General features: G+C 51.6%; 4 protein-coding genes and 1 pseudogene across 13 annotated transcripts in view; 2 read left to right on the top strand and 3 right to left on the bottom strand.

Annotated features, from left to right (window-relative positions):
• Window positions 1–9,042, top strand: part of Rundc3a (RUN domain containing 3A) — a 9,405-nt gene extending 363 nt beyond the window's left edge. The window contains exons 2-11 of one of the 5 annotated variants that reach the window (XM_045159779.1): window positions 3,747–3,862; window positions 4,217–4,350; window positions 4,499–4,584; window positions 5,673–5,762; window positions 5,860–5,940; window positions 6,045–6,210; window positions 6,312–6,469; window positions 7,193–7,330; window positions 7,419–7,525; window positions 8,462–9,042. In XM_045159779.1, coding sequence (XP_045015714.1) covers window positions 3,747–3,862; window positions 4,217–4,350; window positions 4,499–4,584; window positions 5,673–5,762; window positions 5,860–5,940; window positions 6,045–6,210; window positions 6,312–6,469; window positions 7,193–7,330; window positions 7,419–7,525; window positions 8,462–8,604 — 1,219 coding nt within the window. In that variant the 3' untranslated portion in view covers window positions 8,605–9,042. Of the gene's footprint in view, window positions 1–3,746; window positions 3,863–4,201; window positions 4,351–4,498; window positions 4,585–5,672; window positions 5,763–5,859; window positions 5,941–6,044; window positions 6,211–6,311; window positions 6,470–7,192; window positions 7,331–7,418; window positions 7,526–7,902; window positions 8,269–8,461 lie in introns of those variants that run through there. The other 4 variants (XM_045159778.1, XM_004655302.3, XM_004655303.2 and 1 more) reach the window with 4 other exon arrangements.
• Window positions 9,043–9,692: 650 nt separating this feature from the next.
• On the bottom strand, window positions 9,693–17,074 carry Slc25a39 (solute carrier family 25 member 39). 5 transcript variants are annotated; one of them, XM_045159739.1, is made up of 12 exons: window positions 16,952–17,074; window positions 13,804–13,904; window positions 13,626–13,685; window positions 13,461–13,502; window positions 12,430–12,563; window positions 11,683–11,750; window positions 11,434–11,558; window positions 11,061–11,234; window positions 10,632–10,741; window positions 10,360–10,441; window positions 10,201–10,281; window positions 9,693–10,115 (listed from the first exon to the last, which is right to left on the bottom strand). In XM_045159739.1, the coding sequence occupies exons 2-12, from the start codon at window positions 13,886–13,888 to the stop codon at window positions 10,000–10,002; spliced, it is 1,077 nt and encodes a 358-aa protein (XP_045015674.1). In that variant the 5' UTR covers window positions 13,889–13,904; window positions 16,952–17,074; the 3' UTR covers window positions 9,693–9,999. The 5 variants fall into 5 exon arrangements, with proteins under 5 accessions (XP_045015674.1, XP_045015675.1, XP_045015676.1 ...); XM_045159740.1 differs by having other exon boundaries at window positions 12,430–12,539; window positions 16,952–17,073; XM_045159741.1 differs by lacking the exon at window positions 16,952–17,074 and adding an exon at window positions 16,313–16,414.
• A 22,401-nt stretch (window positions 17,075–39,475) lies between these two features.
• On the bottom strand, window positions 39,476–40,675 carry LOC101593395 (annotated as a pseudogene).
• Window positions 40,676–49,598: 8,923 nt separating this feature from the next.
• Grn (granulin precursor) lies at window positions 49,599–56,735 on the top strand. Of its 2 annotated transcripts, none has more exons than XM_004655305.2 (13): window positions 49,599–49,748; window positions 52,539–52,683; window positions 52,806–52,931; window positions 53,044–53,125; window positions 53,682–53,794; window positions 53,876–54,011; window positions 54,124–54,233; window positions 54,429–54,552; window positions 54,812–54,909; window positions 55,001–55,246; window positions 55,681–55,914; window positions 55,994–56,218; window positions 56,306–56,735. In XM_004655305.2, the coding sequence occupies exons 1-13, from the start codon at window positions 49,717–49,719 to the stop codon at window positions 56,441–56,443; spliced, it is 1,809 nt and encodes a 602-aa protein (XP_004655362.2). In that variant the 5' UTR covers window positions 49,599–49,716; the 3' UTR covers window positions 56,444–56,735. The 2 variants fall into 2 exon arrangements, with proteins under 2 accessions (XP_004655362.2, XP_045014108.1); XM_045158173.1 differs by lacking the exon at window positions 49,599–49,748 and adding an exon at window positions 50,023–50,043.
• A 96-nt stretch (window positions 56,736–56,831) lies between these two features.
• On the bottom strand, window positions 56,832–68,006 carry Fam171a2 (family with sequence similarity 171 member A2). Its single transcript, XM_045158172.1, has 8 exons — window positions 67,854–68,006; window positions 64,164–64,391; window positions 63,858–63,950; window positions 60,105–60,263; window positions 59,843–60,022; window positions 59,595–59,711; window positions 59,396–59,522; window positions 56,832–58,870 (listed from the first exon to the last, which is right to left on the bottom strand). Exons 1-8 carry the CDS (start codon window positions 67,969–67,971, stop codon window positions 57,376–57,378), a joined length of 2,517 nt encoding a protein of 838 aa, XP_045014107.1. The 5' UTR covers window positions 67,972–68,006; the 3' UTR covers window positions 56,832–57,375.
• Between the last annotated feature and the right edge of the window lie 214 nt (window positions 68,007–68,220).

Raw genomic sequence — 68,220 nt, 5'->3', positions numbered from 1 at the left:
AAATCAGGCCTGTCAGGCCTGGAGCCTGGGGGATGAGGGGTGTTTAATTAGCACTGCAGCTTCCTGTGAGAATCAGGAAGTGACATTGTGTGAGAGGGGGTGGGGAGCATGGCTGGCTCCCTTGCTGGGAATGGAGGCAGGGTGGGCAGAAGGAAACCCATGGTGGGGGGGGAGGAGGGTGGATGTCCTCTAAGTCGCCTCATTGCCACCCCGTCAGCCTTCCCCATACTCAACTCTCCATCAAGCCAATCTCTGATTCTGGGCTGCAGCCTGTGGCAGTATCGACTGGGCATGTGGGCAGAGCCCCTGAATCCATCCAGTGAAGGTCGAGGGCACTGCCCTTCCTTGTGGGAAACACGGAAGGCCTAGCTGCAGAAGCCTGGGTCCCCTGAGTTCCAGTGGAGAAGGAGAGGCCAGATCCACTCGTCGCTGAGGGTGGGGCTACCACAGGGCTGGGGAAATCCAGGGCTTACTTGGGATCCAGGAAGTGATCCTTCCTACTTCAACCCTGCAGTGACTCACCCTCCCATCCTTCCCTGAGGCTAGGAAACCACCAGCTCTGCAGGCTCTCTCTGCAGCCTCCACCTCTGAGATCTCAGCCTCTTCTTCCGAGATTCCTGTGCCTGCTGCCCTCACCTGCAGGGCCCCTTCCCCGCCCCAGCTCCACCATGCCTACCAGGTGCTGCTCTCTCCCTCCCAGCAGGGAGCTCCTGGGTGCCGGGATGAGCAGTCCTTCCTTGCTAGCTCCAGCCCCCTCTGAACATAGGCCTTAGCCTTGCCAAGAATCAGTGCCCACCTGATGCCTGGGCCCCTGGCATCCAAGGTCCCTTCAGGTTCCTGGGCACACACCCAGCCATGCCATCCATAACTGTCTCACAGCATCCTTTCCCCAGCACCTAATCAGTGTGGTGTCCATCAGCCTGCCGCAAAGGTACCTGGGATGTTTGGAAGGAATACATGTAGCGATGACCCAGTCCAAAGTGAAGCCACTGTCTTTGCTCTTGTTCCCAAATCCTGCTGGCAGGGTGTAAGGAGACTACTGCCTACAGGGCCACGCGGTTCTAGGTTCAAGCTTTTATTTCAATTATTAGCTGGGCAACCTTGGGGAAGCCTGCTAACTACTCATTACCCCCGCTGCAGATGTAAAAGCGGTATCAAGGAATGGTTCTGGTGTGCCATGAAGGAACCTAGCCCAATGCCTGGCACACAGAAACAGCCCTGTTCCGATGAGGCCCTTTCTGTCCCTCTCTTGGCCCTTGACTTCCTTGGATCCTCTTCTTTTTCTTGCCTGACAGGATAGCTGTGACTCTTGAGAGTCACCGTTCCAGTGGGGAAAGGAGAGGACTCCTCTAGACCTAGGCTAGAGAAGCCGAGGCTCTGGTGGATTGGGGGAAGCTCAGAGTGAGGGGCAAGAGGCACAGTTTGGGGGGCTTGGAGACATAGCAGAGACTTAGAAACCCCGGGGGCTTCTGCTGCCACATCACTGTCACATGGCTCAGAACAGCTCCTTTAGCAGGCTGCTGGCTCCCCTGGGCCCTGGCCTCCCAGTCTCCATGGTAACCCACAGCAGCCACTGCACTTCCTAACCAGGAGCACACCAGGAGGTTCTCACCAGCTCCACACCTCCTGGAGGACAGATGGCAGATGGCTGACATGGTGACCCGGCCCCACTGAAGTCTGACCCAGATGACCAGAAGTTGACAGGAATGTATAAGGAAGCTCAGATACTGTTCCAATCACAGGCTATCTCTAGGCAGGCCCAGTTTTGGCTTCTCCCAGCAGCCACACATACACCCCTTCTCCCATCTCTGCCTAGTATATGAACCAGAATCGCATGAGGCAGGTTTGAGGCCACCCTGAGGCTATATAGTGAATGAGGCGGTGATGAGAATTCTTGTTTGCACCCAAGGAAATGAGCTTTGAATCCAGCAGGCTGCCTTCCCCTAGTGCAAGCCAACACCAAGCTGATCTCTGATCTGAGCCACTGTAAGCCCAAAGGGAAGATGAGGAGCGCAGCCTCATGTGTGCCATCGGTGGCTCCGGGCTAGAGGCCTGCACAGGGCCTGTTCAGAGCTTCAGTAATTGTGACAGCCACTGAGAGTCCACAAGACAAAGCCCAAAGAGCAAGAGATGTGAAATCAGACATAGCCACTTGACTTCCCCCAGGTTACATGGCTCTGATCAGTCCACCTTTTGAGCCCTTGGTCTCCTTATCTGTAAAATGGGGATGGTGGTCATGGTCAGGCGTGGTGGTGCACACCTTTAATCCCAGCACTCGGGAGGCAGAGGTAGGAGGATTGTCATGAGTTTGAGGCCACCCTGAGACTACATAGTGAATTCCAGGTCACTAGAGTGACCTGGGCTAGAGTGAGACCTTGCCTTGAACCCCACCCTGTGAGGATGGTTGTCATAACAAGAGGACCTATTTCTCAGAGCTGTAATGATGATGGGTAAGTCTCCTACCTGTCACCCCCACCCACCTGACACCCTATCATTCTATATGCCCTGCTATCTCTACAGCGATTCACTGTAGTCTCACCTGCCTCCACCTCTCCCATGCCCTTCATGACCTTTCTCTCTCTCTGTCTGGCACCCTTCTACATGCAAAGTCTAGTGCTGGGCACATCACCTGGTTGGGTAAACACGGAAAGAATTAAAGGACAGTTCCAAGTGCCCCCACCATATCCCTGAGCACCCTGTCCTGCTCTGTCACCTGAATTGGGGCAATAACTGGCCATTACGAGCTGAGTGTGTCCTCCCCTCCCCCACTCCTCTTCAGGGATGGCAGGTGGAGGAGGATAGATGGAGACTGCACAGGGAGCAGGAGGATTGAGCCTGGTTGGAGAGGGCAACAGGGGCTGTTTGGCTCCAGCCACTCAGTCCCACCTGCTTTCCTCAGCTCCCTTCCTTCCTGAGAAGGCAGCATCTGGGCTCCTAAGTCCCTTCCAGGGACCTGCTGCCAGTGTCCCCTCCCACCCAGTGTGTGTCAGACCCATACCCTGCACTCCCCCCTCCCCAGCTCTGCATCATCGCCTGGCTCTGGGCAGCTGGTGTGTGGGTGGCCTTGCAGAGAAGGGGGAAGTGGGATGTCTGGGAACTGACAGCCTACCTGGCCACCCATATGTGCCTACTTTGCACATGCACAGAGACACAGGTGACTCCCATCTCTAGAGGAAGGTGGTTCTAGCAAATGACAGAAGACTGCTCAGAGCATGCTGAAGAGTGATTGGGAAAGGGGTCTGAGGACAGTCCCTTGCAGTCCCCTGGCCCTCGCTGCCTCACCTCTCTACTTATCGTCTCATTGCCTCTCACACCGTGTTCCCAAAGCTTCCTTTCTCTTGCTGTCACCTCTTCTATCACCCACTTTGTCAATCAGTCTCGTGTCACCCCCACACACCTGCCACCCTCTTGTTCTACATGGCTGGTGTCTCTATGGCTACTCACTCTAGTCTTGCCTGTCTCCCCACCACATCTGTGCCCTTCATGACCTCTTCTCTGCCTGACAACCTTCCTCTACCACCACCACCCATTTTTTTTTTTTTCTTCTTTGGTTTTCTCAAAGTAGGATCTCACAGTAGCCCAAGCTGACCTGGAACTCGCACTGTAGTCCTGGGCTGACCTCGAACTCACAGCGATCATCCTACTTCTACCTCCAAGTGCTGGGATTAAAGGAGTGTGCCACCGTGCCCGGCCCATCCTGTCTTTTGCCTGATTCCTCACTGCTTCATCTTCATCCCCCAACCCAGGTTCTCTGTGAAAACCCTGCTGGAGAAGTACACAGCAGAGCCCATCGATGACTCGTCTGAGGAGTTTGTTAACTTTGCAGCCATTTTGGAGCAGATCCTAAGCCACCGTTTCAAAGGTGTGCCTGAGTCCCCATCCCTCATTGCCCTTCCCCTCCTCACTCCAGCCTGTGGCTTCCACCCTCCCCAATTCTGATATTCTCCATGGATTTCTTCACCTTATCCTTGGCCCAGGACCCTATCCTGGTCCATTCACAGAAACTAGAGCACAGAACTGGGAAGATGGGGGAGGGTTCTGCCTATGACCCCATCCTTGGCCAGACTATTGTGTTCCTTGCTTACATCTGGGCATGCAGTATGGCTGTGCACAGTAGCTTACCCTTACGCATGTGAGTGCATCACGTGGACCCTTTCCAAACTCCCTGGTCTTGCTGAGCCCCCTCCCTGCCCTGGCTCAGCCTGTGCCCCAGCAGGTCCGGTGAGCTGGTTCAGCTCAGATGGACAGCGGGGCTTCTGGGACTACATCCGCCTGGCCTGCAGCAAAGTGCCCAACAACTGTGTAAGCAGCATTGAGAACATGGAGAATATCAGCACGGCACGAGCCAAGGTGAGAGAGTGTGGGGATGGGCAAGGCCACCACACCTGGTCCCTGCTCTGGACACAGGGGCCTTGTCTACTCCTTGGAGAAGGGCCACATGTGATGCTGGGCATGAGGGTCACCAGCTTACACGAGTAAAGGTGAGCATGCTTTCCAGGGCCGGGCGTGGATCCGCGTGGCACTAATGGAGAAGCGCATGTCAGAGTACATCACCACAGCTCTTCGGGACAGCAGGACCACCAGGTCAGACCCCTCAGGCAGCACTGTGCCCGGTTCTTTTTCCTAAGCCATCAGCTCCTGCAGCAACCTTTCAGTTCCTGCACTACAAGTCCCAGAATGCCTTGCTCGTTTCCTTCCTTGGGACCAGGGGTTACCAGGACTTGCAACATTATTCAGCACCATACCACCACGTCCAAGGCTAATGCTTTTTCTTTTCTTCTTTGAGGTAGGGGTTCACTCTAGCCCAGGCTGACCTGGAATTCACTATGTAGCCTCAGGGTACCTTCAATTTCAGCAATTCTCCTACCTTTGCCTCCCTAGTGCTGGTGCAAATTCTAGTGCACATTCTCCACCGTCATGGCTAGCCTCGGTCCCATCATGCATGGCTCTACCCTTGCACCAATTCTAAACAAGCCTCAAGCATGCACCACTTTACTGGGCCTCGTGCCATGACCTCCAACACACAGCCCCAGCAGCTCTGCAAACAATGGCGATAGCTCTGTGTTTGCTTCCCAAGAACAGAGTTCCAGTGTACAGAGCTTTTGTGCTTGGGATGTTGGGTCCCTAGGAGCAGAACGTACCAGTGTGTGAAACTGTTGTGGGGAGGGGGCGTGTGCCTCACCCACCATGGCCACACCCAACCTGATGTTTTTTTTGTTGTTGTTGTTCACGCTTATTTATTTGAGAGTGACAGAGAGAGAGAGAGAGTGGGGGGCCCTGGAGATGAGACTTAATACTCTATCCCTGGTCTCCACATTTCAAAGTAGGTTGGTTTTTTTTGTTGTTGTTGTTTTGTTTTTAGTACATGTTGTATTTATGCCAAGTACAAACGACTAGGACTTGTTTCCTGACTTAAAGGAACAGGGTGACATGTCCTCATATTTGATGGGGACAGGATAGGTCAGAGGACAGATGAGCATCTCTAGTCAGGGAACGAACACACTGTCTGCTAGATGGGGTCAGTGAGCACTGATTCCAGTGGCTTCCAGTCCGAGGAGACAAAAATCTCCTGAATGGTGAGCCGCCTTCGTCCAGGACGATCTGTAGTAAGCCAGGCCGAAGAGTCGTGGGCGCCCAGCCCTCAGGGAGCTGCTACCCGCCTCTCCCCGCAGGCGGTTCTATGACTCCGGAGCCATCATGCTGCGGGAGGAAGCCACCGTCCTCACGGGGATGCTGATCGGGCTGAGCGCCATCGACTTCAGGTGGGGTCTGCATGGCGGTGGTGAAGGGGACGGTCTGACTCGCACGTGTCCCAGCCCCCTCACCACCTCCCCCATCTCTGTGGCTCTTCTGCCCCAGCTTCTGTCTAAAGGGCGAAGTCCTGGACGGGAAGACCCCCGTCGTCATCGATTACACCCCCTACTTAAAGTTCACCCAGAGGTGAGCGGCCCCGTGACTGTGCGGCGGGGGCGGAGCCGGGGCACCCGAGGGGGCGGTCCGGGGGCGCGGCGCGGCGCGGGGCCTACCCACGGCTGCTCCCCCAGCTACGACTACCTGACGGACGAGGAGGAGCGGCACAGCGCCGAGAGCAGCACGAGCGAGGACAACTCGCCCGAGCACCCCTACCTGCCGCTCGTCACCGACGAGGACAGCTGGTACAACAAGTGGCACAAGATGGAGCAGAAGTTCCGCATCGTCTACGCGCAGAAGGTGCGCGGCGGGGGGTCAGGGCCTGGGCGCGCCGGGGTGGGCTCGGCTCGGCGGGGCCGCAGCCCTCCGCCGCCCGCCCGCGCTCAGCCCGCGCCCCGCAGGGCTACCTGGAGGAGCTGGTGCGCCTGCGCGAGTCGCAGCTGAAGGACCTGGAGGCGGAGAACCGGCGGCTGCAGCTGCAGCTGGAGGAGGCGGCCGCGCAGAACCAGCGCGAGAAGCGGGAGCTGGAAGGCGTGATCCTGGAGCTGCAGGAGCAGCTGTGAGCGCCGCCGGTCCTGACCCCGGCCCCGGTGAACCCCAAAACCACTCTGTTGACTAGCACCACTCACCCGACTCACCATCCTCAGCCCACCTATGCGCTCACCCCTACCCCGGGAGCCTCAGGTTACCAAGCATTACCCCAAGCCTAAGGTTCCCGGGGCCTCCGCAGCCGGTTCCCTTCAACCATCGCTGCAGCTCTCATTACTCACGGGACCTCTAAGGGCATTCAGCAACCTTCAACCTGATAGCGTCACTACCACTGTTCATACGGCGACCCCCAATCTCACTCCCGGTCCCTTTAGCATTTCTCCCTAAACCTGACTTGGCCAACACCCCCCCCACACACACACACCGGAGTCCACACCCTCTCATCCATGAGTTTCTCTACGTCATCCCAACTGACTCCCAAATACTCCATTACTCCAGTTCCCAATATTAGTCACGAAAGCTTAATATTCCTGTCCAGTGCCACTTACATTGACCCCCAACACCGCTAACTCCCTCCTGCCCGGCTTTGCAACATGGCCTCACTATGGTGGCTGACCTCAAATTTGCAATCCACACAGCCCCCGTGAGTGTTCAGACATGTGCCAGCAGGCCTGTGTGTCATATATCCCATTTTGCTACTCAGGTTTTCCTTTCTATCCCTGACCCCCACCCCTGCTGAGCCCCCTATTTCTGCTCCCTCCCAGCCGGGCCTGATTCTCCTCCCCCCTCCCAGGACAGGTCTGATCCCCGGTGACCATGCCCCCCTGGCCCAGGGTTCCAAGGACCTCACCACACCCATGGTCAACCAATGGCCCTCCCTGGGAACCCTCACTGGGGCAGAGGGTGCCAGCAACTCCAAGCTGTACCGGAGGTAAGCCAGTGGAGTACTGCCCCCCACCGCCCTCCCCAGCGGACAGTCAGGGCTGTGGGCCCTGCCAACCCGCTGGTTTTCTGCTCAGGCACAGCTTCATGAGCACCGACCCGCTGTCAGCAGAGGCCAGTCTGAGTTCAGACTCCCAGCGCTTGGGAGAAGGCAAGCGGGATGAGGAGCCCTGGGGCCCCATCGGTGAGCCCCCCCATCCTGGCACTTAGCACGCTTCCAGGAAGAGATGGGGCAAGGCCTTAGGGCCTCACAAGCCAGTGCCAAACTTCATTCACTCATCCCTTCCTGCACTTAGAGCAATGATGAGCTTGGTTTGGGAGCTAGCTGTGAGCTTGGCTAGTGACCCCACCTTGCTGAATCCTACTCCCATCTGTTAAATAGGGGTGTTGGTGAAAAGTCCCAGTGTCCACGTGTGATGATGGCTCAGTGTTGTTTTTTTTTTTTTTTTTGATATTTTATCAATGGCCTCATTCAAGGGATTCTGCAGCCTAACTCACTTATGCACACTGTGGACTACCTACCTGCCTGATCATTGCTTTCCCCTTTTCTTTGGCTGCCAGGAAGCTCAGAACCAAAATTAGTGGCTCCCTTCAAGTGAGAGCCCAGGACTTCAAAGCATGCATTTTGTGTTGACCTCACTCTCCCCTGGTTCCATCTTAGTTTCTTCCTTCCAAGTTTTCCTTGTACCTGGAATTATTTTTTTAACCACACTGTATCAGATAACCTTCGTTCTTCTGAGACAAGGCAGGCTGTGGACATGTAACCCACCACACTGTGTTTGTGGCTGTCTGACTCCCCCCCCACCCCCACCAGACTGTGAGCTCCAAGAGGGCAGGGACTATGTCTTATCTGTCCTCTGTATGCCCAGAGCTTGGAACAGAGCAAATACTGTGTGTTTAATAAATGAACAGAGAGGCTGAACCTCAGAGGGAGACAGACATAAACTGATTATTACAGGTGTCCCATGCCCCGTGCAAGGCACCAAGTGCTTGGTAGAGGTTTAGTTAAAATGACCCTTGGGGGTGTCCTGCCCCTTCACTGTCTACCCCTCTTTCAATTCTCTCTCACACACACACACACAGCCAGGTTAGCCCAGCCTCACCAGCCCTCTCTCCCCAGGGAAGGACCCCACGCCCTCCATGCTGGGCCTCTGCGGCTCCCTGGCCTCCATCCCCAGCTGCAAGTCCCTGGCGAGCTTCAAATCCAACGAGTGCCTGGTGAGCGACAGCCCAGAGGGCAGCCCAGCGCTTAGCCCGAGCTGAGAAGCTGCGTGCAGTGCAGTGCCAGCTCCAACTTGCAGGGGCGATGGACAACTGCCATCTTTCCCTGAGTTCCCCCAACCCAGGCTACCCTTCCAGAGAACGCTGCCCACCCAACCAGGCTGTCTTTGGTAGAGACAACCCCTGCCTCTTGCCTGCTTTGGTTTCCTGCACAAGGAGGCAGGAGCTGCCCAGGGAAGCAAGGGGCCATAAGGCAGGGGGACTAAGGCCACAGGAAGCTGCTCCATTCTGGCGACTCTGAAGCCTGCCTGGCTCCCTCTGGACCTTCCACTCCCGCCTCAGGAGCTGGGGGCCATGCCTTGGCACCACTGCTGCCCTGCCTCTCTGGTCTGCCCCTATGTACCATTCTGCAGTCACCCCTTCCTCAGTCCCCATGTGGGGACCTTAGGGGGACCAGGAAAATAAAAACCAGAGGACTAAGGTGGCTTCATCTGTGGGGGGGGGGGGCTGGAGTAGGGCCCCATGCAAACAGGGTCTCTTAACTCTGTCAGAACTAGTATGTGCCCTGTGGGAACAAGTGGGCCACATCCCAGGAGGAAGTTTCTTACAATGTGTTCAACTTCCAAATATGGAGTCTGTCCAGGGTAGAACAGATGGGTACTCCTTGGACCTGACTCCTCTGATACCTGGTCAGCCTTCAGAGGCGAGGCAGAGCCCTGAAGGAGCACACCATGGCAAGGTGCTTTCTTGCCACTGCTGGCAGGTAAGCAGCCCTCCCCATTGTCATTTCAGTGTATTCTTGGGGAGATGGCACCCCACTCTCAACAGTGGGCCCATCCAGAAGGAACCTCACTAAAATTTTGGCTACTAGTCACCATCCCAAAATCAGGGCTCTCACCCTAAGGAAGGCCGTGGTGCTTTGTCTTTTGAGACAGGGTGTTACTGTATAGCCCTGATACTACTGGCAATCCTCCTGCCTCAGCCTCAGTGCTAAGATAACAAGTGTGAGCCATCATGCTCAACTTGGGCAGACATCTCCATGGGTGCCAGTCTAGGCAGCCAGGTCACTCCTGGACTCCCCCATTTGCTCGCCCCCCAACACCTGGACACCAAAGTCAGAACAGCACACGAAAGGGCACCATCTTTAGATAGAAAGGACAAGGCTGAGTGACAAAGCCAGGCCCAGGGTCTTGGGACTGAGCCACAGCAGCAAACAAAGGAAACACAAAGAAAGGGCATCTGTCACATTTGGTCTTGAACTTGGGTGGGAGAAAGTAAAAATTTAGGGAAGGGGACAGCAGAAATCAAGCTGTGAGGATAGCCTGGGTGACCAGGCTGGGAGGGAAGGACGTGTGGTTCCTCCCCAGTACTGAGGCAAAGGCACTTGGCTGTCTTCTGCCCCTACCCCTGCATGGGCTGGGTGGCTCCTCGCCCCTCTCAGTGGCCGAGAGGCTTTTCCTGGTTCAGCCTCTGGAAGAAGCTTTTGCCAAACTCATAGGTGCTGATCATGATGGCACAGGAGGGCGCAGCCTTGATGATCCTTGGGAGGAAACCTATCATGGAAAGGCGGGCCACAGTCAGGGGCCAGGGTCTGACTCCATAACCACAACACGCATGCATCCACAAACAGGCACCCACCTGCAAACAGCCCTCTGGTGCCCGATTCAGCCCGGATTCTCCGCAACAGTATCCAGGTGGAGTCAGCTCGTGGGGGCTTCACTGTGGATTCAAGACCTGGCTCAGCGGGACCCAGCCTGAGCCCCTCCCCACCCCCCATCTTCACTAGCCCCAGCTCACCTCTCACAGCTTCCACGGCTCCCAGGGCAACCTGCCGTTGGGTCTTCACAACATCAAAGGGTAGAGTCAAGGTGGCAGCCACCTGGTGGGGCAGGGAAAAGCTCAAGTGGCTGGAGACACCAAGGCCTCTTAGGGTTGGCGAAGGACAGCGAGTGAGCTCCCCAGTGTGGGCTGACCATCGTGTGTGCAAGTTCTTCTCCAGGGCGTCTCACTGACCCTCGGGCCCTCCCAGGCCGCCCTCCATTGGTCTTAATCCTAGCTCAGCAACTCACCATTCCTGAGATGCCACCAGCCACAAAGCTGATACCCACGGATGTCTGGTTGTTTGGTCCAGGCCCATTCAGCCAGCCCTTCACCAGCTCATAGTTGAACCAGTAGAGAGCTTAGGAAGGGGGATGCTTATTAGACATGAGAAGCCAAGGTGGAGGGCTCCAGACCCCTCTTTTTCACATAAGAACCAGGACTTCCTGGGTACAGGCTCTTGTCTCCTGTGTGTGGAGTCCTGTACCAGGTCATAGGCCAGGATACAGCCAGGGAACCCAGCAAAGCTTCCTAATGGCCGTCTCACAAGGAAGGAACCCCAGGCTCAGAGAAAGAATATGAACTCGTGGCCACCATTAACCAGGCAAGAACTGGGTTATAACCCCCTTCTGTACCATCCAAGGGCTCCCTTTCCCTTCCCTGTACCCTGGATTACCTACCTGAGAAGGGCACATCTCTAAGGGCTGTGGGACCCCAGCCCAGCCACAGTGAACGCCAACCCCCCTGAGCCACTGCAGATTGGACACAGGTGGCTAGCTCCCGGTATGACACGTGCTGAGCCTGCAACTTGGTCCGCACAAGCTCCAGGGGGCTGGTCACTGTCACAGTGCCCACTGGGGGGTGGGGTTTGAAAAGAAAGTGGAAAGAGGTTAGGCTATAGGTCCCACATAACCGAGCCCAGCTCCTCCCCCCAAGGTCTTTGGGCTGAGTGCATTCCCAGTCACACCCTTCCTCCACAGGCTGGGAGCCAGAACTGACTGGACTGAGGCACAGGGGTGTAGAAGGGGACCAAGGGTCCCATGCTATGCTCACATCGGGCCAGTGCGCCAGCCACCATGGGTGTGTAGAGGTCAGAGGTGAAGGCTCGACCACAAAGGAAAGCCTTGAGTTGGTCATAGGCAGTGAAGTAGACGGCGGTAGCTGGCACAGTCATCACCCTGGAGGTTTGGATAGAGGCAGCTCCTGAACCTTCCAAGCCTCCACTGCCTTACCTTGCCAACTAACAAGGAACAAAGTTCAGTGGGTGCCAGGAGAAGGAAACCTCAGGACCAGGTTACTCACAAGGTGGCTGGAAGGCCGCTCCACAGGGTCCTGGTGCCCTCATGCCTCACAATCTTCACAAAGGCATCCTGACCAAGAGGGCACCAGCCCAAGAAGAAGACAGATGTAAACAAGACTAATGATGGAACCAGCCCAGGAAGAGCCTGGCTGATGCCCTCAGCTCCTGTCACGGGCCAGTCAGCTCCTCAGGCCGCCATACAGGCAGCTATCCATCTGTTTCTAGGCAGACTCCTATTCACCCTTCAAAACCTTATGGAAGGGTTGGGATGTAGTTCAGTGATAGAATGTTTGTCTATCAGTACAAGATCCCAGTTTTAACTCCTAGTATCAAAACCAAGACCTCACTAAGCATGGTGGGTGTGGCTTGCCTCTAAATCCAGCACTTGGCAGGAGGATTGCCATGAGTTTGAGGCTAGCTAAAGTAAGTTCCAGGTCAGCCTGGGCTAGAGTGAAACCTCCGACTCAAGAAAACAAGACTTTAATCCCAGCGCTCGGGAGGTAGAGATAAAAGGATCACTGTGAGTTTGAGGCCAGCCTGAGACTACAGAGGATTCAGGTCAGCCTAGGCTAGAGCAAGACACTACCTTGGAAAACAAAACAAACAAACAAAAAAAACAACCAAAAAGGCATTGCTGCTCTGTCATGCTCTTCTCAAACTGGCCACCTCTACCTGCTCTGTGCCACCCATTCTTCCTCAGGCCTGTTGCTAAGCAGACTGGGTCCCTCAAGGACATAGATGCTGCTCACCACGGTGCCAGTGAAGCGGGTAGGATCTTGAAACCAGGTGGTGCAGCGGGTACCATTTGGGCAAAGATACAAGGGTTCCAGAACACCATTGCAGTACAGGAGGCATTTCCCTGGGGATTGGAGAGAGGAGGGTGCTGGAGAAAGGAAGGGGACATTAGGATGGCAGGGCCCTGATTCCTGCTGGGTGGTGAGGCTCAGTTCCCACTGTGGATGTTCTTGGGTAGTGGTATACATAGCTGGTTAATGTGACTTGAACATATATGCTAGTGGGACCCACACATGGTAGTCTACACCTTTAATCCCAACACTTGGGAGGCAGAAGTAGGATTGCTGTGAGTATGACATCACCCTGAGACTACATAGTGAATTCCAGGTCAGCCTGAGCTGGAGACCCTACCTCAAAAAAAAAAAAAAAAAAAAAAAAGTATAAGCAAAGTCAAAGGATCCCAGTTCAATTCTCAAGGATCCATGTAAGCCAGATGAACAAGGGGGTACATGCATCTAGAGTTTGTTTGCAGTGGCTAGAGACCCTGGCATGCCCATTCTCCTTCCCTCTCACAAATAAATAAAATATATATATTTTTAAAAAGTGTAAGTATATGATAGTGCGGCTGGAGAGATGGCTTAGCAGTTGGGACACTTATCTGCAAAGCCAAAGGACCTAGGTTGATTCCCCAGTACCCTTGTAAAACCAGATCAGACACACAAGGTGATGCATGTGTCTAGAGTTCGTTTGCAGTGGCTAGAGGCCCTCACATGCCCATTCTCTCTATCTGCCTCTCCCTCTCTCTCGCTCTCAAATAATTAAATAAATATTTTAAAGAATATTCAACCCTGAGACTACAGAGTTAATTCCAGGTCAGCCTGGACCAGAGTGAGACCCTACCTCGAAAAACCAAAAAAAAAAAAAAAAATTTCAATAAACTATGTAATAGTCCATGAGCCCCACCCCACACCCACAGATGCTCTTGGGGACAATGAAACAATCCCTCCCTGGGTCCTCCCAGGTTGCCATGGCTTGGGACACTCACATTTGGTGGAGAGACTCCAGAATCTGGAGGAAGGTGTCAGCTCTGAAATATGAGGCAGATCCCATGGTCAGGAATGACCCTTAGCCCTTCCCAAGAACCCCATTTCTAGAAGATCCTTATTTTGCTTAGACAGCCCCCTCCACTTGGCTCCAGGCTGTTACTTACCACTGGCCACCGAGGGTCTCTGAGACTGCAGGCGGACCTTCACCACGTCCAGGGGTGTCACTGGGGAAGGAAGCAGGTCTGAAGGCAGGCTCTGTTCAGGAACATCTGTTCCCTCCTCACCAGGACTAAGTTGCCTTCAGTCTCTGGCCCACCCCACACCCCATCTCCCAGATCTTACTGAAGAGGGAGGTGACCACAGCCCCAGCTCCTGAGGCCACCATCTGTTGAAGGGGGCTAATGCCCCCAGGATCCTGATCAGCCATCTTGAGAGTTTCAATCCTGAAAATAAACTTCAGTCAAATGGAGAACATACTGACTAGACAAACCTAAGGTACTTAACCAACAGTGCATACCACTGCTCACCCAGCACAGTTGCCTCTATGACCTTTTTGTTTGTTGGTTTGTCTGTTTTCTGAGTTAGGGACTTGCTCTAGCCCAGGCTGACTTGGAATTCACTATGTAGTCTCAGGCTGGCCTCAAACTCACAGTCAACCTCCTACCTTGGCCTCCTGAGTGCTGGGATTGAAGTCATGTGCCACCATGGCTTTTTGGTTTGGGTTTGGGTTTTTCAAGGTACAGTCTCATTGTAGCCCAGGCTAACTTTCACTATGTAGACTCAGGTTGGCCTTGAACTCATGGCAATCCTCTTACCTGTCTCCTGAGTGCTGGGATTAAAGGTGTCCGCTACCATGCCCAGCATTTTTTTTAAATTTTATTTATTTATTTATTTGAGAGCAACAGACACAGAGAGAACGACAGATAGAGGGAGAGAGAGAGAGAATGGGCGCGCCAGGGCTTCCAGCCTCTGCAAACGAACTCCAGACACGTGCGCCCCCTTGTGCATATGGCTAACGTGGGACCTGGGGAACTGAGCCTCGAACCGGGGTCCTTAGGCTTCACAGGCAAGCGCTTAACCGCTAAGCCATTTCTCCAGCCCATTTTTTTAATAGTGTTTTTTTGTTTGTTTGTTTTGAGGCAGGGATTTCACTCCAGCCCAAACTGACTTGGAACTCACTCTAGCTAACCTTTTGTTGTTATTGTTTTTTTTTTTTAAGGGAAAGTCTCGCTCTAACACAGGCTGACCTGGGACTCACTCTGTAGTGATCACTCAGTGAGTAATCCTCCAACCTCTATCCCCAGTGCTGGAATTAAAGGCATGTACCACCACCTCTAGCCTTCCATGACCACCTAAAAAAAATTATTTATTTATTTATTTGAGAGAGAGAGAGAGAAAGCGGCATATAGGGAAAAATAGAGAATGGGTACCCCAGGGCTTCCAGCCACTGCAAACAAATACCAGATGCATGTGACTCCTTGTGCATCTGGCTTATGTGAGTCCTGGGAAATGAAACCAAGGTCCTTAGGCTTTGGAGGCAAACGCCTTCACTGTTAAGCCATTTCCCCAGCCTCTCCATGACCTTTTTAAAGAATTTATTTTTAAGCCGGGCGTGGTGGCACACGCCTTTAATCCTAGCACTTGGGAGGCAGAGGTAAGAGGATCACATGAATTCGAGGCCATCCTGAGGCTCCATAGTGAATTCTAGGTCAGCCTGGGCTAGAGTGAGACCCTATCTTGAAAAACCAAAAAATATATATATATTTTATTTATTTATTTGAGAGAGAGAGAGGGAGAGAGAATGGGCATGCCAAGACTTCCAGTGACTGCAAACGAACTCCAAACGCATCTGGCTTACACGCAGGTCTGGGGAATTGAACATAGGTCCTTTGGCTTTGGAAGCAAGCACTTTAACCACTAAACCATTTCTCCAGGCCAAATTTTATTTTATTTTTTTGGTTTTTCAAGGTAGGGTTTCACCCTAGCCCAGGCTCACCCGGTATTCACTACGTAGTCTCAGTCTGGCCTTGAACTCACGTTTATCCTCCTACCTCTGTCTCTTGAGTGCTGGGATTAAAGGTTTGAGCAGCCACCACCACACCTTGCTTCTTCCTGGACCTTTTGAACCGGTCATTGTCAAGCCCATTTTGCCAAGGGGGAAACTAAGGCTCAGGGATATGAGGTGACCTGTCCAAAGTCACTTCAGGAGTGTGGGGTGAAGCTGGGATAGCTGTCCAGGAGTTAATGGCCATGGTGTCCGATGCCATTTGCCTAGCCACCCAAGCTTACCGTGCACTTCCTGGGAGCAGAGGTCAGGTTGGGCTCTGACGGCCCAAAGATCTAAACACCTGAGCCATGCCCCTCGGCTAGCCCAGGCCCCAGCACCCAGCCCCAAGGTTCCAGGAGAAGAGAGGTGGAGATCAACGCGTAAACAAACCAGATTTCAGAGAGAAAGGTCCACCCTCCTCCTCGAGACGGCAGGCACGGCGGCCTGGCCCTCCCCCACACTCACTGCCTTCCGGGGCCCAACGGTCCGGGCTCGGAGGCCTGGCCGAGAGGTCATTTTCTCTGCCGGTTTGCACCCTCAAAAAAAAAAAAAAAAAAAGAAAGAAAAGAAAACACCCATACACTTGCGGGCTCCGCGGAGACTGCTGGAAGCAGGGACCAGGTAACAAGCTCTCTCTCCGACCCTCCGCGACACCCTGGGCCCAGGCCCAGTCAAGGGGCGCCCGGGGAGGACGACTACGCAGGCGCCCCCCGCCTCCAACGCCTCCAAGGATTCTACATCCCCTTGCCCTTACCAAGACCCCACTCCCGCCTGCACGGCAGACCCCAGCCCGGGCTCGCCCACCTGGCTCCGAGCGTGTCCTTGCGCGTCACCGCGCCGGGGGCCTGGCGGGCCCATAGCGGCTCCGCAGCCGGTGGAGGGTCGGCGCGCGCCCGCCGCGCACGGTGGCAGGACTGGGCCAGCCGCGGGGCCGGGCCCCGCCCCCAGGTAGCTCCCAAGCCCCGCCCCGCGGGCCGACCATCCCTGCGCGCGGAGTGCCACGGGACCCGCCCACCCGCGTGTGCCATCCTTCCTCCTCCTCCTCCTCCTCCTCTCCCCCCGCCCCCCACCACACACACCCCATTGGTCCCGCCCCGGCGCCGCGGCCGCGTGGGCGGGTTCCTTGCGGGCCGGGCGCTCCTTGAACCCCGCAGGTCAAGGTCGTCGTGTCCACGTCGCGTTGACCTGGCCGCCGGAGTGCAACCATCAGCAGGTTTTCACCAGCCCGTCTCCTCCGCTTTCCCACCTCCTAGCCAGCCGGCACCCCGGAGGAACCCTGCCCTCCCTCCACCCCCCCCCACCCCGGGAGTCCAAATCGCGGGTAGGAACTTTCCAGACAAGCGTGGGGGATCGCCACTCTGTGTCCTCCTCTGCGAGGAAGCGGCGGCGCGACGCGGGGCTTCAAGGTCACGAGCGGAGCAGCCGATCGTGGAGGGCATTTACCTGCCGAGCTGGAGCTCGGTGGTGGAGTTCGTACACGGCTTGCCGGCGGGGGTGCTCACGTCCCCGCGCGCGGATGATGAAACAAGTCTGCAAACCCTGAAGCGCTCCCATGAGTTTGCAGGGCGCATCGGTTTAGGTGAACTGTAGCCTGGGCCAGTGGGACCTTGGGCAGGTTAGAGGAGAGGTGGAGCTGGAATCGCTTAGGACCGTGAGAGCATCGAATAGAACAGGGGAGACGAAAAACGACATTTTTGTGATTACTCTTACGCCTCTTCGCGTCTAAGGCTTAAAACTTTTTGAGTAGGTTGTTGCTGAAACAGGCTCCCACATTTGACATTACACAGAGCAGGTGCAAACCACGAGCCCAGGATTCGAACCGTCAGGCACTTTATTCTACCCCCCCCCCAAGTTCCTCCCCAGGTGATAGGATGGCCCGAATCCAGTGTGGACTGTTCGGATCCGCTTTCTTAGGATGACACTTTTCTCAACTGCATCAATTCCAACTGCCTCCCCACCCCTCTTTACAACTTGCATACCACAAAGTATTTGTCCTAAAAGAAAGATGAGCAGCCGGTGTGAGTCTGCGCCTTTAAGAAGAGTAGGCCGTGGCTATGATGTCACCGCTCTCCCGGCCCCCACTGGTCACCACCGACGCTGGAGCCGCCCAGCCAGCCGGGTTAGCACGTGGATGCAAGGGGCCAACCGAATGCTTTCCCTGAGAAAAGACCTTTCTAGCTAAGGAACCCTTGCTAGGGAATCGAGTGAATGCAAGCCGTAGACAGGGAAGAGACCAATGGACTCAAGGTCCCAAGAGAGCTGCGAGTGGTGGTGCACACCTGTAATCCTCCACTCGGGAGGCTGGAGGATTGTCACGAGTTCTAGGCCAGCCTGAGCTACATAGTGAGACTTTGTCTCTCCCTTCCCACCCCAAGCTAAATTCAAACTGACAGAAAAAAAATCATTTCCGGGCTGGAGAGAAGCTTGGCGGTTAAGGCTATTGCCTGCAAAGCCTAAGGACTCAGGTTCGATTCCCCAAGTACCCACATAAGCCAGATGCACAAGGTGGTGCATGCGTCTGGAGTTCGCTTGCCCTGGGTAGAGGACCTTTCTCTCTCTCAAATAAGTAAACATATTTAAAATTAAAAAAAAAAAAGTTATAGCTGGGCTTGGTGATACACACCTTTAATCCCAGCACTCGGGAGGCAGAGGTAGGAGGATCATTGTGAGTTCGAGGCCACCCTGAGATTACATAGTGAATTCCAGGTCAGCCTGGACTAGAGTGAAACCCTACCTCAAAAATAATAATAATTTCCTAAACTGTAGGTTAAGGTGAGAACTCTGCCCCACGCTGCTCTAAGGGCCTTTGCTTTTTTCTTTTTAAAAAAAAATATTTTACTTTTATCTACTTAGAGAGAATGGTCACACCAGGGCCTCTCTCCACTGCAAATGAATTCCAGACTCATGAGCCACCATGTGCATCTCACATTACATGGATACTGGGGAATTGAAACTGGGTCCTTAGGCCTCACAGGCAATTGCCTTTAGCGCTGGGATTACAGCCCCAGCCACGCCCTGCTGTAATGCTTTCCTCAAAACCTCACCCTAGCCTTCCATTTTTCAGATGAGAGAAGAGCCCCTGAGGCCACTGGAAGGAATGAATGGGCTCTCCATTAGGTAACTCTGCTCCTCTGGGACCAATCAGATACCTCCACATCCCCAAGTGAGGTCCTGGTTTGCAAACCTGCTGTTTCTTAAAAGCAATTGTGGAACCTTTAGCACACCTCAGTTTCCCCTATGTAGACGGGGATGATAATACACCCTGCCTCAAAGAGATTTCAGTGAGTTAACAGCTATGGAGTTGTGCCCACGCTGTGTGGTAGTGAGCACTCAGTAATGACTGCTCGTGTTATTATTTATTTATTAGAGAGAGAATGGGCACACCAGGACCTCTAGCCACTGCAAAAGAACTCCAGATGCATGCACCACTATGTGCATCTGGCTTATGTGGGACCTGGAGAATTGAACCAGGATCCTTTGGCTTTGTAGGCAAACTCCTTAACCGCTAAGCCATCTCTCCAGCCCTGCTGGTGTTGTTATTATTATTAACTGCCCCTCAGGACTTTGGGGCACAGGAAGAATTCTGGAGTTCTGGACCCACTTTTGCCTTCAGTATGCAGGTGTTTACCATCCGACTGAAGGTCACAAGCAAAATAGTATAGCCAGGAATCAAACAGTGATGGCTGAGCCTCAGTTTCCCCAACAGCAGAGCGAAGAACTCACACTCCATTTCAGGCCTTCCTTCTTTCAGTGATCTTAAAACTAGGATGGGCTGGGTGTGGTGGCGCATGCCTTTAATCCCCAGCCCTCAGGAGGCAGAGGTAGGACGATCAGCATGAATTCAAGGCCACCCTGAGACTACACAGTGAATTCCAGGTCAGCCTGGACTAGAGTGAAACTCTACCTCGAAAAACCTAAAAAAAAAAAAAAAATTGCTTAATTTTTTTTTTTTTTCTTCTAAACTGTGCTGAATGGCTTACACCTTTAATCCCAGGCAAGGCTGAGGTACAAGGATCACAGTGAATTTGAGTCCAGCCCAGGCTACAGTGAGAGTGAGACCTTGCCTCAAAACAAACAGCCAGGTGTGGTGGTGCACACCTTTAATCCCAGCACTTGAGAGACAGGAGGAGGAGGATGGCACTACAAAGTGAGTTCCAGGTCAGCCTGAGCTAGAGACCCTACTTAGAAAAAACTTTAAAAAGGTGGGGGGGCTTGGGATATGGCTTAGCAGGTAAGGCGCTTGCCTGCAATGTCAAAAGACCCAGGTTTGATTCCCCAGGACCCACAGAAGCCACATGTACAAAGTGGTACATGCTTCTGGAGTTTACAGTGGCTAGAAGCCCTGGCATGCCCAATCTCTCTCTCCCTCAAATAAATGAATAAATGATTCAAAAAAATTGTGTGTATTGCTATACCTCCGTTTCTTCATGTAAAAATGCAGACAACAAGCTTCCTTTAATCCCAGCACTCAGGAGGCGGAGGTAGGAGGATCACCGTGAGTTCAAGGCCACCCTGAGACTCCATAGTGAATTCCAGGTCAGCCTGGGCTAGAGTGAGACCCTGCCTCAAAAAAAAAAAAAAAAAAAAAAAAAAAAAATTTGCAGACAACATCCTGTACTCCGCTTACAGACTCTTGGCTACATGCAGTCACGAAATGGTCCTGGGCAGCCTGGAGAAGCTGTCTATGGGTGACAACCCCCTCCCTTCCCCTGCAGGTTGACTCCTCTTCCAAGGATGATCATGGTGGGTCAAGGACCTTGACATACCCAGAAACTCTGGAGCCCTGGCTAGACTTGCAGGCCTCCAGGAACAAGACTGAGGAGGTGGCCGCTGCCTGAGTCAAGGTTCATATTAATCGTGTGCATACTGGTGCCTCGGAAGCAGCACGTGACCACTTAACTATCATACAGATTTTGAAAACGCCTGCACTTCTTTCCACTGTAAGAGAAAGAGAATAGCAAGTCCTGACTGGCTAAGGAGCTGTTATTATGAGGCTGACTTCTTCCAGAGCAAGCCCAGGAGCAGGGGCGGGAAACCCTTCTGCTTGTACCCCAAAGGCATTTATAGGTGGAAGCACGGCTGGAAGTCCAACGGCAGGACCCCACAAACAAACTCTGAATACAAGGCCAGCGATGTCCCCATCCAGAGGAGCCTTCTAGCAGAGTACGGTGGCCCATGCCTTTAATCCTATAGCACTGGAAGGCTGATGTAGGAGGATCACTGTGAGTTCGAGGCCAGCCTGAACTAAAGTGAGATTCTCCCATGAGGGGAAAAAAAAAAATCTGACCTGTGATCTTGAGGGTGAGACAGGGTGGCAGAGCCAGAGGTCATCAATGGGACAGATGGAGAAAAGTGAGCTGTGGCTTCCTCTGTTAAATTTCAGGCTGGCTGGAGTATGTCCTTGTTCCTAGACCACACACCCCACAGTGCTTAGGGGTGAATGAAGTGCAGCTTAGTTTCAAATGGGGGAGGGAAGGAAGGAAGCAAAGGCCAGAGTTAACAGTGCACCCACTGTTAACCACAGGGGGCTCAAGGGTGTATTGTATTATTAACCACTGTCCCATTCTTGCAGTTATTATGAGGTTTTAGAGGTTTGTGTTTTTTAACACAGGAGAGAGAGAGAATGGGCGCGCCAGGGCCGCCAGCCACTGCAAACGAACTCCAGATGCATGTGCCCCCTTGTGCATCTGGCTAACTTGGGTCCTGGGGAATCAAACCTGGGTCCTTTGGCTTTGTAGGCAAACTCTTTAACTGTTAAGCCATCCCTCCAGTCCTGGTTTTTTTTTTGAGATAAGGTCTCACTCTAGTTCAGGCTGACCTGGAATTCACTATGTAGTATCAGGGTGGCCTCGAACTCTTGGCAGTGCTCCTACCTCTGCCTCCCAAGTGCTGGGATTAAAGGCATGAGCCACCATGCTGGGATGAAGTTTTATTATTTTATTTTACTTATTTATTTATTTTTATTTTTTTTAGGTGAGCCCATGCTGACCTGGAAGTCACTATGTAGTCGCAGGGTGGCCTCAAACTCACTGTGATGCTAGGATTAAAGGCCACCATTCCCAGCTTTAAGCCTAGGGTTTTTTGTTTTGTTTTGTTTTTAATGAAGTTTTTAAGATAAAAAGTTAGTGTAAAAGAGATTTCTTCCCAAAATGAAATATATGCACAACACTTATAGAATCAGAAAAAGTACAAAGCTACCATTGCTTTGAAATTTAAAACAAATATTGGGCTTGATCCCTGTAACACTAAATAAATAAGCATAATTCTCCAGCTCAGCCCAGTGGAGACATGCCTTCCTGGTATCCTCCTCCCTTCCCACACCTATGGTCCAAGAGGTGGGTTGGGAGTTGCTAGATACCCAACACTCATTTGAGGGGTCCTGGGTGCTAAGGAAAGTCCACCAGAGGGGTAGGGTCCTGGCTAAGACCTTCCAGAATTAGGAGCTAAGCCTTGCCTCCAGAGCTCAGCTCTGCTGGAGGAATGTGAATTTGTGTACTTCTGTTGTAGAAGACAGTTGGGGGACATACATAACTATCGAATTCTAAATGGGGTCAGGGAGATTGCTCAGTGGCTAAAGGCACTTGCTTGCAAGACCTGCTGGTCTGAGTTCAGTTCCTTAACACTCATGTAAATCCAGATGCACAAAGTGGCTCCTACATCTAGAGTTTGTTCGCAGCAGCAAGAGACCCATCCATGCTTTTTTTCTTTCAAGGTAGGGTCTTGCTGTAGCCCAGGCTGACCAGGCACTCACTCTGCAGTCTAAAACTGGCCTCACAGCAAACCTCCTACCTCTGCCTCCTGAGTGCAGGGATTAAATGTGTGAGTCACCATACCTGGTCCCATCCATTTTGTCTCTCTCATAAAAAAAATAAATATTTTCTTAAATTTCTAAATGCTGCCAGTTGTAGTGGTGTACATCTTTAATGCCAAGGCTCAGAAAGCAGAGGTAGGAGGATTGCTGTGAGTTCAAGGCCACCCTTACACTACATAGTGGATTCCAGGTCAGCCTGGTCTAGAAGAAGATCTTACCTCAAAAACCAAAAAACAACTACAAAAGTTTTAAATGCCTAAACCCTTGCTTAGCCAGGCCATTTTTAAGAATTTCTTCAACCATCTGATTGTACAAGAGCAAAAAGATGTGCAGGATTGGCCTGCCTTGGGGTCTGGGGAGGCCGCCCAGCGCACAAAGGTGCTAAGCTGCAAAGCTGGCCTTCTTTGTGGAAGCCTTGTTTGAAACAACAGTATGTCACAGAGAACTTCTAAGAGCAGCTCAGCATCTCCATAAGTTGGGCACTGCAAACCCTTGAAAGAGAGATATTAAGCAATGCCAAAAGTCAAAAGTGTGGACTGGGGATGCAGCTCAGGAGCAGCGTACTTGCCCAGCAGGTGCCAAAGCCCAGGTTAGATTCCCAAGAGTCAAAAAAAAAAGGAAGAGTCAGGAGTGGCGGTGCACACTTTTAATCCCAGCATTTAGGAGGCAGAGGTAGGAGGATCACCATGATTTCGAGGCCACCCTGAGACTACACAGTGAAATCCAGGTCAGCCTGAGCTAGAGTGAGACCCTACCTCAAAAAACAAAAAAAAAAAAAAAAAGAAGAAGAAAGAAAAGAAAAATTCCAGGAGGGGATATGATGGAGAGTGGATTTGTGAAGGGGAAAGTGGGGAAGGGGAGGGAATTATCATGGTTTATTGTCTGTGTTTGTGGCAGTTGTCAATTAAAAAAAACTTGAAAAACAAAATCTGTAAGGTCCTGGATAGTTGCTCTTAGCAGGAATGTCACCGCCCCCTAGAGGACATTTTTAAAACTTCTGAGGCTAGTGCTATATTTGGTTGTGGCCACCCTGGGTCTTCTGTCTTTTGATAGACAGCAGGTGGGAGAGGTGAAATGCCCTGATAGAGCCTAGAAAGTTCTGATACAACAAGGAACTTCAACAAAAAAGCATAGCCACTTAAAACATTTTTTATTTATTTGAGGCATACAGAGAATGGGCACACCAAGGCCTCTTAGCCACTGCAAATGAACTCCAGATGCAAGTGCCACTTTGTGCATCTGGCTATGGATACTGGGGACCTAAACCCAAGTCCTGAGACTTTGCAGGCAAGTGCCTTAACTGCTGAGCCATCTCTCCAGCTCTTTAAATATTTTTATTTATTTGCAAGCTGAGAGAGTCAAAGAGTGGGCACACCAGGGCCTCAAGCCACTACAAATGAACTCCAGATGTACCACTTTGTGCACTTGGCCTTATGTGGGTACTGGGGGATCAAACACGGTTTCCTAACTTTTGCTGTTAAGCACCTTAAATGCTAAGCTGTCTCTCTAGTCCCTATTTTTTTTTTTTTCATCCTACTTCTGCCTCACCAATGCTGGGATTAAAGACATGCACAACCAAGACCAGCTAGTAAACATATTTAAAAAAAAAAAACAAAAAACTTTTTTTCAATTTTATTTATTTATTTATTTGACAAAGAAAGAGGGAGAGAGAGAGAGAATGGGTGTGCCAGGGCCTCCAGCCACTGCAAACGAACTCCAGATGCATGCACCCCACTTGTGCATCTGGCTAACATGGGTCCTAGAGAAACGAACCTGGGCCCTTTGACTTTGCAGGCAAACACCTTAACCACTAAGCCATCCCTACAGCCTGTAAACATATTTTTAAAAGCTGTGTGTGGATGATGCTGGGGAAATGGCTCATAAGATAAAGTTTCTACTGTGCAACTATGAGTACTTAAACTCAGGTCCTGAGTGAGACCTCACTTAAAAAGTGGGCTAGGGCTGGAGAGATGGCTTAGGAGTTAGGGCCTAGGTTTGATTCTCCAATACCCACATAAGCCAGATGCACAAGGTAGCACATGTACCTGGAGTTTATTTGCAATAACTGAAGGCCCTGGCATTCCCATTCTCTTTCTCTATCTTCCTCTCTCTCCCTCTCTCTCTCTCTCTCTCTCTCTCTCTCTCAAATAAATAAATAAAAATAAAAAGTGGGCTAGGCCAGGCATAGTGGTGGCACATGCCTTTAATTCCAACACTCAGGAGGCAGAGGTAGGAAGATTGCCATGAGTTCGAAGCCACCCTGAGACTACATAGTGAATTCCAGGTCAGCCTGGGCTAGAGCAAGAAAAACCTACCTTGAAAAACCAAAAAGAAAAAGTGGGCTAGACAATGGAAAGAAGTCTATGCAAATAGGAGAAAAATGATGGACTCCAATGGGATACATCATAAATTCTAAGATCAGAATTTCTCAGGATGACTAATCACTACATAAGTTTTAACTTATTCCTATAAAACAGTATGTTTTATTTATTTATTGGTTTTTCAAGGTAGAGTCTCACTCTAGCCCAGGCTGGCCTGGAATTCACTATGTAGTCTCAGGCTGGCCTCAAACTCACAGTGATCCTTCTATATCTGCCTCCTGAGTTCTAAGTCTATTTTAAACTTTATTTTTATTTTTTTGAGGTAGGGTCTCACTCTAGCCCAGGCTGACCTGGAATTCACTATGGAGTCTCTTGGTGGCCTCGAACTCACAGCGATCCTCCTACCTCTGCCTCCCAAGTGCTGGGATCAAAGGTGTGTGCCACCCCTGGCTTAAACTTTATTTTATTTTATTAAAAAAAAAAATGGCCTAGAGAGGGCTAGAGAGAACCCGGGTTCAATTTCCCAGGACGCACGTAAAGCCAGATGCACAAAGTACAACACGTATCTGGAGTTTGTTTGTAGTGGCTAGAGGCCCTGGCATGCTTCTCTCTCTCTCTCTCTCCTCTTTCTCTTTCAAATAAATAAAATATTTTTTAAAAAGCTAGAAGTGCCAGATGTCGTGGCACACGATGAGTTGCATTAATTATTATTATTATTTTGCTTTTTTCGAGGTAGGGTCTCACTCTAGCCCACGCTGACCTGGAATTCACCTTGTAGTTTCAGGGTGGTTTTCAACTCACAGTGATCCTCCTACTTCTGCCCAAGTGCTGGGACTAAAGGCCTATACCATCATGCCCAGCCTGTTCTTGAACTTCTGGTCCTCTTGCCTCTACTTCCTACGTGTACACTATGCCTGGTGGTTCTCTGATGAGTTTGTTTGTTTGTTTGCTTGTTTGTTTGAGGTAGAGTTTCACTGTAGCTTAGGCTGACTTGGAGTTCACTATGTAGTCTCAGGGTGGCCTTGAACTCACACAGCAATCCTCCTACCTCTGCCTCCCAAGTGCTGGGATTAAAGGTGTGCGCCACCACGCCCGGCCTCTGATGAATTTTGAAGAGCTAAGTAGCAGGTATTAGCAACAGCAAGTTTTGGAGACCGTGAGTGCATCTAGGCCCGCTGCCCCATGCACTATCCCTGCCTGTGGGAACATCAAGTTCAGGCTTGGCAGCGCGTGGAGTTCTCCATAGGAAAGGCTGTCATGCGTTCAGTTCCTTCTCAAAGGGAACTGTCATAAACAAGGCTTTGATAAATAAGGCCTAAGGTAATTGGCCCCCAGGAAAGCCTGGCCAAACACTGAGAACAGTGATTGTACCTACCTCAAAAGAATTGTGTAAAGGTTAAAGGAAAGCTTAGTGTAAAAGCTAGCACAATGTAAATCTCAATAAATAGTAGCAGGACTCACTTTTTGTTTGATTGGTTTGGGGATTTGTTTTTTTTTGGGGGGGGATAGCAGAGTTGGGGTTTTATTAAAGATATTATTACCAAAAAAAAAAAAATGTTGTGGTGGTGCATGCTGGTAGGAAATTGCTGAAGAGATGGATTCAGGAGATTCAGGAGCTCCATGCCAGCCTAGACTACACATTTAGCTGGGCATGGTGGTGCACGCCTTTAATCTCAGAATTTGGAAGGCAGAGGTTGTTGGATCACTGTGAGTTTAAGGCCATCCTGAGACTACATAATGAATTCCAGGTCAGCCTAGTCTAGAGCTAGACCCTACCTAGCCCAGGCAAGCACTTTACCAACTGAGCTACATTTTCTGTTTTTGTTGTTACTGTTGTGTTATTGTTGTTTGTTTTCACTCTAGCTCAGGCTGACCTAGAATTCATTCTGCATTCTCAAGATGGCCTTGAACTCACAGTGGTCCTCCTACCTCTGCCTCCCAAGTGCTGGGATTAAAGGCGCGTGCCACCACGCCCGTCTCATTTTCTGGTTTTTTTGTTGTTGTTGTTGTTTGTTTGTTTGTTTTTCGAGGTAGGGTCTCACTCTGGCTCAGGCTGACCTGGAATTCACTATGTAGTCTCAGGGTGGCCTCGAACTCACGTCATTTTCTGTTTTTGTTGTTGTGTTATTGTTGTTTGTTTTCGTTTGAGGCAGGGTCTCACTCTAGCCCAAGCTGACCTAGAATTCACTCTGTATTCTCAGGCTGGCCTTGAACTCACAGTGGTCCTCCTACCTCTGCCTCTAGAGTGCTAGGATTAAAGGTGTGTGCCACCCTTGCCTGGCTTTTTGTTTGTTTTTGAGACAGGATCCCATTCTAGCTCAGACCAACCTAAATCTCACTATGTAGCTCAACATGACCTCAAGCTCATAGCAGTACTCCTACCTAGTGACTATGGGTGTGCACCCCCACACCCAGCCTTTAAAAAATGTATTTCGCTGGGCGTGGTGGCGCACGCCTTTAATCCCAGCACTTGGGAGGCAGAGGTAGGAGGATCGCTGTGAGTTCAAGGCCACCCTGAGACTCCATAGTGAATTCCAGGTCAGCCTGGGCTAGAGTGAGACCCTACCTCGAAAAAACCAAAAAAAAAATAAAATAAAAAATGTATTTATTTATTAGAAAGAGAGAGAAAGAAGCAGATAAAGAAAGAGAGAGTGTTCTAGCCACTGCAAATGAACTTCAGACACATGTGTCACCTTGGTCACCTGGCTTTTATTTTTTTAATTTTATTTAATTTTTTTAATGTTTTATTTATTTATTTGAGAGAGAGAGAGAGAGAGCAAGAGACAGGTAGAAAGAGAATGGGCATGCCAGGGCTTCCAGCCACTGCAAAAAATTCCAGATGCATGCACTGCCTTGTGCATCTGGCTTATGTGGGTACTGAGGAATTGAACCTGGGTCCTTAGCCTTTGTAGGCAAGCACCTTAACCACTAAGCTATATATCCAGCCCTTATAAAAGTGAGTACTGGGTGCTTTGGCTTTGCTGGCAAATACCTTAAACCATCTCTCCAGTCCAAGCTTTTTTTAAAAAAATGTTTTATTTTATTTTATTTTATTTTTTTAGTTTTTTAGTTTTTTGAGGTAGGGTCTCACTCTAGCCCAGGCTGACCTGGAATTCACTATGGAGTCTCAGGGTGGCCTTGACCTCACGGCAATCCTCCTCCGTCTGCCTCCTGAGTGCTGGGATTAAAGGTGTGCGCCACCATGCCCAGCCAGTTTCTTCATCTTTAGAATGGGAAGACAGTTTCCTTCTCAGGGGAGCTGAGGCTTATGTGGGAAGATGTGGGTGTGAAGGCACCATGGATGGGCTCTTGCTCACCTCCCTGCCTTCTTGCAGCCTCCTCTCTGGACCTCTCTGGGGTTTTGATGAGTGTCTGCATTGTCAGGTTAATGACAGGAGCCCTTTGATGTTCTCAAAGAATTCCTTCTGGTCAGAGAGAGGGAGGAAGGAAGAGAGAGTGAGAATGGTCACCCCAGACCTCTAGCCATTGCAAATGAACTCCAGATGCATGCATCGCCTTGTGCATCTGGCTAATGTGAGATCTGGATCATCAAACCAGGGCTTTGCAGGCATGTGCTTTGACCATTGAGCAATCTCACCAACCCTTCCTTCTGGTTTTAATACACGGGTTTATAAGGTTTCCTCATATCCCTTATCCCATTTGAGTCTCACGTGACTGTACGGTGTGCCACATGTACTCCATTCGATAGAGGGGACTAAGTCCTTGAGAAGTTAAGTGGCTTCCCCAAGTCTGTCAGAGAGCCATCTCCCAACTCCTAAAGGACCTGCCTGGAGAAGGGCCAGGGAGCTCAGGGACCCTAGAGTGACAGGGACCAGGGCAGCAAGCGGAGCTGCTGTAAGCACCCAGCAGAGCTCCGTGACACCAGCAAAGCTCTAGGATCTGATCATTTGGCTCTAAGGACTGATTCCACCACCTCCCAGCTGGACAAGTCAGGCCCAGACTCTTGGGGCGTCGTTCACCTGTGAACACAGAGCTAATTTTGGCCATGGGAAGACTGAGCGCAGTGCAGACACAACCCGGGCCTGACTTTCCTACGCTCCAGCCCACCTTCCAGATCCCCGATCCAGACTGCTCTTCACCTCCACGCCCACACCGCCTGCCCTTCACAGCAGGGGCGCACCTAGCCTAGAGTCCACAGCACTGTGGGGCCACCCGGAGACCTATCCTCCCCCCAGTAATCCTCACCTTCAGAAGGCCCAGGTGTTCCACACACCCACTGGGCCGCAGGACACTGGCAGGCCCTCCAAGTGGTGTCCAGCTCCTCAAGCCTTCCAGACCTCGTGGTCACTCCATCCCTGGGAAGGATCATGGTGTCACATCAAGAGGAGCTTGGGGATGGGTCAGAGTTTCTGAGGTCCTGGATTTGTTTGTTTTTTCCCACTTTAGTGGAATCACATTTTATATCATTGATTTTGTAAAGTTTAATCAGAAATGAATTTGTCTTTTTTCAAATTTTATTTTATTTTAAATTTTGTATTTATTTATTTATTTGAGAGCAACAGACACAGAGAGAAAGACAGATAGAGGGAGGGAGAGAGAGAATGGGTGCACCAGGGCTTCCAGCCTCTGCAAACGAACTCCAGACGCGTGCGCCCCCTTGTGCATCTGGCTAACGTGGGACCTGGGGAACCGAGCCTCGAACCGGGGTCCTTAGGCTTCACAGGCAAGTGCTTAACTGCTAAGCCATCTCTCCAGCCCCAAATTTTATTTTTTTATTGACAACTTCCAAAACTATAAATGATATCCCATGGTAATGCCCTCCTTCCTTCCACTTTGCGACTCCACTGTCCATCATATCCCCTCCCCCTCTCAATCAGTCTTTCTTTTATTTTGATGTCATGACCTTTTCCTCCTATTATGACGGTCTTGTGTAGATACTGTCAGGCACAGTGAGGTCATGGATATCCAAGCCATTTTGTGTCTGGAAGGGAATATTGTAAGGAGTCCTACCCTTCCTTTGGCTCTTAAATTCTTCCTGCCGCCTCTTCCACATTAGACCCTGAGCCTTGGAAGGTGTGATGGAGATATTTCAGTGCTGAGTACTCCTCTGTCACCCCTCAGCACCATGGTGCCTTTTGAGTCATCCCAAGGTCACTTCCATCTGATGTTTGTCTTAAATAAACCTTTTATTTATTTACTTGAAAGAAAAGCAGAGAGAGAAAGAGAGAGAATGGGCATGCCAGGGCCTCAATGCACTGCAAATAAACTCCATATGCATGTGCCACCTTGTGCATCTGACTATGTGGGCATTGGGAAATTGAACCTGGGTCCTTAGGCTTCACAGGCAAGCACCTTAACCATTAAGGCATCTTTCCAGTACCCCCACCCTTTTATAATATTCTTTTAATATTTTGTTTAATTATTTGAGAGAGAAGGAGGCCGAGAGAGAGAGAATTTCCAGACACATGTGCCACCTTGTGTATCTGGCTTAAATGGGTAATGGGGAATCGAACCTGGGTCCTTTGGCTTTGCTAACAAATGCCTTAACCACTAAGCCATCTCTCCAGCCCCACTCCCTCTTTTTTGAGGTAGGCTCTCACTCTACCCCAGGCTGACCTGGAATTCACTGTGTAGCCTCAGGGTGGCCTCAAAGTCCCTTGATTCGCCTACCTCAGCCTCCCGAGTGCTGATATTAAAGGCGTGTGCCACTATGCTAGGCTGAAAATTCTCAACCACAGGCGTGGTGGAGAAGGGATGGTGGTCTTATGAAAAATTACTACACATGTGATTCTCCTGTGCCCCGGCCAGCGGGGAGTTGAACAAGGACTCGAGGAGAAGCTAACCTGAATGGGGGGAGGCAAACACAAGACACAAGAAGGAGGCCAAGCTAGGAATTTGTCAAGGTCTCGAAATTTATTTTTACACATAGGTTTTTATAGGGTTGTAGGGGGAAGGAGTCATAATCAGGCCAGAGATCACAGGGTTACTGGCTAAATGCAATTTCTTTGTTTCTTCATCAATTACCAGCAGCACCAGGAGAGGCTATTACCCAGGCGTAACGGCTCCTTCATTTCTGGTAATAGATCATTAGATGAGGAAATAGAAACTTAACTTGCTATATGGCGGTTTCTGTCAACATGGCCGAGGTTTGGTTCATAGCTCCCAACACTCCTGGATGCCTGGGAACCAGGCGTTACCCATTCCCCAGGGCCAAACAGAAAAGCCCAAGTCCTTCAGCGAAGAGGTGCCCAGGAAGAGGCCCAGCTGGTTGACCCCAGCCCACCTCCAGGCTTTGGGAGTCGCTCACTCTTGTCCCTTGAAGCCTGCTCGTCGGGTGGAAGATGAAAGGGCAGCTTTGGGCTTCACACACACTAGGCAAGCCCCCCACCACTTCACCGCACTGGTTCGTCTTAAGTAAACCTGCTGTGGTGGCTCATGCCTTTAATCCCAGTTTTGGGAAGGTTTAGGTGGGAGGCTCACCATATACGATTTGTTTTTGTTTGTTTTTCCAAGGCAGGGTCTCACTCTAGCCCAGGGTGACCTGGAACTCATTGTGTTAGCCCAGGCTAGCCTTGAACTCTTAGCAATCCTCCTACCTCAGCCTGCTGAGTGTTGGGATTAAAGGCATGCATCACCATGCCTGGGTATATTTAATTTTTTTTTGTTGGGGGAATATATTTGATTTTAAGTGCTAAGCGTGTGACTTAAGGATAGAATATTTGTTTAGCATGCATGAGGTCATGGGTTACATCTCCAGCACAGGAAAAAGTAAATAAGTTAAAGAAAGAAGAACTTTAAGACAGGTGAGTATTTAAACCCAGTCCCATCACTGTGAAGATGGCCCTGCCTCAACTCAGAGCTTACTTTGTTCACTGTAAGTTTCACAGGCTCTCCAGGCCTTGGACTGAGCCTCAGTTTCCTTACCTATGAAATGGGGGAGCACTGGGCGACAGCTGACCTTCCAGACATTCCGGAACAGCTGAGAGACAGACAGCTCCCGCCCTCCAGGGCCATCTCCCAGAATCCCGCTCCCTGCCTGGCTTCCTGGTGTCTAACCCTTTCCCTTCCACCTACCCTGGAAAAGTGCAGGAAGAACGGCTGACTGTCTGACTCTGAGTTCACCAGCGGGGTCAGGATCACTTCTGTGAAGCTGGGCCCGGGCCTGGGGGCATGACTCATCCTGCCCGTGGAGTCTGGGGCCAAGTTCAGCAGGCGGCTGGCTGGTCAGGTGCCCCAGAAGGACGGCAGGCGCCTGGGGAACCGGGGCAACAATTGCCGGAGACCGGGTGACTCAGGCAGGAAGGGGCCCTTTCTTCATCTTTAGCCAAATTTAGCAAATCAAAATACCCGGTAGAGTGGAAAGACGGCTCTGCCTGTTGGAGCTGTTTCCCCACCAGTATGAGGACCTGACTTCAAGCTGTGCTCTGTTAACACCAGCAGTGGGGTGGGGGCGGGAAGCAGAGGCAGGAGGATTGCTTGGGTCTCTGATCAGACAGCCTAACCAAAACGCGTAGCTCTAGGCTTAATGATAGTGTCACCAGGAAATAAGGCATAAAAGTAACAGGGGAAAACACCCAGTATCTTCCTCTGGCCTCTGTATGTACTGCACACGGGACACGCAAATCTATACATGCGTGCATGCACCGTGTGGACACAAACCAAAACAAAATAAAGGCCAAAAAACAAACAAGGTGACTAGTGAAGTTTAGATTTCAGACAGAATGAATAATTTTAAAGTGTAAGTATGTCTCAAATATTGCAAGGGGCACACTTTTCATGATTGTCTTTCTTGTGTGTGTGGGGGGGGGGTGGGTGGGTGTGCGTGGGACATACTTACACTAAAGAAAATTCTGGCCTGGAGAGATGGCCCAGCAGTTAAAGGAACTTGCTTGCAAAGCCTGTGGGCCCAGGTTCAAATCCCCAGTATCTATGGAAAGCCAGATACAAAAAGTGGCGCATGCATCTGGAGTTTGTTTGCAGCAGCAAGAGGTTCTGGTAAGCCCATACTCTCTCTTCCTCTCTCTGTTTGCAAACAAATTTTTTTTTTTTTAAGTTTAAAGCCAAGCATGGTGGCACACACCTTTAATTCCAGCACATAGAAGGCAGAGATAGGAGGATCGCTGTGAGTTCGAGGCCACCCTGAAACTACATAGTACAGATCAGCCTGGGCTAGAGTGAGACCCTACCTCGAAAAAAAAAAAATTAATTAATTAATTAAAAGTTTTAAAAAGAAGTTGGGCATGATCACATGCACCTTTAATTCCAGCATTTGAGAGGTAGAGGTAGGTGGGTGTGAGTTCGAGCCACCCTGAGATTACATAGTGAATTCCAGGTCAGCCTGGGCCAGAGTGAGAGCCTACCTCAAAAAACAAAACAAAACAAAAAAGGATAAAAAAAGAGAAAATTGGGGCTGGAGAGATGGCTAGACTGGAGAAATGGCTTAGCGGTCAAGTGCTTGCCTGTGAAGCCTAAGGACCCCGGTTGGAGGCTCGATTCCCCAGGACCTATGTTAGACAGATCCACAAGGGGGCGCACACGTCTGGAGTTATTTGCAGTGGCTGGAGGCCCTGGCGCGCTCATTCTCTCTCTCTCTCCCTCTGCCTCTTTCTCTCTCTGTCTGTTGCTCTCAAATAAATAAATAAAAATAAACAACAACAAAAAGAAAAAGAGAAGGAAAATTGATGGGCTGAAGAGATGCCTTGGCAGATAAGGCATCTGCCTGCAAAGCCAAAGGATCCAGGTTCAATTCTCTAGGATCCACCTAAACCAGATGCACAAGGGGGGGGGGGGCATGCATCTAGAGCTCATTTGCATTGGCTGGTGGCCCATTCTCTCTCTTTCTTCCCATCTTTCTCTCTCTCAGATAAATAAATAAATAAAATATATATTAAAAAAGAGAGAGAAAGAGAAAATTGAGCTAGGTGTGGTGTGAGCACTCGGGAGGCAGAGGTAGCAGGATTGCCATGAGTTCGAGGCCACCCTGAAACTACATAGGTGAATTCCAGGTCAGCCTGGGCTACAGTGAAACCCTACCTTGGAAAAAAAAAATTACTTTTAATGTGAAATTCCAATTTCACTTGAAATCTTAACGTCCTGAGGAGAGGGAAGTCCCCATTCTGGGACAGCCGTGGCCCTTCTGCAGGGGCAGAGAAGTAACACTGAATGAAGAAAACCCTGAAGGAAGTGTTGGAAAAGTCAGGAGAGGTTGGGAGACTAGAAGGAGGCAGGAGTGGTTGGAGGAATGGCTTAGCAGTTAGGGCGTTTGCCTGCGAAGCCAAAGGACCCAGGTTCAAGTCCCAGGACTCATGTTAGCCAGATGTACAAGAGGGTGCACCCGTCTGGAGTTCCTTTGCAGTGGCTGGAGGCTCTGGCACACCTATTCTTTCTCTTCCCCACCCCCAATGCCTTCTCTGTGAAATAAATGATAAATAAATACATAGAAGGAAGCAGGAGAAAACCCGAGCCCTTGTCCAGCCAAGCAGATCTGAAGGCAGTTTCGGGCTGGCCTGGAGGAGCAGACTTTACTTCCTGACCCCTAGCTGGGGCCTCATCTGCCAAGCTCAGATGGAATCAGGACCTTGCACACAATAAGCTTGAATACAAAGCCACACCCAGACCCTATCCATAACTTCTTGTTTAGCACGGGAAAGATTTAATTAAAAAAAAAAAAAAAAAAGCGAAGCCACAAAGGAAAGATTGATCAACAGATTTCAGATGACATATAAAATAAAGAATCCCCTCCCCGCAAAATAATTGACTACTCTTCCACAACTCATAAAGTACTACCAGTAACCCCACTGAGGAGCGTCCCCAGCAGAATGGGGGCAGGGACGAGGGAAAAGAGGGTACCAACACGTGATGCATCCATATGAAACATCTTGTTAATAATAATAATAAACCTTTTTTATAGATTTTTTTTTAAAAAAAGCCAGGCCTGGTGGCACATGCCTTTAATCCCAGCACTTGGGAAGCAATGGTAGGAGGATCACCATGAGTTCAAGGCCACCCTGAGACTACATAGTGAATTCCAGGTCAGCCTGAGCTAGAGTGAGACCCTGCCTCGAAAAATTAAAAAAAAAAATTTTTTTTTGAATTACAAAACACAAATGGCAGACTGAGAGGAAATTCCTGCAATGCAATGTATCTAATATCCATAATATATAAATAGGCCCTCTAATTCAGAAAAAAGTGAGCAGCCAGGCATAGTGGTGCATGTCTTTAATCCCAGCACTTGGGAGGCAGAGGTAGGAGTATTGCCGTAAGTTCGAGGCCACCCTGAGACAACATGGTGAATTCCAGGTCCGCCTGGGCTACAGTGAAACCCTACCTCAAAAAACCAAAAAAAAAAAAAAAAACAAAAACAAAAACAAAAACAAAAAAACCAGTGAGCAAAGTATAATATGATGGTTAATAGTCTGTTTCTACTTGGATGGTATTTTTGTTTGAAATGAACACTTAGCTCACTGAATTCCGGGTACAGCAAACTGCCCTCCCCTGTGTGAGTGGGTCTCATCCATTCGTGAAAGAGCTGATAGTGTGGGCCTTGAGCTGTGGAGACAACTGAGTGGATAAAAGCCTTGTACCTCAGGCATGAACACCTGCCATCTGGCCCCCAGAACTCACGTAAAGTGAGACACTGTAGCACAGACCTCTGTAAGCCCAGGTGCCTATGGCAAGAGGGGAGGCAAAGACTGGACAATCAAGCTGGAGCGATGGCATAGTGGTTAAGGTGCTTGCCTGCAAAGCCTAAGGACTCAGGTTCAATTCCCTAATACCCACGTAAGCCAGATTTACAAAGCGGTGTATGCATCTGGAGTTTGCAGGGGCTAGAGGTCTTGGCACACCCATTCTCTCTCTCTTTCTATCTGCCTCTTTCTCTGTCTCTCTCAAATAAATAAATATATATATATATTAAATTATTTATTTATTTATTTGAGAGCGACAGACACAGAGAGAAAGACAGATAGAGGGAGAGAGAGAATGGGCGCGCCAGGGCTTCCAGCCTCTGCAAACGAACTCCAGACGCGTGCGCCCCCTTGTGCATCTGTCTAATGTGGGACCTGGGGAACCGAGCCTCAAACCGGGGTCCTTAGGCTTCACAGGCAAGCGCTTAACCACTAAGCGATCTCTCCAGCCCAATAAATATATTTTTAAAAAGACCAGGGCTGAGCTGGACGTGGTGGCACACACCTTTAATCCCAGCACTTGGGAGGCAGAAGTAGGAGAATTGCCATGAGTTCAAGGCCACCCTGAGACTACATAGTGAAATCCAGGTCAGCCTGAGCTAGAGTGAGACCCTACCTCGGAAAACAAAAACAAAAACAAACTAGGACTGGAGAGATGGCTTAGCGGTTAAGGCGCTTGCCTGGGAAGCCTAAGGACTCAGGTGGCAGGTGCGTCTGGAGTGCATCTGGAGTTCGTTTGCAGTGGCTAGAGGCTCTGGAGCGCCCATTCTCTCTCTCTCTTTCTATTTCTCCATCTTAAAAAAAAAAAAAAAAAAGACTAGACAATTGCCCAGAAGCTAGCTTGACAAATGCAGCAATGAACAACCAGGAACATGTGTGCGCGTACACACAGACACACGATTGGCTTCTCAAATCACGAGTTCTTGGTTTTGGATTTTCACTGCTTAGGTGCTTTCCTGGTTCTTGAGCCTCTCACCCCACACTAAAGATTTAGTATGAGGACTGGCTGGGTAGGGAGGATTGCTGTGAGTTTGAGGCCACACTGAGACCATGTAATGAATTCCAGGTCAACCCAGGCTAGGGAGACCCTACCTTAAAAAACTATTGAAAAAATAAAAATAAAAAAGCTTTAGGATGAGACCTGGGAATGTGGCTCAGAAACAGAGCAGGCATATCCTGTTCGCCCACAGCAGATTAATCTTTGCGCAGTCTAGGCCCTGGCCCATGGTAAACTATGCACCTTTGGCTTTGGGTATGAGCTGCTAGGACGCGAGAAACTCAAGTTTCTACGAAGATTTCCTGATACGATAGGCGTGCTCTAAAACATAATATTTCAGCCAACAACTTGTGATCTGTTTATGCTGAGAATAGTAAACATTTTTCAAGTCAGCCTAAACTCCCCATAACTTTTACTCCCTTGAACTGTCAATAAAAGTTGAGAATAAGGTCAGCTCAGGGTTTCTCTCCGGTGCAGCCCCGGCCCTCCTTCAAATTCTATCTTGTGTGTTTTGTGATCATTTCAAGTTCTCCCAGATATCAGGACGTGCACACAACAGAGCACTGGTCTACCGTGTGCAAGGCCCTGAGGTCAATCCTGAGCACCACAAAAAAATTAGGATGGGCCCAGCATGGTGTCACATGTCTTTAGCCCTAGCATTCAGGAGGCTGAAGTAGGAGGATTGCTGTGACTTTGAGGCCAGCTTGGAGCTTGAGAATGAATTCCAGGTCAGCCTGGGCTAAAGAGACCCTCCCTACCACAAAAAAAAAAAGGGAAGGTTATAATAATAATGACAGATAATAGAAGACATTAAGAGTTGGTGAGGATAGTCGGGCGTGGTGGTGCATGCCTTTAATCCCAGCACTTGGGAGGCAGAGGTAGATGGATTGCTGTGAGTTTGAGGCTACCCTGAGACTCCATAGTGAATTCCAGGTCAGCCTGGACTAGATTGAGACCCTACCTCCAAAAACAAACAAACAAACAAGAAAAGAGTTGCTGAGGATAGAATGGAGAGATGGCTAAAGGTGATTGCTTACAAAACCTGACATTCGGAATTTGAATTCTCAGCACCCATGTAAATCCAGATGCACAAAGTGGCACATGCATCTGGTGTTCGTTTGCAGTGGCAGAAAACTCCGGCATGCTTTCTCTCTCTCTTGCCCTCCACCACGAAGGGTGGTGACCTGGATTGTAAACCAAATCAGCTCTTCCTTTTTTTTTGTTTTGTTTTTTGGTTTTTTGAGGTAGGGTCTCACTCTAGCCCAGGCTGACCTGGAATTCACTCTGTAGTCTCAGGGTGGCCTTGAACTCACAGCGATCCTCCTACCTCTGCCTCCCGAGTGCTGGGATTAAAGGCGTGCGCCACCACGCCCAGCCCTCCTTTTTTTTTTTTTTTTTAATTTTGTTTCTTTGTTTCAAGGTAGGGTCTCACTGTAATCCTGACTGACCTGGAATTCACTGTATAGTCCCAGACTAGACTCAGATTCATGGGCATTAAAGGCATGTGTCACTATACCCAGCTCCTTTTTTTTTTGTTGTTGTTGTTTATTTTTATTTATTTATTTATTTATTTGAGAGCAACAGATAAACAGACAAGAGGTAGAGAGAGAATGGGCACATCAGGGCCTCCAGCCAGTGCAGTTAACCACTAAACCAGCTCTCTCTAGCCCGTCTTTCTTTCTTTCTTTCTTTCTTTTTCTTTTTTTTTTTTTTTGGTTTTTCGAGGTAAGGTCTCACTCTGACCCAGGCTGACCTGGAATCAGCTATGTAGTCTCAGGGTGGCCTTGAACTCATGATGATCCTCCTACCTTTGCCTCCCGCTCCTTTCTTTCTTCTTTTTAAAATATTTTTATTTTTATTTATTTATTTATTTGCGAGAGAGAGAGATACAGAAATAGGCAGGTAGACAGAGAGAATGGGCGTGCCAGGGCTTCCAGCCATTGCAAATGAACTCCAGACGCGTGGGCCCCCTTGTGCATCTAGCTAACGTGGGTCCTGGGGAATTGAGCCTTGAACTAGGGTCCTTAGGCTTCACAGGCAAGCGCTTAACCGCTAAGCCATCTCCCTAGCCCTCCTTTCTTTCTTAAGTTGATTTTTGTCAAGGATTTTTGTCTCAGCAGTGAGAAGTAACTGACGCAATACTTAAAGGGACACTTCACACAAATTGTCTGCTTTCTGGAATCTATACTTAGATTTCTCTAAGACCAAGTTAAATATATTAAATTATAAAACATTTCTTTGGGGCTGGAGAGATGGGTTGGTGGCGCTTGCCTGCCAAGCCGAAGGACCCACGTTTGACTCCCTCAGGTCTCACATAAGCCAGATGCACAAGGTTGCACATGAACACAAGGTGGCGCACAAGTCTGGAGTTCAATTATAGTGGCTAGAGGCCCTGGTGTACCAATTCTCTTTCGTTCTCACTCTCTCATATTAAAAAAAGAAAAAAGAAAGAAAAAAAAAAAGGGTAGCCGGGCGTGGTGGTGCATGCCTTTAATTCCAGCACTCCGGAGGCAGAGGTAGGAGGTAGCTGTGAATTCAAGGCCACCCTGAGACTACAGAGTGAATTCTAGGCCAGCTCAGGCTAGAGCAAGATCCTACCTTGAAAAATTCACACACACACACACACACACACACAAATAAACAAAAAAGCTAGTCTATTGGGCTTGTCTAACAACAACAAAATAATAATAATAATAATAATAATAATAACAATAAACATTTCTTTGGAGCTGGAGAGATGGCTCAGCAGTTAAGGTGTTGGCCTGTAAAGCCTAGTGACCTGGGTTTGAGTTCCCAGTGCCCTGGAGTCCCTGGCACATCCATTCTCTCTCTCTCCTTGCAAATAAATAAAATATTTTTTTGGGGGGGGGTTTCAAAGTAGGGTCTCACTCTAGCCCAGGCTGACCTGGAATTCACTATGTATCCTCAGGGTGGCCTCGAACTCATGGTGATCCTCCTACCTCTGCTTCCTGAGTGCTGGGATTAAAGGTGTACACCACCACACTCAGGAAATAAAAAAAAATTTTTTTTTGAGCGGTTACTCCCTTTATTTTCCTCTTTTTAAAATCAAACAGAAAACAAACATCAATTCTGGTATACACTAACATCTTCAAAGTACATCATTTGTACAAGAGAGGGACTAAGAACAAAACTGTGTTTATGGAGATCCAAACACCAGTGAGTGCGCGTGCCTCACACCGCCTTCCGATGGTACGCAGGAGGAGCCACTTCGTAATCCCTGGCACTAAACAAAGTTGCAGAATTCCTTGCCAGGTACTTGAGGAAATCATGAAGATAATTCAGTAACAACGCAAGACTCTTCCCATCCAGAGGTGTATAGGCCAACATTGCTCCAATTTGTGCAAACAATCTCAGAAGATGCGGCGCTCCATCCACACGGGACATGGGCGCATCAGGGTGATCTGCGAGAATTTCAGCATACTGTGGTCTCTCGAATTTGTAGAGTAGCTGAGTGTCCAACATTACGCTGAAGTACTCTTTTACCCCTGCCACAAGTTCATTAACAGCATACTCCTTATTATCTGTGTTTCCTCGAGACTTGCATAATCCTCCAAAGTGGAATTCTTCGCAGGAAGATAAAAAAGCTATTTTTGTCTGGTAATCGGGTCCCAATCATCAACAAGCCATGGTTTCAGTTCTTCAGGAATCCCTACCGTAACTTCAACTCTGCTCATCAGTGTTTCTTCATTTTCAGCAGTAGGATCTGCACGAGCCCTTTTCTTCCAAGGAGGCTGAGGCGTCTCGCTGGTCCTGCCGCCATCTCCACTGCCAGGTGTTTTCTGCTGGTTCTTCTTTTGTTTCCACCGCCGCATTGTTCTGCTGTAGACCAGATGTCTTCTTTCCTGGAGCAGCCCCTCTCATCTTCCCCTCTGCGTGCTGCTCCCCGTTGGCCTTTTGAAGTTCTCTCTGTCTCTGAAGACGGGTGCCCACGTATTTGAGTGCTCTGCTCTCTGGAGCCCGCTCATTCCAGCTAGAGGTCAGGAGTACCCTCTCGTGTCTTCAAAGCTTTTTCAGAGCTCTTAGACTTCACAGCACTTTTTTTGTTGTTGTTGCTGTTGTTTTGTTTTTCAAGGTAGGGTCTCACGCTGGTCCAGGCTGACCTGGAATCCACTCTGTAGTCTCAGGATGGCCTCGAACTCACAGCGATCCTCCTACCTCTGCTTCCCGAGTGTGGGATTAAAGGCGTGCGCCTCCACGCCTGGATCATAGCACTTTTTCAAAATTCCAACCACTGTAATGTATAAAGTATTTCACTTGTTTATCCTTTATGGCCACCTTGGCACACTTTGCTTCATTCAGCAAAGGCCCATGAAAGCACAGCGCCCGCTCGCCCTCCAGGAACTCAGGCTCCCAGTCTTGCTTGGGTGCCATTTATAAATGATTCTCCTCTACCGCTGCTGCCTCCCCCTTCGCTCCCACCACCCCCAACAACCGCCCCCTACTCTGTAGCCCAAACAAAAATATTTTCAAAGCACTACTTCTTCATGCACTCACTGTGTGACTTTTCCTGGGGAGATGTCACCGCAGACACTAGTGAGAGATCAAAGAACCAATTGCTGGCTGGAGAGGTGGCTCAGCAGTTAAGGCACTTGCCTGCAAAGCCTAACGACCCAAGTTTGATTCCCCAGTACCTACATAAGCCAGATGCACAAAGTGGCACATGTGTGGAGTTCATTTGCAGTGGCTAGAGGCCCTGGCACACCCATTCTGTCTCTTCCTCTCTCTCTATACCAAGCATGGTGGCACACTCCTTTAATCCCAGCACCTGGGAGGCTGAGGTAGGAGGAGAACTGTGAGTTCAAGGCCAGCCTGAGACTACATAGTGAATTCTAGGTCAGCCTGGGCTAGAGCAAGACCCTACCTTGAAAAACCAAAAATATTCCACTCAAGTCCAGTTAAATGAGCCCTGAGTTTATTGGGGTGACTTGCAGGAGTGTGGGTGTGGGTCACGTACAGGAACACGAATGACTCAAAGGCAACTAAGCTGCATGACTGCCCAGCCAGCCCCGCGTGGCTCCAGGGCCGCTGACTCACGAGAGGGCCTCCCAGGAGCTCTGTGCAGGACGGGCCAGTCTTCTCTCCTCAGCAGCTGTGACTTACTGGTCAACTCTTGAGAGTGGCTTTTTGATCTCATAACCCTCAGAAGCTTTTGGGCCTTGTAAATTCCATTTATTTCCTGGACCTTGTGTGTTTGATTTGCCTCCAGAATCCTGTGAACTTCCTTCTTCCCTGCTTCCTGGAGGGAATGTTACAATTCAGAGGTAGTAGCTACACAGTACATTTTCTCTCTGAGACCACCGCCCCCCACCACTGCCAGGGCTTTCAGTAGCTCCAGAATATATTTTTTCTTTTTTTTTTTTTTTTTTTTTTTTGTAAGACTTAAAGTTCTAAAAATTCCACCAGTCTCTGCATACTGTGCCTGATGTAAACCTAAAATCCCAGCTACTGAGGAGGTTGTGGCAAGGAGGCCTGCTTGGGCTATAGGGCAATTTAGTGAGACCCTGCCTCCAAAGGGGGAAAAAAAAAAGAAGAAGAAGAAGAATGGGATGGGAAGGAGGAAAAGAAGAAAGAAAAGGGACTGGGGATATAGCTTAGTGACTAAAGGCACTTGTTTGTGAACCCTGCCTGCTCAGGTCCAATTCCTCAGTATCCATGTAAATCCAGACACAAAAAGTGGCACATACAGCTGGCATTCATTTGCTGTAGAAAGAAGCCCTGACATGCTCAAACACACAGACACACATAACTAGATAAATAATTGTGTGTGTTTTGAGATAGGGTATCGCTGCAGCCCCGGCTGACCTGGAATTCACTGTGTAGTCTCAGGCTGGCCTCCAACTCAAAGCCATCCTCCTACCTCTGCCTCCTGAGTGCTGGGATTAATGGCTGTGTCACCATGTCTGGCCACACCTGGCTTTTAAAAATATTTTTATTTGCTGGGCTTGGTGGTGCATGCCTTTAATCCTATCCCTCTGGAGGCAGAGGTAGGAGGATCACCGTGAGTTGGAGGCCACCCTGAGACTACACAGTGAATTCCATATTAGCCTGGGCTAGAACGAGACCCTACCTCATAAAAACAAAAAACCAAACAAACAAAAATTAATTAATTAAAAAGAAAGAAAAGGCTGGGAACAGGCAGGTGTGGTGGTCTACACCTTTAATCCTAGCACTCATGAGACAGAGGTAGGAGGATCAATGTCAGTTCAAGGCCAGCCTGGGACTGAAGGAGTTCCAGATCAGCCAGGTTAGGGTGAGACCCTACCTTGAAAAAAAACAAACAAAAAAATAAGAGGAAGAGGAAGAATTGGAAGAAGAAGAAGCAGCAGCAGCAGCAGCAGAGGCAGCCGGGTGTGGTGGGGCACGCCTTTAATCCTAGCGCTCGGGAGGCAGAGGTAGGAGGATTGCTGAGAGTTCGAGGCCACCCTGAGACTACATAGTGAATTCCAGGTCAGCTTGAGCTAGAGTGAGACCCTACCTCGAAAAAAGAAGGAGAAGAAGAAGGAGGAGGAGGACAAGGAGGAGGAGGAAATAACTGCAGAAATAGAAAAGGCTGGGAACATAGCTCAGTGGTAGAGTCCTTGCCTATCCTGAGGCCCTGGGTTCCATTACCAGTTCTGTGAGGGGGGGACCTGCAAGTATGAAATAAAAAGTCCTCTGGCTTGGCAGGGTGTGGTGGTGCACGCCTTTAATCCCAGCACTCGGAAGGCAGAGGTAGGAGGATTGCTGTGAGTTCAAGGCCACCCTGAGATTACAGAGTGAATTCCAGGTCAGCCTGGACTTGAGCGAGACCCTGCAAGCAGGCAAGGAAGGAGCTTGAGGATGACTTTCATGTGACCAGTGATCGACTGCAAAGACCTTGGAAAAGTTACGCATTCTTTTTGCCACGCGGTCACCTGAAAACAAGCTTCTACCCTGGAGAAACAGTGCATCCTGCAGAGGTGAGCTAGCTGGAGAAAAAACCAGAGGCAACAGCCAGGTGTGGTGGCACACGCCTCTAATCCCAGCACTCGGGAGGCAGAGGTAGGAGGATCACCGTGAGTTTGAGGGCACCCTGAGGCTACATAGTTAATTCCAGGTCAGCCTGGGCTAGAATGAGACCCTGCCTCGAAAAAACAAACAGACAAAAAAGCAAAACAAAACAACAACAACAACAACAAAAAACAAAACCAGAGACAAAAGCAGAATGGCCTAATACAGTGTGCACACGAACACACACACACACACACACACATACACAGATGATATTTATAAGTCATGTAGGGGCTGGGGAGTTGGCGTAGTAGTTGCTTCCAAAGCCTACTGGCCTGGGTTTTATTCCACAGCACCTATATAAAGCTGGACTGGAGTTCATTTGCAGCAGCAAGACCCTCTGGCATGCCCACACATTCACACACACATGGAAATAAATATTTTTTTTGAGGTAGGGTCTCACTCTAGCCCAGGTTGACCTCAAACTCATGGTGATCTTCCTATCTCTGCCTCCCTAGTGCTGGGATTAAAGGCATTTGCCACCAGGCCTGGCATATTAATATTATTTTCCCAAGGTAGGGTCTCACTCTAGCTCAGGCTGACCTGGAATTCACTATGTAGTCTCAGGGTGGCCTCGAACTCTAGGTGATCCTTCTACCTCTGCCTCCCGAGTGCTGGTATTAAAGGTGTGCACCACCACACCCAGCAACCTAGCATATTTTTAAAATATTTTTATTTATTTATTTGCAAGTAGAGAGAGATAGGAGAGAGACAGAGAGAATAAGCATGCCAGGACCTCCAACCACTGCAAATGAGCTCTGGTCACATGTGCCACTTACTGCATGTGGCATACATAGGTACAGGGAAATCCAACCTGGGTCCTTAGGCTTCACAGGCAAGCACCTTAACTACCAAGCCATCTCTCCAGTCCCTAAATTGTTTTTTAACTGTCATATAGGACTAGGGAGATGGCACAGTAGTTAAAGACACTTGCAGAGTCTTCTGGCCTGGGTTTGGTTTCCCAGTACCCACATCAAGCCAGATACACGCATCTGGAGTTCATTTGCAGTGGCGAGAGGCCTTGGCGCACCCATTCCTCCCACCCTCTCTCATTCTGTCCCTCTTCTCACAAGATAAATAAATGAAAATTTAAAAATAGATTAAGGGCTGGGGAGCTGGCATAGTGGTTGAAGCCTTGCCTGTGAAGTCTAAGGACCCAAGTTCAATTCCCCAGTACCCATGTAGGCTGGATGCACAAGGTGGCACATGTATCTGGAGTTGTTCACAGTGGCTGGAGGTCTTGGTATGCCTATTTTTTTCTCTCTCTCTCTCTCAAATAAATAAATAAAAATTCTAAAAATTGGTTAAGGGTGAACAAGGGTTGTGGCAATAGTGAGTGACTGCTGATGGTTTGATACTCCAAGATGCCTCTCCGAAGTGCTACCCCTGCAGAAAGGGGGGCCATTTGGAGGATAGCAAACCTTCCCTTTTATGTAGCTCCCATAGGATTTTGTAAGTACATTGTGAAGTTTGCAGAGCAATGAAACAAAATTTCCTTTAAAAATACTATTTATTTATTTATTTTTAATTAATTAATTTATTTATTTGAGAGCGACAGACACAGAGAGAAAGACAGATAGAGTGAGAGAGAGAATGGGCGCGCCAGGGCTTCCAGCCTCTGCAAACGAACTCCAGACGCGTGCGCCCCCTTGTGCATCTGGCTAACGTGGGATCTGGGGAACCGAGCCTCGAACCGGGGTCCTTAGGCTTCACAGGCAAGTGCTTAACCGCTAAGCCATCTCTCCAGCCCTAAAAATATTATTTATTTATTTATTTGAGAGAGGAGGGAGGGGGGAAAGAGAGAGACAGAGAGAGAATGGGTGCACCATGGTCTCTAGCCACTGCAAATGAACTCCAGACACATGCGCCACCTTGTGCATCTGGTTTATCTGGGAAATTGAACCTGGGTCCTTCAACTTTGCAGGCAAGTACCTTAACCACTAAGCCATTTCTCCAGCCTCCTTATTTTGATTATTATTTTGTTTGTGTTTTGTTTTTTCAAGGTAAGATCTCACTCTATCCCAGTCTGAACTGGAATTCACTCTGGAGTCTCAGGGTGGCCTCAAAGTCACAGTGAAACTCCTACCTCTGCCTCCCAAGTGCTGGGATTAAAGGTACCACCACACCAGCCTCTTTTTTGTTTTTTTCTTTTTGGTTTTTGAAGGTAGAGTCTCACTCTATCCCAGTCTGACCTGGAATTTACTATGTAGTCTCAGGGTGACCTCAAACTCACAGTGATCCTCCTACCTTAGCCTCCAAGTGCTAGGATTAAAGGCATGCACCACCACACCCATCCAAAAATATTTTATTTATTAGCAAGTGGGGAGAGAGACAGAGATACACACAATAGATGTGCTAAGACCTCTAGCCACTGCAAACAAACTCCAGATGCAGACACCACTTTGTGCATCTGGCTTTGGGTGGGTACTGCGAAAATTGAACCTGGGTCGTTAGGCTTTGCAGGCAAGTACCTTAACCACTGAGCCATCTCTCCAGCTCCATGGTGTTTTTATTTTTATATTTTATTTATTTGCAAGGAGAGAGAAGAGAGGGAGAGAAGGAGGTAGAAAGAGAGAGAGAGAGAGAATGGGTATGCCAAGGCCTCCAGCAGCTGCAAATGAACTCCAGATGCATGCACCACTTTGTGCATCTGGCTTTACGTGGGTACTGGGGAATCTAACTGGGTAACCCAACTCCTGGGCTAAAACCATCCTCCCACTTCAACCTTTTGCATGTGTGTTATGTTACAGTGGAAGCATAAAGTATGTACTCCACGTCTGTGGGTTATACTGGAAGGCAAATCTATGTGAGTATGTCACCAGGATGCCCTACGTTCTCCAGCAGTAATCTTACCCACTTCTGGGACCACTCTTGCTCCATCCTAAGAAACCTGCCACACACTGCCCCTACCCAGTGCTCCCACTGTCCACTGTCTGAGTGTGTGTTTGTCCCCCTGCTTGGCCCTCCCTGCAGGGTCTGGATAAGCATATACGATCCTTCCTCCAAGGTCCAGCACTGGGCTTCCCCAGGGCCTCCCTTCTTCCTGGCCTATCGCCCCATCACCCATCTCTGTCTGGTCCAGACCCCTTGGCACTCAGTAATCTGGCTCTTGTCTTTGGATAATCTGTCTGTGTGGTACATTTTCTCTCTTCACCCACTATGTCAATTCCCTGAAGGCAGGACCAGTTGAGACTAGGAAGCCACTTCCACTTGGGCAGTGGCACCAGGCACACAGCTAGACTCCTCAATCTCTTTACCTTGAACCTTGAATGTGGAGCTCAACTCTTACCAGAGGCTTCACTTCCTCATCTGGTTTCCTGGTTTCTTTCTAACACCTCTGTCCAGCCATTTCCCCAAACTACCACCTGCCTCTTAAATTCCTTTCGGACTCCTTGGCTAAAGAAATGGCTTAGCAATTGGGGGGACACTTGTTTGCAAAACCTGACCACTCAGGTTCAATTCCCCAATATCCATGTAAAGCCAGATGTATAAAAGTGGCACATGCATCTGGAATTCATTTTCGTGGCAAAAAGGCTCTGGCACACCTCCCTCTCTCTTTCCCTCCCCGCTTGCAAATAAATAGATTCCTTCAAGATTCAGTTCAACATGATTTTTAAATTTTTAAACTTTTTATTGACAACTTCCATAATTATAGACCTACCATAATAATTCCCTTCCCTCCCCTACTTTCATTTTTACAAATCCACTCTCCATCATATCCCTCCCCCCTGTCAATTGGTCTCTCTTTTATTTTTTTTATTTTCACAATTTTTATTAACATTTTCCATGATTATAAAAAATATCCCATGGTAATATCCTCCCTCCCCCCTACACTTTCCCCTTTGAAATTCCATTCTCCATCATATTACCTCCCCATCTCAATCATTGTACTTACATATATACAATACCAACCTATTAAGTACCCTCCTCCCTTCCTTTCTCTTCCCTTTATATCTCCTTTTTAACTTACTGGCCTCTGCTACTAAGTATTTTCCTTCTTACGCAGAAGCCCAATCATCTGTAGCTAGGATCCACATATGAGAGAGAACATGTGGCGCTTGGCTTTCTGGGCCTGGATTACCTCACTTAGTATAATCAAAAATTTCATGACTTCATTTTTATTTACCGCTGAGTAGAACTCCATTGTATAAATATGCCACATCTTCATTATCCACTCATCAATTGAGGGACATTGAGGCTGGTTCCATTTCCCAGCTATTATAAATTGAGCAGCAATAAACATGGTTGAGCATGTACTTCTAAGGAAATGAGATGAGTCCTTAGGATATATGCCTAGGAGTGCTATAGCTGGGTCATATGGTAGATCAATCTTTAGCTGTTTTAGGAACCTCCACACTGATTTCCACAATGGCTGGACCAGATTGCATTCCCACCAGCAGTGTAGAAGGGTTCCTTTTTTTCCACATCCCCGCCAACATTTATGATCATTTGTTTTCATGATGGTAGCCAATCTGACAGGAGTGAGATGGAATCTCAATGTAGTTTAATCTGCATTTCCCTGATGACTAGTGATGTAGAACATTTTTTTACATGCTTATATGCCATTCGTATTTCTGCCTTTGAGAATGCTCTATTTGGCTCCATAGCCCATTTTTTGATTGGCTTGTTTGATTCCTTATTATTTAATTTTTTACTTCTTTGTATATCCTAGATATTAATCCTCTATCAGATATATAGCTGGCGAAGATTTTTTTCCCATCCTGTAGGTTGCCTCTTTGCTTTTTTCACTGTGTCCTTTGCAGTGCAAAATCTTTGTAATTTCATGAGGTCCCAGTGATTAATCTGTGGTTTTATTGCCTGAGCAATTGGGGCTGTATTCAGAAAGTCTTTGCCAAGACCAATATGTTGAAGGGTTTCCCCTACTTTTTCCTCTAGCAGTTTCAGAGTTTCAGGTCTGATGTAAAGGTATTTAATCCATTTGGATTTAATTCTTGTGCATGGAGAGAGAGAAGAATCTATTTTCATCCTTCTACAGATATATATCCAGTTTTCCCAACACCATTTGCTGAAGAGACTGTCTTTTCTCCAATGTCTCTTTTATTTTTATGCCATCATCTTTTCCTATTTTGAGGGTCTTGTGCAGGTATTGCTAGGCACTGCAAGGTCATGCACATAGAGGCCAAATTGTGTCTATAAAATTGCATTGTAAGCAGTCCTACTCTTCCTTTGGCTCTTACATTCTTTCCACCACCTCTTCAGCAATGGACCCTGAGCCTTGAAGGGTGTGATAGAGATGGTTCGGTGATGAACACTCCTCTGTCACTATTTTGATTTTTAAAAATATTTTTATTTTTATTTATTTATTTGGGAGAGGGAAAGAGGCAGAGAAAGAGAAAGACAGAGAGAGAGAATGGGCACACCAGGGCTTCCAGCCACTGCAAACAAACTCCAGATACATGTGCCACCTTGTGCATCTGGCTTATGAGGGTACTGGGGAATCGACCTGAGGTCCTTAGGCTTCGCAGGCAAGTGCCTTAACCGCTAAGCTATCTCTCCAGTCCTGTCACTATTTTTTTTTAACTATTTTTTATTTATTTTCAAGAGGAGAGAGAGGAGAGACAGAATGGGCGTACCAGGGCCTCCAGACGCTGCAAACGAACTTTAACACACGCACCACTTTGTGCATCTGGCTTTACTTGGGTAATGGGGAGTCGAACCTGCATCGTTAGGCCAGCCCTCAACGTGCTGTTTCAAGGAGGATTTGAATCTCTTCTTTCTCGCCGTGAACCAACCTCTTGTCTTTCCTACACACGTGTCCCGCCTGTCACCTGCCCTTGAACCTTGTTAGATTTAGTTTGAGCTTGTTTTCCCACTCAAAACGCCCAAGAACCTGGCCCGAAGACAGGCCTGGGGGTTGTTGCCCTCGACTTCCTTGCAGCGCAGGCGGTCTAAACATGAACCCAGACCGGCATGTACAAATGTCGTAACCCAGACAGGGGCCGAAATCCTGTAAAGGGCCTTCCCGAGCCTCCTGCGGGGCAGCTGCCCCCTTCGCGGTCAACGCGCGGCGACCCGCGATGTCTCATCTCTAGGAAACTGCCAGGCGCCGGCAGGACGGGGAGGGGAGAAGGCAGCGAAGCGAACCAGCGCGACCGGGGTGAGGACAGCGAGGTGTCATATGATTCTCTAATCACATGATCCCTAGAAATGGGGTGTGGGGAGGGAGAGCGCGAGAGCTAGAGAGAGAGAGGAAAGGGAGGAGTGTGAATTGAGTAGAAAAGAAACAGAGCATTCCAGGAGAGCCCCGCCTCTACGTCGGCCAGGAGCCAATGGGAGCGCAGGAGCCTGGAACCTTGGCCAATGGGAGCTGAGGTGGGCGGGCCATCGCGGGGACAGGCCCTGGTCCGGGAGCTGACCGCCAGATGCCACCCCCGGAGCTCGGACCCCGAAGCAGGTAGGAGGGCGGCGGTGCTGACCGTCGCCGGGCTCCTGCCAGGGCCACGTGTGCACGATGAGTCCTTGGAGTCTCAGCTCCGAGACGAGAGAAGACCCGCTATAGAAACTCCGTTGAGTGGGGGAGGTTCTGATGTACTAGAGGGAGTGGGGTTTAGGGGGAACAGGTGGTGGAACAGTCACTGCAGAGATCCTCGAGGAGGGCCCCCTCCCCTGGCATCCCGGAAAGCTGCATCCCATCCCTCGGGAGCTGGGAGCCCCCTCTCTATTCTTGGACCAGCTCCCCCTCCCAGCAGGTTCTGGCTCTTTCTGATGGGGTGGGTGGTCCCCACAGTGGCTTGGAGTGGGTGGGGAGCGTCCGCCCTTGCTTTCTTGGCACGGAACCTGGGAATGGGTGACTGAACCGCTGGGTCGTTTGTGCTTCCTCATTTTGCGGCTGGGGAAGCTAATTTCCGCCTCTCCACACCACTTTTCCCTTCTTTTTTTGCCGCTGGATTGGTTCACCTTTTGGGAAATGCCTCTCCCCTTGGCACTAGGAGTTGGGGGGTGCCACCTAGTGGAAGATTATGGAGCTAGGGTCTTGAAGAGCTCCTGTCCCCTGGTTGTTTTGGCAGTGTGATGTGCGGGCTTGAAAGGAGTTAGGCTCGTGCTCAACAAATCCCCAGCGTGGTGTGTGTGTGTGTTCGTGTGCGCGCGTGCTACACACACACACACACACACACACACACTTCTTTCCTTAAACTTGAGAAGAACCAAAAAGAAGATATAAATAAGTCAGCAGGATGCCAAGATGCACCCCAGCAGACAGACCTTTCTGGAGAAACCTAGGCCTGGGGTCAGCTTGCTGAGGGTTGACATTGGACACCGAGAAGCAAGAGGCAGACGAGGCAGCTATATATGCCCTGGCTGCCAGATGGGGACCACTGTGAAAGGACCAGGCTTCACCCTGACCTGACCAGGAGATGACCCCTTGGTGATATTCTTTGAGTGAACACGAGAGGGAGGGAGCATTTTAGTAATCCCAGGTGAAGGTGAGAGGATTTGTTTGGAAACAAGGTCTTCCCGTGTAGCCCAGGCTGGCCTCCAGTCCACTCTATAGCCCAGGGTAGTCTGAAACTTTAGTCCTCCTGCGTCAGCCTCACATGCTGGGATTACCTGGTGGGTGAAATTTCCCACCCTCTCCAGCAATATCCACACACAGCCTCATGCTGAATTGAGACACACAGGGGGCAACTTCTTAGATCCTCAGCAGTTTATTGGTGGCACCGCCAGGACCTAGAACCCAGCTGCAGTTTCCAGGTAGTCCGCAGACCAATCCTATTTCTGCCCTCCATGGTCTACCTGCCCAGGAAGTGCTCTGTCCTTCTCCCTTCTCTTGAACCCCAGGGTTCTATTCCCCTAGAATTTAGGATTTATTCTTTTTTTGTTTGTTTTGTTTTTCGAAGTAGGGTTTCACTCAAGCCCAGGCTGACCTGGAATTCACTATGTAGTCTCAGGGTGGCCTCGGACTCTCAGCGATCCTCCTACCTCTGCCTCCTGCGTTCTGGGATTAAACTGGGCGTGTGCCACCACGCCCAGTTTAGGATCCATTCTTAGCAGTGATCAGCATTCCACTGGCGATGTAAGCCCAGGTCCAGTTTGCTCTGGCCATCAGTCTGCTATCACCATGACTTCACATCTGACATAGATGTGCTGTTGAATGTCTCTTGAGTTTCAGTTTACTTCTTTGAAAAGTAAAAGTTGTTATTACTTTGGATAGCTGTTACAGAGAAAGTCAATTAGGAGAGTTGGAACTAGTTCCTACAGACTCTGGGGACATTGCTGTTTTTGCTACCTGGGGCAGGATAGTGTCACTTGGGGCGTCCTGGAGACCTGGCCGGGCCAGCTGAGCTGGAGGGGGAAGGAAGCTTGTTAGGGAAGTGAGAAGTTCGGTTCCTCTTGTTGACTCAGATAGGCAGTGGGGCCTCACCACTAGTGAAACAAGGGCTTTCCACATGCAACTGAGTTTTGATTTCAGAATAGGGGAGAGAGAGGCAGAGGAATGGGATGGTATGTTCGGTGAATCCAAAAAGACCCTGGTGATGTGGGGATGGCGTCACAATGCAGTTATCTTAAATGTTAACCCCGTCTGTGTAGCCCTTTCCCTTGGTGGTGGTGGGGTGGCAGTTGTGACAGATGGAGATTGGTCTCCAGAGGAAGGCATCCCAGGTACCCCTGGCCACCATACTTACTTTTCCACAACTTTCTCAGCCCTGTGGTTTCCCATTTGATCATGTGTCTGCTCTGTCCCCAGAGGCCTCAGCAGGGTGCAGATGTGTGTACAATGTCAGGCAAAGGCTGGCTACCAAAAGGGAACCCTAGCTTTTCCTGGTAGGAAGACTTCCTCCTTGCATCCCAACCTTGTCCTCTCCCATGTCTGCTGAGGCCGGCTTTGTGAATTGGCCCATATCCCCACAGATCAGAGCCATGGGGCCCACGTGCCTTGCTGACCCTCATACGCCCACATGTACATGCTCACCCTCAGAGGCTTGGGTGTTAGGCCGTGTGTGGAGACATGGGTTCACAGGTGTGCTCATGTCAGCATTCATGCTCACAGCCTACATGTGCTAGAGCATGTACGTACAGACAAGACATAGGTAGGAAGCTGAGTCCAAGCCACGTATGCACACACACTCCTCGACAAGCTCCATCGCAGGCGCGGGCCTTGGCCTGGGTGTGCGGGCAGCACGTGGCCTCAGAACTGAGGGTGGCATGGGGTTAAGTTTTCTAAACTTTCCTTGGTATTTTGCAGACAAACCATGTGGACCCTGGTGAGCTGGCTAGCCTTAGTGGTAGGGTTGGTGGCTGGAACAAAGTGCCCAGATGGTCAGTTCTGTCCGGTGGCCTGCTGTCTGGACCCGGGAGGAGACAGCTACAGCTGTTGCAATCCCCTGCCAGTGAGTGTCCTCCAACCCAGACAAGAGCTAGCCGCCCGCGTCGTTGGAAGGGTTATCTTGAGTGGGCCAGGCAGTGAGGCCTGGCGCAAGTCCTTTAGTGTATCTGACCCTTCTCTTCCCAGGACACACGGCCCACAGCAGTGAGCCAGCATCTGGAAAGCCCTTGCCAGATCCATGCCCAGTGCCCTGCCGGCTATTCCTGCCTCCTCACTGTCTCTGGCACCTCCAGTTGCTGCCCGTTCCCAGAGGTGAGGGTGCCATTAGCTCAAAGGAGGGACTTAGGTCTGCATTTACGCTTTCTTGCAGCCTTCCAGCCCCAGGTGAAAGGGCTTTGCCCATGCAGGCTTCTCTGTCCCTTAGGGTGTGGCATGTGGGGATGGCCGTCACTGCTGCCCCCAGGGCTTCCTCTGCAGCGCTGATGGGAGATCCTGCCAAAAGTCAGGTACGGGGCTGGGAGATGGTTCAGAAGTTAAGGCACTTGCCTGCAAAGCCTAACGACCTGGGTTTGATTCCCCAGTATCCATATAAAGCTGGATGCACAAAGTGACATAGGTGTTTGGAGTTCATTTGCAGTGGCCATGGTCTGTCTCTTTCAAATATGTAAATATGGCAGGGCATGGGGGAGGGTAGGAGAGTGGGCATCAATTCATGTGGCATCTGTACTAAGCAACCTTCTGTTCTGGACAGAAGTGAAGCTCTGGAAATGAGAGGGGACAGAGAAGATGAAGAGCTCCAGGCATTGTGGGGTCCAGGGAGGCCTTGCTGGGCTGATGTAACACTAACCTAAGTTCAGTAGATGCTCTTGTTGTGATCATCTTTCTGAGGCAGGCTTGTGGGGAGAATGGGGTAGAGGAGCCTAGATCACCAAACTCTAGGCCAGTCCCTAGTTCCCCCTGCGGCTGGGCCTGCAGGCCCAGGTGCCACCAGCTCCTTGGGTGGTAGGGGGGCATGACCCTAATTGACTGGCTTGATGGGATCCTGGATCATCCTGTGCACAGATGACAACCTCTTGGGTGCTGTCCAGTGTCCTGACAGCGAGTTCGAATGTCCTGACTCCTCCACCTGCTGCATTATGCTGGATGGCTCCTGGGGATGCTGTCCCATGCCCCAGGTACACGGGTGGGGAGGCAGGCGTGACGAGAAGGTGGGGTCTGGGGGTGGCAACTATGGATTAAGGAGCCTCTCTTCTCAGGCCTCTTGCTGTGAAGACAGAGTTCACTGCTGTCCCCACGGGGCCTCCTGTGACCTGGTCCACACCCGATGCATCACGCCCACAGGCACCTATCCCCTGGCAAGAAAGATTCCTGCCCAAAGGGCCAATAAGGCAGGTGAGGTGATGGGACATCTGGCTGGGATTTGGGGTGAAGCCTCATCTAACTTCTGTTTGGGAAAAAGCTCCCCTCCATCCCTGGCAGCCCCTCACGCCTCGCTCCTTTCCAGTGGCTTTGCCCTCCACCGTCTTGTGCCCTGATGCACGGTCCCAGTGCCCCGATGATTCTACCTGCTGTGAGCTGTCCAGTGGCAAGTATGGCTGCTGCCCAATGCCCAATGTGAGTGAAGGGCTGGAGCCAGCCTGGGGCCTGATTTACCAGGGCTTCCAGGGGCCAGTTGCTGGGAGTCTGGCTGACTCAGGACTTGTGCTGCCCCCTAGTGGGAGATTGGAGCAGTGCCAGTCATCCACCGGGCCGTTCTCTATGCTCACCTGAGGCTGGAAGTCATAGAGATTCATTCTTGTCCCCACCCAGGCCATCTGCTGCTCTGACCACTTACACTGCTGCCCTCATGGCACTGTGTGTGACCTGATCCAAAGTAAGTGCCTCTCCAAGGACAACGCTGTGGACCTCCTGACCAAGCTGCCTGCACGCCCAGGTACAGAGGAGGGTATCCCAGACCTCATTCTACCTGCACAGTAAGGCTCTGCTCTGAGCTGTTCTGAAACAGATGTGGGAGTAGATGTTGAGGCCCCGTGTATGGGTGCAGCCCCCCCCCCCGCACTGGTCTTGTCTAAGCCTCACTGTGGGCTGAGATAGCTGGCTATTGTATACTGTCCTCAGCATCTGCTTGCAAAGAGCAGGTCCCTCAAAAGTCCCCAGTGTTACTGCTGACCTGCCCTCTGCCTGCCTCACAGTGCAGGAGGTGAAGTGTGACATGGAGGAGAGCTGCCCAGATGGCAACACCTGCTGCCGCCTCCAGTCGGGGTCCTGGGGCTGTTGCCCGTTTCCCAAGGTACCCGCAGGAGTGGTTACAGGCTGGGTTGAGCAGAGGTGGCAGCCAGGTAGACTCTTGTGTCCACTGGCTCTTTTTCTGTCCACCCTAGGCTGTGTGCTGTGCAGACCACATCCACTGCTGCCCGGCGTGGTTTCAGTGCCACGCGGAGACAGGGACCTGTGAACTGAAGGGCCTCCGTGTGCCCTGGATGAAGAAGATTGCAGCCCACCCCAGCGTGCCAGAGTCCAGAGCCTTCAGGAGTGATGTCCCCTGTGATACTTTCACCAGCTGTCCCTCCAACAACACCTGCTGCCGACTTGTTTCTGGGGACTGGGGCTGTTGTCCTGTCCCAGAGGTGCATGGGTGGGGCGGGGGAGCAAAGCAACTGGGGAAAGATGGGAGGTCAGAGTCTGTTGCCTTGCTCTTTTGTTTTTTTAATTTTTAATTTATTTATTTGAGAGTGACAAGACAGAGAAAGAGGCAGATAGGGGGAGAGAGAATGGGCGCACCAGGGCCTCCATCCACTGCAAAGGAACTCCAGATGCTTGCGCCCCCTTGTGCATCTGGCTAACATGGGTCCTGGGGAATTGAGCCTCGAACCGGGGTCCTTAGGCTTCACATGCAAGCGTTTAACCGCTAGGCCATCTCTCCAGCCCTGCTTTGCTCTTTTGCACCATGCCTAGCCCATGGTGTCAGCCAGCTGTGAGTTGTCCCCAGCTGCAGGGGCTGTGAGGAGAGGTAGACCCCCATCGCGTACTCTGTAGAACACTCTTCTCTACCCACTCCTAGGGCGTCTGCTGCTCAGACCACCAGCACTGTTGCCCCCATGGCTACGCATGTACAGCCGAAGGACATTGTCAGCTGGGGAGCAGGGTAGTAGCTGGCCTGGAGAAGATGCCCGCCCGACAGGTGTCTCTGTCCAAAATAAGTGACATCGGTTGTGACCAGCACACCAGCTGCCCAGTAGGACAGACATGCTGCCCGAGCCTGAGGGGGGGCTGGGCCTGCTGCCAGCTGCCCCACGTGAGTTTCTTCCCAGTGTCCTGGGAGACGGGAGCTGAGGCTGGGGGATAGGAGTGTGACGTCATCCCATCGCTCCCAGGCGGTGTGTTGTGAGGACCACCAGCACTGCTGCCCAGCTGGGTACACCTGCAACGTGAAAGCCAGGTCCTGTGAGAAGGACGCGGGCTCCACCCAGGCTGCTGCCCTTCTGGGCCTTGGTTCTAACGCGGGGAACGTGGAGTGCGGGCAAGGGCACTTCTGCCACGACAACCAAACCTGCTGCAGAAATAGCCGGAAAGGCTGGGCCTGCTGTCCCTACGACCAGGTCAGTGCCGCCCTTGATCCCGGGGCTGGGTGTGATAGGCCGGGCTCTCCCTTATCCAGCTTCCTCACTTCCCCGTGCACCACCCAGGGTGTCTGCTGTACCGACGGGCGGCACTGTTGTCCCATTGGCTTCCGCTGTGCGGCCAAGGGAACCAAATGTTTGCGAAAGGAGACTCTGCGCTGGGACGCTCCTTTGAGGGGTCCTGCCCCAAGACAGCTGCTGTGAGGGAGGGGCTGGGGAATCGAAGAAAACTCCACAGCTCTGGCGGCCCTGAAGAGGGTATCCACCACTCAGGCCTCCCCAACACCTCTTCCTTCAGAGTCTCTCTGCCCCACCCATTCTGAGTCTCAGTCTACGGGCCTCCTTGATGCAGAGGGCTGTGGCTAAAGGCACATTACAAACTGCCATCCCCTCCAGTTTCTCCGAACCCTGTGGCCAGGTGCTTTTCCCTACCCACAGGTGCGTGTGTGCTTGTGTACTTGTGTTTTGCTCCAATAAAGTTTGTACACTTTGTTAACAGTGTCTGATTTTGGCCATCCTGCCTCAGCGAGCCAGGGCCCTCCAGTGCCAACATCACCCACTCCCCACAGAAGGAGACACACACACACACACACAGCCTTAACCTCACCAGTTTTATATTTGCTGTTGCCCACAGCAGGAGGGACGAGCCCCATCACATACCCCCCTGACTCCAGGGCTGCCCCAGCCACTAGCCCTGTGCCATCGTAGCCCAGAGACGGGCTACTCCGCAAGCAGCACCCCCTCCCCTCCCAAGGGTCCACAGAGAATGCCCCTCCCTTCCCGGCCCTCACCCTAGCAGCTGAGGCCGGGTCACCCCCTCCTGGTCTCCCACAATAGATCTTTCTATGTACAGCCACGTTCATACAGGCACTGCTTCCCACCCCCAGCCCTCCTCCCCAGCCCCTCCCACCTCCCTGCGCTCGGAGGAGGCAGATCCAGGGTCCCCGATCCCGAGACACTCCCCAGCACATACCACCGAACGAACGGCTCCGTAGGTTCCCCGGGGAATTGGGTTGGGGGGGGCGGGGGAAAGGAACCTCTCCGTGGTTAAGAGCGAGAACCCCCGCCGCTCCCCGGGGCGCGCACTCGGGGGACCCGCGCAGCAGGGCGGGGCGGGGCCGGGCCCCGGGGCGGGGCTACTTGACGTTGAACACCATCAGCGGCCTCTCCTCCCTGCGCTGCCAAGGGCTCTTCTTGTCGCCGGCCTCGTCGCCCACCTCGGCTCCCAGCTCGTCCTCCGGGCTGGTGAGAGAGTCGCGCCGCAGCTCGCTGGCACTGCTGCGGGAACTGTCCCCGCGGCTGCGTCCCCGACCCCGGGGTACCGTGGCCGCCCTGCCCTCGGGCGCCACCACTTCGTCCAGCAGCGGCGTCAGCGAGTTGTCCTCGGGCGAGCAGAGCCCCGTGCGGCTCTCGCTGCTGCTGGGCTCCGTGTCCTCGCTGAGGGCCAGGCGCGGGGGCGCGGGCGGGGGCGGCGGCGCCGCGCGCTCCCGCTCCCGTTCCTCGCGCGCGGGTCGGCGGCGCGCCGGCCTCGCCTCGTGCACGTCCACGCCCGAGTCCAGGCTGGCGTCGGTGCTGCGGCCCCCGCCGCCCGCCTGCAGGTCGATGTACGAGTGGCGCACTTGCGAGTTGGAGCGCCCGTCCAGGGACACGAACCAGGCGCGCGGGTGAGGCTTCACGCCCAGTTCCAGAAGCTTCTTCTCCGTCAGGGCCTGCAGCTCGCCGTTGAGCTGCGCCATGGTGGATTCGTTGAACAGCACCGGGATCGTCACCGAACCGCTGACCGGGGCCGAGCGCCCACCTCCCCAGCCCTCGCCGCCGACACCACCACCACCACCGCCACCACCGCCCCCACCCCCGCTGCCGCCCTCGCCCCCCGCGCCCGGGTGACCTGGCATCAGCGGGCGCTGGGGGTCGGGCTGGGGAAAAGGGCGCGCGGGGCCGGGGGCTGAGCCCTCGGGCGGGGCGGGGTCGTCGCCCACTCCCGCCGTACCCGCCTCGCCGCCCAGGCGCACGTAGTGTGCGGGGATCACCAAGGTGGGCATGACGTTGCGGTAGACATTGTCCTTGAGGTGGTCGATGGAGCCGCAGAAGATGAGCTGCCCGGCCTGGCTGAGCGACGGGGGGCGCGCGAGCTGGTCTACGGACTGCGACAGCAGGAAGTCGGGGGTCTTGCTCTCGGCCGCGCCCTTGTGGCCCAGGTAGTGGTCGAAGGGTGGCGGCGGCGAAGGTGGCTCGTGCAGGAAGGCCGCGGCCCCCGCCGGGGGTGCCCGCCGGTACTCCTCCAGGCCGGGTTCCAGTCCTCCGGGTCCCTCGACGGAGCGGGCACCCTTGAGCCCGGCACTCTCGCCCCCGCGGGCACCGGGCACCTCCGCGGCTGGGCGGCTGGTGGATCGGGGCTTGGCACGGAAGAAGTCGTCTCTGGAGGAGGCTAAGTCCCGGGAGCTGGAGAAGGCCGAGTGCAGGGGGCCTGGGGGTGGGGCTTCAGGGTCTCCGGACGAGGGGGGCTCCAGGGGTCCTCCACAGATGAGGTGGAGCTGGGACATCGAGGTGGCCTGATCTCGTTTGTTACCGTCCGAGGGTCCGGAGAGCTGCAGCTTGCGGTGCTGTTGCCTCGGCTTCAGGCAGCGCCTTCTGTGGAAAAGGAAGAGAGACAGGGCTTTGAGGGGACCCCTCGGGAAAGCTGAGGGCCAAAAGTTCCTCCCTAAATCCTCATGGCTGCAGGATGAGGGGTGAAGATAGTTGGGAGGCTGGAGGTTGCCCGAGATATTCAGGGGAGATGGGTGGAGAGGTTTGTGGAAAGAGGCCCGGCCAGCAGCCAATCTATTCCGCTTCCCGTGGAGTGAACTGGACGCTTTGCCTGTAGGCGTTTGAGAGCTGGGAAGAGCATTTAAGCCAACTACGAGCATGTGGTCTGAGGGTCCTCTCAGAGTGAGAGCTGCACGGTTTGGAGCAACTGCAGATGGTCTCTGTAGGAGGCCCGGCCTGCAGGTCCCGCCACCCGTCGACCCCTTCTCCTCAGCAACCAGTCTCTGGTGCACACACAGTCCTTTCCTGCCGGCACCGGCAGGATTGGCATTGTGTTTTCTGCACCGTTGAGGCCCCAGCGCACAGGCCAGGGTCAGGCACAGGGCCGGCCTCAGTCCCTGGCGCACTCACCGGCAGTAGTAGATGAGCAGACACAGCAGAATGAGGACCAACAGGGCCAAGGCTGCCAGGATGGTGAGCAGGAAGATGGTGTGGTAGGTGCCAATGTCCTGGATGCCCGACGTGATGGTGACCAGGCCTGTGCCAATCAAGAGCTTAATAGATGCCCTTTCCACCACTATTTCCCCCCCATACACACCCCGTCACTCACCAGATGTGGGGGAGGCCATGGCAGCCACCCAGTATCCCAGCTGGGAGGAGATGAAGGTCCAGTAGAGCTGCCGTCCTTCCTTCCGGATCACACCAGTGCCATTTCGTACCCACAGCCCTGGGAGAGGCCGCGGGGTTCGTCACTTAATCTCTCTCCCATCCCAAGCCTCAGTCCTACGTTCCTTCTCCTAACTCCAGCACCTGAAGTCCTCCCCCCCCCCCCACCAAACACACACCCAAGACACTTACCACTCTTAGGGTCAAACCTCCAGGCTGGAATGCTGGTGCCGACAGCGAGGGCACGTGGCTCGGAGGGCACTGGCAGGGACAGATGAATGGGGCCTGAGAGCGGCACCTCTGTCCCATTGCCTGTCAGCAGGTGCACGCTTACGGCAGCCAAGGGTACCAGCTCCAGCCAGGAGCCATTGCCTGAGGGAGGAGGACAGAGGCACTGAGGGGCGCTGACCCTGGACGCGGAAGAAGCCCTTTTCATAGCTGGCACCTGGCCTACCTGAGCTGGAGGCCTCAGTGCCCAAGAAGGCAGGGAAAGCCCGCATCTCCTGCTGGGTGCTGGCCGGTGTGAGCGAGGCCCAGAGCTGGCTGTAGGTGGAGCTGACGGGCAGGCGGGCAGCGCGGCGCTGGAACTGCACCCAGGGCTGTGAGCGCGCTCCTGCACGGAGAGACAGGCTACAGGGACCTGACCGCTACCAGAGTGGAAAGCAAGTATCCAAGAAGGGGAGCCAGCGGGGCAGGCCAGTGGGAAGGTTAGGGAGAATGACAGGAGAGAACGGGGCAACCATAGATGGTCAAGTTGGAAGGGATATGGTTCTGAAAGCTCTAATTCCTGACTGTGATCCTCAGCAAACTACTTTCGGTAGATGAGGGTCCGGACGTCAATTTGCAATGTCTCCCGTGTGGCAGACACTGGGTCAGGTTCTAGGAGGCAAGTCTGAGTAAGACGAAATTCCCTTCCTTCAAGTTCACGGTCAAGTGTAGTGCCGTGCTGCTAAGTCTTTATGGATCCATTGCTTTCTGACAGAAAGCTGTGCGCCTGTGCTACTCACTATGGTATCCCGTGGGTACATGTGGCAATTAGACATTTGAAAAGTGCTAGCAGGGGCTGGAGAGATGGCTTAGCGGTTAAGGTGCTTGCCTGCGAAGCCTAAGGACCCAGGTTCGATTCCCCAGTACCCACATAAGCCAGATGCACAAGGGGGCAGTGGCTAGAGGCCCTGCCGTATCCATTCTATCTGCTTGTCTCTTTCTCTCAAATATTTTTTTAAAGAAAGTGCTAGTGAGGTCAGCATGGCAGCACACACATAATAATCCCAGCACTCTTAATCCCAGCACTTGGGGGGCAGAGGTAGGAGGACTGCTGTGAATGCGAGACCAGCCTGGGACTACAGAGTAATTTCTAGGTCAGCCTGGGATAGCGTAAGATGCTATGTCAGAAAAAAAAGTGGTTAACCTGTGTGACTGAAATTTATTTATTTTTAAAGGAAACCAATTGTAATTCTTTTTAAATTTTATTTATTTATTTATTTGACAGAGAGAGAGAGAGAGAATGGGCATGTCAGGGCCTCCAGCTACTGCAAATTAACTCCAGACACATGTGCTCCCTTGTGCATCTGGCTAACGTGGGTCCTGGGGAATCGAACCTGGGTCCTTTGGCTTTGCAGGCAAATGCCTTAGCCTCTAAGCCATCACTCCAGCCCTCTATCTTTCATTTTTAAGCATGTAATAAATGTGGATGCTCTGTGTGTACGTTGGGTGTGAAGGGGAAAGACATATAAACAGAAGTCCAATTCAGTGTGACCATAGGTAAAATTTATTAAGCTTTAAAATATACTGGATACTGTCCTAAGCAGGTCATGGGTAGTGACCCCTGTCATTAGCAAAACTACCAAGGAGGGAGGGGATGCTATCAACTCCATTTTAGATACAGAAGTAGCAAAAGATCAAAAACCTGCCCCAGGCTGCCCTCCTGGAGTGCATCCCCTCCCCACACTACTGAATGTTGGGAGCTTGGTCCTCTTGATGCAGGGAAAACCCTGTGGAGTCTTTCAGGAGATGCAGCTACGAAAGAAAGCAGGAAGGCCCTTCCAGGAGGACCAGCAGGAAAAGACCCAGAGGCCCACCAGCTATTTGGAGAATGCAGTGGCAGACATATCCTAGAGGCGCTGCTCTTTGAAGGGGCCCGGCTTTTACTCTGAGAACCATGGGAGGGCTCTGAGCTCTGGAGTAACAGAGATATATTTGGCATTTTAGAATCCTCTGGGGCACTTGGAGGCCGCTGTTCCAGGATCAGAGGGGTGTGACAGCAAAGGAGTCGTTTGCCAGTGAGAGCTCAAGCTACGAATTGAAGCTGGGTAAAGGTCTCTCTCCAGGGCTAGGGAGATGGCTCATTGGTAACAGGCACTTGCTTGCAAAGTCTGCTGACCTGGGTTCAATTCCCATGTAAAGCCAGATGTACAAAGTGGTGTACCCATACACTCACTCTCTCTCTCTCTCACACACACACACACAAGTAATAAATAATTTACAAATAAATGGTTTCTCTCTAAAACCCCCGATGGCTCTGTAGTATTGGTTGGACAGTCTCCACTCTGGGCAGCCAGGCCAGAAAGTTCCCTGAACCCTCACTATTCCTTTTGCCTGGGACTTTGTACTAACTGCCAGGCCTTCCTCTCCAGCCAGATGCCTCAGGTCACCTTCTACTCCCACCTCACGTGGTCCACTGCCCCCTTCACCTGTCCGCGCCGGGCTTCCCACAGGTCAGCGATAACTCAACAAAGGAGCCTGCCTGCTCTGTAACTACCCTAAAATCTGCAGTGGCCTTTGTCTTCCTACATGCCAGTTAACTCCACAAGGCAGGAAGGGGGTTTGTTCTGCCTTTCCACTGGGCCCCAGCACCAGCTTCCATGCACAACGCAGGTGTGGAGGTATGAGCCGAGACCCAAGGTCTGTGCACATAGACAAGGATCACTTCGGACTGCTGCAGGCCATGGGATGTGTCCAGTGTCTGTGAAAGGGTGCCCCCTCCATGGCCTCCTAACATCCAGGCACCCAACAAATGTATGTAGATCCCCTGAAAATGAAGGGGGTAGGAATGGAGAGAGGATAGAAACCATGAGGCACCCCAACACACTAAAAAAATATTTATTGAAAACCTGTGTGTTTTCTTTTCACACAGCTGATGTTATTTAATCCTTACCTTGACTTGATGCAGAAACTATCTTTGCATCTTTTAAGTATGTATGTGTGTGTGTGTGTACACACACACACACACACACACATATAGTTTGTTTTTGTTTTTTGAGGTAGGGTCTCACTCTGGCTCAGGCTGACCTGGAATTCACTAAGTCTCAGGGTGGCCTCGAACTCACGGTGATCCTCCTACCTCTGCCTCCCTAGTGCTGGGATTAAAGGTGTGTGCCACCATGCCTGGCAAGAATATTTATATTTATTTATTAGAGAGAGAGAGACAGGGAGAGAGAGAGAGGAAGAAAGAGGCAGTCAGAGAGAAAGCATGGGTGTGACAGGCCTCCCGCCACTGCAACAAACTCCAGATGCATGCACCACTCTGTATTTGGTGTAACATGGATACTGGGGAATCAAATAAATGCCATCAGGTTTTGCAAGGAAGTATCTTTAACCACTGAGCTACCTCTCCAGCCCTCCATAGCTTTTTTGTTTGTTTGTTTTTGGTTTCTCGAAGTAGTGTCTTGCTTTAACCCAGGCTGACCTGGAATTCATTACATAGTCTCAAGGTGGCCTTGAACCCTCTAATCCTATCTCTGCCTCCCAATTAAAGGCATGCTCCACCATGCCTGGCTTCCTCTTTTATTTTAGTGATTTTTTTATTATTTTATTTTTTGAGAGAGAGACAGAGAAAGAGAAAGAGGCAGAGAGAGAGAGAGAGAGAGCAAGAATGGGCACTCCAGGGTCTTTTTAGTCTGTGCATGAACTCCAGATGCATGCGCCCCCTTGTGTGCATGTGCAACACTGCATGTGTGTGTCATTTTGCATCGGGCTATGTGGGACCTGGAGATTCGAACATGTGTACATGCGTTCTTAGGCTTTGCAGGCAAGCACCTTAACCTCTAAGCCATCCCTGCAGCCCCTCCATGTCTTATATATGCACAAAACATGGCTCAGAAAGGCTAAGTGATTTGCCCAGGGGCACCGAGCTAAGGTGTGAAGGATCAGGTGTTTACATGCAGGTCTGGGAAGGAAAGAGTGCAGGGTGGGTCAAGGGGCTTACCAGGCGAGCCTAGGAGGATGTGCACAAGGTCCTCGTAGAGGATGAGGGTGGCTGGCCGCTCTGGGAGCAAGTAGAGGCTGACTGACGCGTACACTGCAAGAGGAGCAGCGTGTCAGCCCCTGGAAAAGCCCCCAGCGGGAGCCCCGTGAGTCTGCATCCCCGGGGCTTCAGCTCCCTCTGCATACCCTAGCCCAGGCAGCAGCTGCTGGAAAGCCTGCCCCTCCACCCCCAGGACTATTTTGGGAAGGGGCTGCTGGAGGGTCAGCTGCTGTTCCCCCTCCCCACTCCACCTGCCCCTGCACTCACAGGGCAGCTTGTCAACACGCCATGGCACGGAGTTGGTGAGGAAGCCAGGGCGGGCTGCAGTGACCAACACCCAGGTGCCCAAGCGGTAACTGAGGGGTAGTGTGGCCACGCCCTCTGAGTCTGTGGTGCCCGCCGCCAGCAAGGTACGGTTCCCAAACACATCCACCGAGGCCCGGGCCAGGGGCACCAGCTCCCCGCTCACATATACCTGCACCTTGATCAGGATCTCTGTGGACAAAGCGGGGTGAAGAGAGTGAGGAGGAAGAAGGGAGAAAACTATGGGAAGCGCCAAGATCAAAGGAGGAGGCTGGCGTTAGGGACAGGCTTCAGAGCAGGTACTATGAAAGCTGTCTTTATTACTTTTGTAATGCTGGACATCAAGTCCAGGGCCCCAGTGTGCTGAGCATGCGTTCTGTCAGTGAACATTTACCCCCTGAGGCAGCAGTCTGAGGGGAAGGTGGCACTATCACCGTATGTCACTCACTCTAGCCCATGCGCACGTTCACATTTTAACATTTCTGAACTCAGACAATGTCTATGATGCAAAAGGTCATGATTACAATTGTTATCACCTTTCCCACTTATTACTGGTACATGAAATAAAAGTGCATTTTAACAGTCAATGATTCCATTTGATAAAATATGCCCTGAGAGGGAGCTTAGTGGTTAAGGTGCTTGCCTACAAAGCCAAAGGACCCAGGCTCGACTGCCCAGGACCCATGTAAGCCAGATAGATGCACAAGGTGGCACATGCGTCTGGAGTTCGTTTGCAGTTGCTGAAGGCCCTAGAGCACCCTCTCTCTCTAATAAACAAAACTGATTTAAAAATTTTTTAAATATATGCCTTCAGCCCATTTTACAGATAAAGAAACAGAGGCTCAAAGTTTAGACACATACTACACTTCAAGCGAAAGATCTGTGTTCCAAACCTAATAGTCTGTGTCCAAGATGTAAGTTCTTAGCTGCTTAACCCCATGAGGAGTGTGCATGGAAAAGAGGCTGAGGAACAATGGGTCTGGAGGAGAGGTCTCAGAGGGAAAGGGGAAAGGTCAAAATTGAGCAATTTGAGGGAGGATGGAAGTTGGGTCCTTGTCTGGGTTTTCAAGGAAAAAAAAAAGTGAGAAGGCATTAAGAAATTTATCCCCCCTCAACACTCATCTCTTCCCAGAATACTTTGCAAAAACCTGCTTCCCTTCAGAGTTAGGGCCTAGCACCAGCCCCTAAGCCCTCCCCTTCATGTTTTGCTGGTCAGCTATAGTAAGTCACCATGGCAACGCCCTCATTCCTCCCAGGAGATCAGGCAGGGAGCTGAGGCTCTGGCAAGGAAGGGCGATCTGGGGGGTGTGTGTGCGGGGGGGGGGGGGGGGGGAACAGACCCAGGCTACAGGGGAAATTGTGTGTAGGGGACTGGGAAGGGGCCTTCCAAGTCTTTTTGGACCTTGGCTCTCTGTGCCCCTGGCTCCAGGCTGGTCCAGCAGGTGTGAAAATATGCTCTTGGATGGGATGATGGGGCCTTGAGTGACTGTCATGAATTCCCCAGAATGCCTTTCTCCACCTAACCCTTCCCACTTAGCAGCAGCCCCTCCCTCAAGACCGTGCTCCAGCCCTCCAGCTAATGGCTGTGATGGCTGAAAAGGTGTATGAGAGTCCAAGAGGCAAGTAGGGAGTGGACTGGGTGCTGGGATACAATCTAGACGGGGCTATATACAAACGGAAGAGTCTGGAGCTGAAAGCAGCAGGGCAAGGGGAGGGGTACTGAGAGCCACAGAAACTTCAGGAAGGCTTTTCATATGGAGGCTGACACTCAACAGTGACAGGTGCCTTATCTCAGGCTACCAAGCCGGGGATGCCACGCCTGCCCCTGACATCCCATCCAGCTGTTCCCAGAGCCCACCTCCCTTCCCCTCCCAAGCCACTGCCTGGTCCAATAGGGTGGGAGACCCACTCACACCGTTCTCTGGTTTTCCAAGAGGGATAGAGAGCAACACCCTCCTCCCAGTAGGAATTCTGAGAAGCCAGAAGGGCTGACTGCTCCCCAAACCCTATCCTAGGCTAGGAACAGCTGGAGAGAGCAGCTGGGGAGAAGGGACCCAGGAGCCTGACATTCCGCCACCAGAGGAAGGCCTTCTGGGCCAAGGCTTCAGATAAGGGGAGGGGGCTGGGGAAACAAAACAGAGGTGGTCAGGTTAGGCCTGAAGGAGAATCCGTGCCAAGCTGGGAGGTGGGGCAGGTGCCTAGCCGACTCCTTTCCCCCCTTCCCCTCAACCTGGGCTCCCAGCCAGCTGCCTGAGAGAGCCCCCTCTCCTGGCTCTATTCCAACTAATTCTCTGGGCCCCTTCCCCTGAGGTGCAGGCCTGGGGGGAAGGCCTTTCTAAGAAGCTAGGGCCTCTCCTCTCGGTAGAGAGGGGTAGACTGAGGCGAAGGGAGATTCCCTCCCCATCCTCAGCCTGACATTCCACGCAGGACCTCCATCTCTCCGCTTCAACCCTGCCTCGTACCAGGAGGAAATCCGACCTCCTCCCTTCAACCGGATCCCACTTCCCTCATCCAGACCCCCCCCACACACACACCCTGTCTTTCCTGCCAGCTACTTGGGGGTGGTGGCAGTGAGGAGTTAAGAACCCGGTTTTTCAGGCAGAGATGGGGCCCACAGCAGGGATGGGGAGAGCAGGAGAGGGGTGGTGTCGCAGGAGCCTGGAAGGCAGGAGGTAGAAGCAGGGCTGGAGGTATGGTCCAATTCTCCCGCCGCAGGGTCCGGCCCCGCCCCCACCTCACACACCCACCTGGCCCAGGTCAGGCGTTGGGAGGGTCTCCTCCACTGGGGAGAAGTGAAATGAGGAGGGGATGATCTGGGAGCTAGCAGAGGACAGGAGTGGCAGGAGGCCGGCTGGCCGGGGACCCAGACACCTGCCCTCCCAGCTGGCCCAGCCCACAGCCAGCCAGCCAGCTCAGCATGGCTCTGCGACCACAGCCCAGCCATGCGCCTTGAGCTAGAAATCACAATTACCGCACCCCTCCCTTTTCTCGGTCCTACCCCCAAACTGAAGGCCTTCCTCCACCATAGGCTGATGAGCATTTATTTGGTGCACCCCGAATTCTAAACCTGGGAGGTTGGCTGGAAGCTGTCAGGCTCCTGGGCGAAAACCCCTTTGGAGCAGTCAATCCCGCCCACAGCCTCACCCACTCCCCCCTTCTCCCCTCCCCCCTCTCCAAGCCCAGCTATAGGCGCCCAGCCCCCGTCGGGCCCAGGGTGGCAGCCGATGCCTGCGCCCCCACCCAGCCCGGGTCCGAGCGAGGGACCCGCGGGGGGCTGCAGAGTCGGCGCCCGCCCCAGCCCGCCCCTGGGCGGATGTCCTCCGTAGACAATGGCTCAGGCAGCAGCGCCTCGCGGACCAGGAGGGAGAAAAACAAGTCGAAGGCGACGGAGGCGAGGAGCCTGGGGACCCCCATCCTCCCCATTGTATCTCCCCGAGACTCCCCGCCCCAAACAGTCTCCCCCTCCCTGCTTTGCCCCCAGCAGCACCGAGCGCAGGTCGTCTATCTCTTCCCCACCCCGATCCAGCACAGAGCGCACCCCAACTCACTAGCACCGACAAGCCGGGGGGCGGGAGGGGGTGGCTAGCAAGCAGCAGAGAAGCCTGGCCGCGGGGCGCCGGCCCACGATCGTCGCCCCTCCCAGCCGACACTCACCCTGTGGGCTGGGGGGCTCCGGAGGCGACTTGCCCGGAGCCCGGGAAGCGCCACCGAGCAACAGCCCCAGCAGCGGCAGCAGCCGCGCGAGGACGCTGGGGCCACTCGGCGGCGGCATGGCGGGGCTCCGCCGGGCCCTAGCGGTCCATCGCTGCGGCGCGGCCCGGCTCGGCTCGGCCGGCTCCGCTCGGCTCCAGCTCTGCGCCCCGTTGCGCGGCTCGAGCTCCCGCTCCGGCTCCGGCGCCCGCTCGGCGCGATTGTCTCCGCCCGGAGCCGCCGCCAGCGCCCCCTGCAGGCGGCGTCCTGCACCGCGGGCCTCCCGGCGCCGCCCCCTCGCGACCCCGCTCCGCCCGCTGCCCACCCCCAG

Source organism: Jaculus jaculus, chromosome 9 (genome assembly GCF_020740685.1).
Source record: "Jaculus jaculus isolate mJacJac1 chromosome 9, mJacJac1.mat.Y.cur, whole genome shotgun sequence".
In the NCBI taxonomy this organism is placed as follows: domain Eukaryota; kingdom Metazoa; phylum Chordata; class Mammalia; order Rodentia; family Dipodidae; genus Jaculus; species Jaculus jaculus.
This window is presented reverse-complemented; position numbering and strand designations above follow the sequence as displayed.

Bases quoted from the DNA above. Each gene is read 5' to 3' on its own strand.
- Fam171a2 (XM_045158172.1), bottom strand. From the start codon at position 67,971: ATGCCGCCGCCGAGTGGCCCCAGCGTCCTCGCGCGGCTGCTGCCGCTG. The intron at 63,951-64,163 runs GTGAGTGCAGGG...CTCCTCTTGCAG, and splicing joins GCGTGTTGACAAGCTGCCCT to TGTACGCGTCAGTCAGCCTC. The intron at 59,712-59,842 runs GTAAGTGTCTTG...GGCCTCTCCCAG, and splicing joins GAGGTTTGACCCTAAGAGTG to GGCTGTGGGTACGAAATGGC.
- Slc25a39 (XM_045159739.1), bottom strand. From the start codon at position 13,888: ATGGCTGATCAGGATCCTGGGGGCATTAGCCCCCTTCAACAGATGGTG. The intron at 13,503-13,625 runs GTAAGTAACAGC...CTCATATTTCAG, and splicing joins GAGACCCTCGGTGGCCAGTG to AGCTGACACCTTCCTCCAGA. The intron at 11,235-11,433 runs GTGAGCATAGCA...CCCACCCCCCAG, and splicing joins GGCTGGCGCACTGGCCCGAT to TGGGCACTGTGACAGTGACC.
- Grn (XM_004655305.2), top strand. From the start codon at position 49,717: ATGCCACCCCCGGAGCTCGGACCCCGAAGCAG. The intron at 52,932-53,043 runs GTGAGGGTGCCA...TCTGTCCCTTAG, and splicing joins GTTGCTGCCCGTTCCCAGAG to GGTGTGGCATGTGGGGATGG. The intron at 53,795-53,875 runs GTACACGGGTGG...CTCTCTTCTCAG, and splicing joins GATGCTGTCCCATGCCCCAG to GCCTCTTGCTGTGAAGACAG.